Source organism: Trichosurus vulpecula, chromosome 3 (genome assembly GCF_011100635.1).
Source record: "Trichosurus vulpecula isolate mTriVul1 chromosome 3, mTriVul1.pri, whole genome shotgun sequence".
NCBI classification, from domain to species: domain Eukaryota; kingdom Metazoa; phylum Chordata; class Mammalia; order Diprotodontia; family Phalangeridae; genus Trichosurus; species Trichosurus vulpecula.
Genome location: NC_050575.1, coordinates 141,252,918 through 141,325,006, shown reverse-complemented (window position 1 = coordinate 141,325,006; position 72,089 = coordinate 141,252,918). Strand labels below are relative to the sequence as shown.

Here is a 72,089-nt window from a genome sequence, read left to right as displayed (position 1 = left end):
TATAACAGAGGATTATCTCTATTACATACAGCTTGCTTTTCAAATTATATAATAAATTCAACATGTTACTTTCAAAGTTGTCTTGCTTATTTGTGTTTCTGTTTGAACTTCATCCTGTTCTATGAATTTTTAAAAATGCTTCAATTGCTCTTTTCTTTTTCTTTCTTCTTTTTTTTTTTGGCAACTCTGCCACCGGCTCCTTTCTCCTTCCCAAATCCTCTCCAAATTAAAAGGAAAAGAAAAACACAGCTCTTATAACAAATAAGCATAGTCAACCAAAACAAATTCGCATGTTTTCCATGTCTGAAATGTATATCTCATTCTCTACCTTAAGTCCATCAACTCTGTTGGGAAAATTGGAAAGCAGTCTAGCAGAAATAGGGCATAAGCCAATATCTTATACCATTTACTAAGATAAGGTCAAAATGGATACATGACCTAAATATAAAGGGAGATAAAACAAGAAAATGTGAAAAACAGAGAATGTATTACTTATCAGACTTACGGATAGGTGAACAATTTATAAATAAACAAGAGATAGAGAGCATTGTGAGGTGTAAAATGAATAATTTAGATTACATCATATTAAAAAGGTTTTATACAAACAAAACCAATGTAGCCAAGATCAGGAGGAAAGCAGAAGATGGGGGGGGGGGTGGGAGGGTGGGCAGGGAGTTTTATAGACAGTATTTCAGATGAAGGTCATATATCTCAAATATATAATGAATTTTTTCTCTTTTTTTTTTTGGAGGGGGGAAGGCCAGTGTAATATCAATTAAGTTGGGACTTTTTTACTATTTTAGAATGATAAATTAATTAAGTGTCTTTGAGTCTTACTAGGGGCAAAGCCCCAGGGCCAAACCTCTATCTACTAGGTGCTAAGCTTATGTGGGTATGAAGCCCTCAGGGTCCTAAGGGGAGTTGCTAAAACCAGAGCCAATAGTAGGAGCCTAAGTTCTGGTCACTCAGATGAAGGTTGATGATAGCTAAAGAGTGTATAAAAAAAGAGAACAGAGCTATTTGCCAGGGCTCTCACTCCTGGTGGTGCACTGATGTGGAAACTTTGGGCAGCTGTAGTTAAGAGCCCTCCAGCTTGTAAACCCTGATGTTGGGACTTTGTTAAACCCTGGTAACTATGCAATGAGATTTGAATCAGACAAGGTCTGTCTGTTGATGTCTGTAATTTGTTTGTATTTGCTCTGAAGTTCAGGATGCTGGCTTTTTCCCCTGAACTAAGTGAATGATATTTGTATGTTGGATTAAACTGAGATTGTTAACCCCTTAATGTTACTTTCCTTAGTAAAACAGATCAAAGAACATGTGCTAGCAGCATTCTTGTTGTTGGGCTTGTGTTGGTCTTTCACCCCCGCAGCAGCTGCTAGCTGAATTGTTGCAACAGCTGGGCAATTGGGGTTAAGTGACTTGCCCAAGGTCACACAGCTAGTAAGTGTGTCAAATGTGTAAGGCCACATTTGAACTCAGGTCCTCCTGACTCCAGGGCCAGTGCTTTACTCACTGCACCATCTAGCTGTCCTATATAAAGAACTTTTTCAAATCTATAAGAATACAAGTCATTCACCAATTAATAAATGGTCAAAGGATATGAGCAGGCAGCTCTCTGAGGCTCTAAATCATTAAATGCAAATTAAAACAACCTTGTGATATCATTTTACACCTATCTGATTGGCTAAAAACGATAGAAAGGGAAAGCAACAAATGCTGGAGAGATGCGGAAAAAGTGGGACACTAATTCACTGTTGATGGAACTGTGAACTAATCCAACCGTTTTGGAGAACAATCTGGAATTATGCTCAAAGAGTTATTAAACTGCCTATACCTTTTGACCTAGCAGTACCACTGCTTGGTCTATTTTTGAAGATAATTAGGGGAAAAGGAAAAGAACTTACCTCTTCTAAAATATTTATAGCAGAACTCCTTGTAGTGGCAAAGAACTGGAAATTGCCGAAATGCCTGTCAACTGGGAAATGACTAAACATGTTGTGGTGATAGAATATTATTGTGCTATAAGAAATGATGAGCTCATTGAGTTTAGAAAAAACATGGAAAGACTTGCATGAAAAAATGAGGAATGAAATGAGCAGAACCAAGAGGACATTGTGTACAGTAATAGCAATATTGTTTTAAGAATAACTTTGAACAACTAAGTCATTTTGACTATTACAAATACCCAAATTAACTTCAAAAGATCTATGAAGGAAGATGCTATCTGCATCCAAAGTAAGAATTGATAAATAGGAGTGTTTACAATATGGTTATAGTATAGTATGCATAGTATGATTTCACATGGTAGCCATCTCTAGGGCAGATGGGGGGGGTGGGAGAAAAAAAAGAAAATTACATGGCAACTTTATTACATATTTAAAAGGAAAAGCAAATTGTACATAATAGATTTGCAGTTTCATGTAAAATCCTCTTTTTTTCTATCCCATTTTGTTATGGAAAGGTTTGTTTTATTTCTTAAGTTCAGAATTTTTAAAAGGGGCAGGGGGAGTATTAGACACAGATCAAAACATGTAACATCAGGATACTCCAAAGGTGCAAAATAAGTATTCATCAAGTTAAAAAAAAAAGAACTTGGAACTAAAATTGACAAAAAAACTGGCAAGTAGCACACTGCATCATTGGTCCTCTGGAGTGGTGGTTCATCATTGCATTGGTGTAAATTCTTAGGTCTTTCAAAGTTTGTCTTTACAATGTTGCTATTACTACATCAATTATTCACTTGAATCTGCTCATTTCACTTTCCATCAGTTCATACCAGTCTTCCCAGGTTTCTCTAAAACTACTCCCTTATTATTTATAATTTGCATTATATTATTAGTATATCATAATTTATTCAGCCATCCCCCAATTCATGGGCATTCCCTTAGTTCTTAGCTCTTTGCTACAACAGAAATAATTGTTAATTTTTTTTTTTTACAGATGAGTCTTTTCCCTCTTTCTTTGATCTTTTTGAGGTATAGGCCTAGAAGTACAGTTGGGCCAAAGGGTATATGCAGTTTAGTGACTTTTTGGGTATAGTTCCAAATTGCTTTCCAGAATAGTTAGAACAATTCACATCCCCACCAACAGTGTACAAGGGTGCTTGTCTTCCTGAACTCCCTCCAACAACTGGCATTTTCCTTTTTTTATCATCTTGACCAACATTAGGTAGAACCTGAGTTGTTTTAACTTGCATTTCCCTAATTTTTAATGATTTAGAGTATTTTTAGTAGCTGTTGATAAATTTGATTTCTTCCTTTGAAAACTACCAGCTTATATCCTTATTTAGCAGGGAATAACTGTCATTTTATATACATGTGTGTATATGTATATGTATATACATATGTGTATGCATGTACATATACACACACATATACATATATATATATAAATGTACATTTAGAATTAGTTCCTCATCTATCTTTGATACTGGACCTTTATCAGAAAAACTTGCTGCAAAGATTTTCCCCCCTGTTAACTGCTTCCCTTCTTATTTTAATTGCATTGACTTTGTGTAAAACCTTTTCAATTTTATGTATTCAAAATTTTCAATTTTGTCTTCTGTCATCCCCTTTATCTATTGCTTCATCATGAACTCACTCTAGCCACAGTTTCAAAAGGTATTTTATCCCTTGCTCCTGTAATCTGCTTACCTTTCTAGTCTCCTTATGCATCAATCATCTCCTATTACTCTACGATCCAGCCATTTTGGACTAGCTCCTGTTCCACATAAATGATACTGCACCTCACTTCCCTCTCTCCCCTACGTGGAATGTACTCCCTCCTCACCTCTGTCTCTTGGAATCCTGAGAAATAGATGTTTCCAGACTAGAAGCTCCATCATGGTTTTGGGAGGTCAGAAAATCCAGATGTGGGTGACAGTTGACCAGCCAGAGGTGATTCTTGAACAGCTTGTTAGAGGAGGTGATGACCATTGAATCTTTTTATAGCTGGAAGGACTGAGAAAGCCCAAGATACAGTCTGGCTGGCCAGAAGATCTGACTTAGAATCATTGCTTAGACAGTGCAGACTGAGAGGAAAGTGAAATCTATTCAACAGTCCCACGAGTCTCCTGGGAGTCTTTCCTACCTCCCTGGAGAATAGAAAAAAAGTGACGGTTTAGTTTATGTTTTAAGTATGTGCTTAAGGATGCTTTTATTAAGACTCCATTCAAATGCCACCTTCTACAGAAAACCTTTCCTGATCCCTCCCTGTGCTCCCTCTCAAAATCAACTTGAATTTATTTATATTACACTATCATACTTACATATTTATTTACATATTTATACTATTATTATACTTACATATGTTCATGTTATTTCCCCCATCAGAATGTTAACTCCTTGAGGACAGTGCCTGTTTCGTTTATGTCTTTGTACTCCCAGTGCCTAGTACAGTGTTGAGTCAAACCCCTCTATGTACACAAGTGATCCCATTCCACCCTGTCTCCTCCAACATATTGGCCCCTTTGTCATCCCCACTCCCTCACTTATTTTTAATCTCTCCCTATCTACTAGCTTCTTCCCTACTGTCTCCAAATATACCCATGTCTCCTCATCATCAAAAAACCTCACCCGATCCATCCATCCCCACTATCATCCCATATCTCTCCTGCCTTTTGTGGCTAAACAATGTGAGAAGACCATCTACAACTGGTGCCTCCAACTCCCTCTCTTCCTGCTCTCCTTAATTTTCTACAGCCTAGCTTACAACCTCATCATTCAACCAAAAACACTTTTTCCAAAGTTACCAAATGACTTCTTAATTGCCATATCTAATGGTCTTTTTCAGTCCTCATGTTTCTTGACTTCTCTTCAGTCTTTGACACTTTAAGCACCTTCTCTTTGGTACTGTAGTTTCCATGACACTATTCTATCCTGGTTCTCTTACATGATTGCCCCTTCCCAGTTTCCTTTGTTGGATTTCTGTCCAGGTTACACCATCTAAAGATGGTTGTCTCCCCCAGTCCCTCTTCTCTTTTCCTTCTATGCTTTATCATTATTTTTCTAGTCTCTTTACACATCAATCCTCTCCTCTTACTCTTCAATTCAGCCATATGGGACTAGCTCCTGTTCCACATAAATGACACTGCACCTCACTTCCCTCTCTCCCTTATGTGGAATATACTCCCTCCTCACTTCATCTCATCAGCTTTCATGAACTTATCACCTCTATGCTGATGATTATCAGATCTATTTATCCAGCCCTAGTCTCTCTCCAACCTTCAGACTTGCATCTCCAACTGCCTATTGGACATCTTGAGCTGGAAGCATAGACATCTTAAATTCACCATGAACAAAACTGAATTGATTTCACCCTAAAAGCATTCCCCTCTTCCTAATGTCCCTATTACTGTTGAAGATACCATCATCTTCTTAGTCACCCAAGTTAGGTATGCTCCTTGACTCCTTACTCTATCTCACCCAAATGGATATAGGATCTATATCAATGAGGTGAGAGGAATTTGCTGTCGCCATCACCACCACCAAGCAACTCATTTAATTTTTGCATAAAGCTAAATTAGAGGCACTTAACTTGGGTTGATGAACTTTTTTTGTTAAATTTTGATAGCTCTATTTCAAGATATTTGGCATCCTTTGTAATACTTCATATTTTATTTTATGCATTTAAAGCTATTATTATGAGAAGGAATCCATAGGCTTTGTCAGACTGCCAAAGATGAGGAGAGGGGTCCATGACACAAAAAAAAAGTTAAGAAACTTTGCTCTAATCTCTGTTAAGGAGCATCTCCTTATAAAGCTGAAATCTGCCCCTGCAACTTTCTGCTGGTTCCTAGTTCTGCCCTCTAGCCAGGTGGAACAATTGTATTCTATCTTCTGCATGAGAGTCCTTCAAATACATGGGGATTGCGATCATGTCCTCCGTGAAGTCCGTTCTTCTCTATCCCTCACTTAAATCCAATTCACTCTCATGTCATGGCATCACCTCTCTAATGTCATGGTCCTCTTTCAGAATGAAGGACAAACAGCAACCTCTTCTCTAGGCTTAACATCCCAGGTTTCTTCAAACATCCGGGTAAGGCAAGCTCTCCAGGCCCCTCCCCCTCTTTTTCACCTTCCTATGAGTATTCTCCACCTTGACAATAACCCTCCTGAATGTGACATCAATAGCTAAAGATAACACTCAAGGTGTGGTCTGATCAAGGCAGAGGGTGACAACCTTCCATTCCTCTGTATGGGCTCTGGGCCCCTCTTTAGGTAAACTGAAAATGCGCTAGATTTATTTGGCAGCCATATCACACTGTTGACCCACATTAATCCATTGATTAATGAACTCATTGAACAAACATTTGTTAATATCCTACTACACGCAGAAGCTAGCCTAGGTACACTTGGGCTTAGAATCCACTAAACCCCAAGATCTTTTTCAGACACATTGTTATCTAGCCTAGGTCACACAGTGAGGGGAAGCCTGGTTTTCAAGCAGCCACATCAATCTTCTTTCTCTCTCCATCAGAGCCCTTGATAAACCTTGGTGTCAACACTGTGAGGATGGATAGTAACGACAGCAATGGATATTCTACCATGAAAGGGGCCCCTCTAATCCACTGAAGCCCAAAATCTCCTTCATTCCACCGTCCCTCTCTTACCACAGTCTCAGTGAGAGACTCAGGCTACAGTCAAAGCCAGGAAAGTGTTACTGATGACACTGGGAAGAGTACTTTCTCTAAAGCAATGGTGGCCTCCCTCTATCTGGATCCTCCGTGGTGAAGAAGGGCTAAAGGCACTGTTTGGATGTGGTGACTAGGAGGCACAGTGGACAGAGCACAGAACATGGAATCAAGAAGATACAAGTTCAGATTCTGCCTTAGATAATCTCTCTTAGTCTCAGTTTCTTCATCCATAAAGTGGGGATAATGCTAGCACCTACTTGTCAGGGTTGTGGTGAAGATCCAACAAATTAGGATATGTGCGGTGACTTGTAAACCTTTCATTTTTTCAGGCACTTCAGTCATATCTGACTCTTTGTGACCCCATTTAGGGTTTTCCTAACAAAGATCCCGGGGTAATTTGCCATTTCCTTCTCCAGCTCACTTTACAGTTGAGGCAACTGAGTCAAACAGAGTTAAGTGACAGGGTGACTTGCCTGTGGTCATACAGCTAGTAAGTATCTAAAGCCAGATTTGAACTCAGAAAGATGAGTCTTCCTGACTCCAGGCCTGGCACTCAATATCCACTGCACCACCCAGCTGCCCTGGCAAACCTTAAAATGTTATATTAATGCTAGGGATGATGATGATGGCAGTGGTGGTGCTGGTAGTGATCAATACATAGTGATGGATGAAGGACGGATGAATGAGTAAGTACCGATTTGCAAATGACAGCTAGAAGAGCATTTGATAGAGGAAGCCTTTCTGAGAACAGCTGAGACTCCAGCCTCAAACACTCCTGGTGAGAGGGATAGTTATGGGTATAATAGATGCCAACCACAGGAACCAGTGTCAATGATGAGTAATCAGAGAAGTACTTGACTAAGGTGGAATGAAGAACTATAGCCCCATGCCTTTCCAATTCCATGGAGATCTTCAGCTGCAACTGTGCCATATTAAATATGTTGATGTAAGCCATGGCCAGTGAATGACACTGTATACTCACAAGGACCAGGCTCCTTACGGGGACCTTCTTCCTAGGGTCTCTCTTTGGCCCATGCTTCCTCCTAGAAATTACCTACAAAACACTAGAATTTGACTTTTTTTCCTGCCTCCAGGGGCTCCGCTGGGAACTTCAGAATTTGACTCATTTCAGTCCTAACTAATCAATCAGAAAATATTTGCTAGGCACTGTGTACCAGCTTTCCCCTGGGAACATCAAAATTTGTCTTAAATCGTAGAATCATATAGGATTAGGGATGAAAGGACCTTGGAGGCCATTTAATCCAATTATTTTATTTTGCAGAAAGGAAACTGAAACCTAGAGAGTTTAAGTAACTTATCCAAAGTCACAAAAGTAGTAAGTGGCAAAGTCAGGATTTGAACTCAGGTCCTCTGGCTACAAATCCTTTCTACTACATATACCAAGCTTCACAAAAAAAAAAATAGAGAAAGGCTCCCTAGCTCCCATGTAAATACTCAGGATGTGAGACAAAATACTGGGCAGGATTCATTTAACACCAGAAAAATGCAAAGGGTTCACACCCCAGTCCATAAATAGTCAAGTCCCTTTTTCTATTACATAGGCCCCTGCCATTACCTAAATATAGTCTAGAGAGGGAAGTTAGGTGGTTCAGTGGACAGAGCACTGAGCCTTGAGCCAGGAAGACTCATCTTCCTGAGTTCAAATCTAGCCTCAGACTATGTGACCCTGGGCAAGTCACTTAACCATGTTTGCCTCAGTTTCCTCATCTGTAAAAAAATGAGCCAGAGAAGGAAATGGCAAACTGCTACAATATCTTTGCAGAGAAAACTCCAAATGGGGTCACAAAGAATTGGACACAACTGAAATGACTGAACAACAACAACAATCTAGAGAAGCATGACCACTATGTCATGCAAATGAGAAACTGGCTGAAAGAAGCTTTCCTGGGAAGATGGAGGAATAGATCAGAAAATTCCAAGCTCTCCAGATTTCTTCCACAGACAAGACAAAATAGGGCCTCAGGGTGAAAACAGATTGGCAAAAATAAAAAACAGTTAGCACAACTGAAGAAGACCTGAGGAAAAACTCCAGGATGGAGGTTCTGCCTAAGTGAAGGGCAAACATCTCCAGGCTATCTCTGCTGAAACAATAAATAGCAAGTCCTGGGGGCAGCTGGGAGGTAGCCTCAGCCTCAGCCACAGAAATTCTCACCTCACAGTGTAGAGGGTATGACATCTGAGCAGAGGAATATTGAAGGACCCTCTGCTTCGAGGGACACTAGGCCCAGCTGTGCTACCAAGACGCATCCTGGACTGCACTGAAGGTGAGAAGGCATCAGCACATGCCTGATGAGTGCAAAGCAGTGGGGCAGGGGTGCTGAAGGCTGTGGGCACTTACAGGAGAGACGAGTTTTGGGTTTTGGTTACAGCTCAGAGGGGAGAACTGAAGGTTACAGCCACTGGAGGATCCTTGGGTAGCAAGAGTATTTCCAGCATAGTGTGCCTGGGGGCCCTAGCTGTAGCTCGGAATGGGGAAAGAAGTGTTGAGGTTGGGCCCTGAACAAATCTCAAAAAATAACAGTAAGAAAGACCTAAGGCCAGAGAGGCACCATTCCCCCACACCCCAGGACTAGAGGTGATTGTAAGAGCAAGCTGCTGAAAAAAAAATAAATAAAAATAAAAATGAGCACACAAAGGAGAAAGAACCCAACCATAGACAGCTACTATGGGAACAGAGAAAACTAAAGTTTGTTTTCACAGGAGGATGCTAAAGCTAAAAAGCTTCTCCTACCCCAAAGAGTAACATCATGCCGTCACCTGCCCAAAAAGAAATCTTGGAAGAAGTTTAAAAGGATTTGCAGGATTTTGTTGCAAAAAGACCAAAACTTAATAGAAAATTTGACATATAAGATCCAGGAGAAATATAAGGTAAACATCATAAACAAATTACAAAGGAATTCAATAAGGAGAAGCTATTTACTTTTTATATGTTAAGATTGTCATTAGTAATTGCCTAGTTCAAAAGAGAGCTGAGTATGATCTGATGATTCTAAAAAACCAAACTGTGTAGGAAAAAGCAAAAAGAGCAATTATCTCATACAAATGAGGCACAAGACAAAGAACTGATACAGAGGAATCACGTGGGGGTGGAGGGCTAGTAGTGCTGGAACCCTACTCTCATCAGATCTGGGTTAAAGAGGGAATAATATGTACATCTAGATGGGTATAAAAGTCTTCTAAATTAATAAAGAAGAGGGAATGGGATGGGGGAAGTATAGAAGGGTGCATAGATTAAGATTTAAGAGGGTGGGGAAAGAAGAAAAGAGAAAGACTGTTAGAGGAGTGCATAGAACAAGGGAAAAGAAGATAGGAGAGGATAGGGGAGAGATTCTTTAAACGGATACGGAGTAGGGAGGTAGTAGTTAGAAGTAAACTAGAGAAGGGATAGGGTAAAAAAAGAGGCTGAGAAGGACAATAGTGAGGAAAAATAGGATGGAAGGAAATACACAATTAGTAATTATAACTTTTGAGTGTGAATGGGATGGATTCACCCATAAAATGGAATGGATAACAGAATGGATTAAAAATCAGAAGCTGACAATATGCTGCTTACAAGAAACACATTTAAAAATGAGAGATACCCACAGAGTTAAAATAAAAGACTGGAGTAGAATGTATTATGCCTCAGTTGATGCAAAAAAAAAAAAAGCAGGGGTAGCAATCATGATATCAGACAAAGTCAAAGCAAAAGTAGATTTAATTAAAAGAGATAAACAGGAAAACTACATTATAATAAAAGGTATCATAGATAATGAAACAATATCAGTACTAAACATATATGCATCAAATACCAGAACATCTAAGTTTTTAAAAGAAAAGCTAAATGAATTACAGGTAGAAATAGATAGTAGTACCATAATGGGGGCAGGGGGAGAGCTTTAATCTTCCCCTCTCAGAACTAGACAATTTTAACCAAAAAATAAATAAGAAAGATGCTAAGGAAGTGAATACCATTTTAAACAAGCTAGATATGATAGATATCTGGAGAGAACTGAATGGAAGTAGAAAGGAATACATCTTTTTCTCAGTAGTACATGGTACCTTTATAAAGCTTTACCACATATTATGGCACAAAAATTTTATAGCTAAAAGCAGAAAAGCAGAAATGTTAAATGCTTCCTTTACAGACCACAATGCAATAAAAATATGTAATCGATAAAGGGCCATTGAAACATAGAAAAAACTAACTGGAGACTAAACAATCTAATCTTAAATAACGTATGGGTTAAAGAACAAAAAATAGAAATAATCGGTCATTTCATTAAAGAAAATGATGATAATAAAACAACATATCAAAACCTATGGAATACAGCAAAAGCAGTAATCAGAGGAAAATTTGTATCTATAAGTGCTTATATCAATAAAAAAGAGAAAGACCAGACCAATGAACTAGGTATGCAATTTTAAAAACTAGAAAAAGAACAAATTAAAAATCCCCAATTAAACACTAAATTGGAAATCCTAAAACTTAAAGGTGAAATTAATAAAATTATATGTAAAAAAACATTGAACTAATAAAACTAGGAGTTGATATTACGAAAAAATTAATAAAATAGGCAAACCATTGGTTAATGATTTTTACAAATAGAAGAAAACCAAATTACTCATATCAAAAATGAAATCAGTGAATATACCACTAAAGAAGATGAAATCAAAGCAATTATAAGGAGTTATTTTTCCCAATTATATCCCAGTAACTTTAACTACTTAAGTGAAATGGAAGAAATTTTACAAAAAATACAAACTGCCCAGATTAGCAGAATAGGAAATAGAATATCTAAACAAACCTACTTTAGAAAAAGAAATTGAACAGGCCACAAATGAACTCCCCAAGAAAAAAGGACCAGGACCAGAGAGATTTACAAGTGAATTTTATCAAGCATTTAAAGACCAACTAATTCCAATATTAAATAAATTATTTGGAATAATAGGCAAAGAAGGGGTCCACCAAATTAGTTTTATGAAACACATATAATACTGATACCTAAACCAGGAAAAGTAAAAACAGAGAAAGAAAATTACAGACCAATTTCATTAATATAGATACAGAAGTCCTAAATAAAATACTAGCTAAAAGATTACAACAATATATTACAAAGATTATACATTATAGCAAGATTCATATCAGGAATGCAGGGATGATTTCACATAAGGAAAACTATTAACATAATTGATTATATCAATAATAAAAGTTAACAAAAATCATATGATAATATCAATAGATACAGAAAAAGCATTTGATATAGCATAACACTCATTTCTATTAAAAACACTTGAAAATATAGGCATAAATGGACTTTTCCTTAAATTGACAAGAAGCATTTACCTAAAACCATTAGCAAACATTATTTGTAATGGGAATAAGCTAGAAGCCTTCCCTGTAAGATCAGGTATGAAACAAGGATGCTCACTATCACAATGTTATTCAATATTGTATTAGAAATCCTAGTAATAGTAATAGGAGAAGAAAAAGAGAGCAAAGGAATCAGAATAGGGAATGAGGTAATAAAACTATCTCTTTTTTGCAGATGATATGACGATATACTTGGAAAATCCTAAAGACTCAACTAAAAAGTTATTGAAATAATAATTTAAGCAAAGTTAGTAAATCCACATAAATCATCAGCATTATTGTATATTACCAACAGGATCCTGCAGAGAGAGATAGCTAGAGATACCCCATTTAAAATAACTCTAGACAGCATAAAATACCTGGGAATATTCCTACCAAAACAAACTCAGGATCTATAAGAACAAAACCATAAAAAACTTTGTACACAAATAAAATCAGATTTAAATAAATGGAGAAATATTCATTGTTCATGGGTAGGCAGGGCCAATATAATAAAAATGACAATTTTACCAAAATTAATCTATATATTCAATGCCATCCCAATTAAATTATCAAAAATTTATTTTTACAGAGTTAGAAAAAATAATGACAAAATTCATTTGGAAGAACAAAAGGTCAAGAATATCAAAGGAACTAATAGAAAAAATGTAAAGAAAGGAGGTTTAGCAGTACCAGATCTTAAACTAAATTATAAGGCAGTAATTATCAAAACTATCTGGCTAAGAAATAGAAGGGTAGATCAGTGAAATAAAGTAGCCATACAATCTGCAGCAGCAAATGACTATAGTTACCTCGTGTTTGACAAATATAAAGACTTAAATTTTTTGCATAAGAATTCATTATTTGGTAAAAATTGTTGGGAATGCTGGAAAGCAGTCTGGCAGAAATTGGGCATAGACCAATATCTTACACCAAATGGATACATGACCTAGATAGGAAGGGAGATATTACAAGAAAATTTGAAAAACATGGAACATATTACATATTGGACTTATGGATAGGTGAACAATTTATGAATAAACAAGAGATAGTGTTATGAGGTGTAAAATGGATAATTTTGATTACATTAAATTTATAAGATTTTGTACAAATAAAACAAATGTAGCCAAGATCAGAAGGGAAGAAGAAAATTGGGGGGGAAATTTTATAGATAGTTCCTCAGATAAAGATCTCATATCTCAAATATATGAAGAACTTTGTCAAATCTATAAGAATATGAGTCATTCACCAATTGATAAATGGTGGAACGATATGAACAGGCAGTTTTCTGATGAATTCAAAACAATTTATAGTTATATGAAAAAATGCTCTAAATCATTAAATGCAAATTAAAACAACAACCTTGAGATATCATTTTACACCTATCAGATTGGCTAAAATGATAGAAGGGAAAAGCGACAAATGTTGGAGAGGATGTGGAAAAATTGGGATCTTAATTCATTGTTGATAGATCTGTGAGGTGATGCAACCATTTGGAGATTTGGAATTATGCCCAAAGAGTTATTAAATTGCCTATACTCTTTGATCCAGCAATACCACTATTAGGTCTGTTTCTCAAGATGATTAGGGAAGATGAAAAATAATCTACATGTTTTAAAATATTTAGAGCAGCTCTCTTTGTGGTAAGCAAAGAACTGGAAGCTGCAGGGATGTGTGTCATTTGGGGAATGGCTAAACAAATTGTGGTATACATTTATGAAGGAATATTACTCTGCTATAAGAAATTGACTTTATCTTGGGAAATGGTATAAGATTGGCCTATGCCCAATTTCTGCTCAATGATTTTAGGAAAGCATGTAGAGATCTCTATGAAATAATGAAGAACAAAATGAGCAGAACCAAGACAACATCGCGTACAGTAACAGCAGCATTGTCTTAAGAACAACTTTGAATAATCAAGTCATTCTTACATACACAAATTAACATCAAAGATCCCATGAAGGAAAATGCTGTTTGAATCCAGAAAGGAATATTTCTGTGGTGTAGGAAATGATAAGCTGGTTGATTTAGAAAAACATGGAAAGACTTGGACCAATGAAGGAAGATGCCATCCACCTTCACAGAAACTGATGATAGGAGGAAATGAGCATAGTACAGTCTTACATATATGTGTATGAGTGTATGTGTTTGTATATGTGTGTGTTTATAGATATCTATGTGTGTGTATATGTGTATAAACATATACACACACACATATATACATATACACATACATATACACACACTTAATTGCAGCTTTCTTTAGGGTAGAGAGGAAGGAGGGGGGAACAGCAGAGAACAAAAGAAAATCAACAAGGAAGCAAGAAAAAGCTGGGCAGCTTTGAAGACAATGAGTAGTATTTATTATATAGGTTTTTTGACATGGAAATGTATTGTTTTATACTGAACCCTCTCTTATGGTCTGCAGTGTACATGGCTGTGTTTTTTTTTTCTTTTCTCATTTTGTATTTAAGTTAAAATAAAAAAAATACCAAAAAAAGGAAAGAAGAAAGAAGCTTTACCACCTGACTTAATTTAACACAATAGAACACTGAAAAGAATAAACAACATTGTGTGCTCAAGTTTGCTGTCAGAAACTCCAATTAAGAGTGTCCTACTACACAATATTAATGCCATTATAAAACATAGCTAAGTGACCAACGGAGAGCCACACCATATCAAATAATTGAGAGAACAGAAAGTCTCCAGTTGATAAAATAGCATGGGAAAAGTGGCCAGGGCTCTAGAAAGATGATGAATTTGAATCACTTGCTGCCCGCAAGAAAGTCAACTGATCTATCGGTGAATAGCAATAGAGTCAAGGATTGGTCCTAGGAAGGTCCAAGCACAGGTTGCAGCTAGAGAGCTGTCTGGGGAAGCAAATCAAGGTGGAGTTGGCTTGGTTAAGCATTCTATTAAAAGTGAGCATTTGGGTATATAACTACAGCATGAGGACTGTGATCTTGAACTGTGGGAAATCACTGCCTTGCCAGGGGAGAGATGTGAAAGCCAGAGGTACTGCCTTTCTGCCTGTTATGCCTCCATTAGAGGCTGCATATATGACACATATCCACGTAGAAGCAGTGGAAAGCCCTGTTTGTCTGCAGGTTTCATGAGCTAAGAACTTGGGCCATTGGTCACTGTACGGGAAAGCCTCTTCACAACAGATGATGAAGGGACCAAGTGACAACAAATCACAGAAGTGCCCAAGCTATCTGGCCATCGACTTGCCTAACAAATAATGCCCCAGGCATAATTATTAGGGTTATCCATATAACACATAGGTTCCCAATGAATAACATAGATGATATGGTATATTCTGAAAAGAATGGCAATTGAATGTTAAGAACACATATACTTACATGAATGTGCTATTCACACACAACTAGGTGGCAAAGTGGAGAGAATGCTGGACTTGGTAACAGGAAGACCCGAGTTCAAATGCTACCTAAGACACTAACTAGCTGTCTGAAGCTGGGCAAGTCATTGAATCTATGTTTCAGTTTTCTTGTCTGTAAAATGGGCATAATGATAGCATCTAACCTGCCTCCTTCCTGTTATTAAAAGGATTAAATGAGGTCATATTTGCAAATCTTAAAATATTATTGAATATGGTATGTTGTTGTTCCATCGTTTCAGTTTCAGTCATGTCCAACTCTTCGTGACCCCATTTGGGGTTTTCTTGACGAAGATACTGGAATGGTTTGTCACTTCTTTCTCCAGCTCATTTTATAGATAAGGAATCTGAGACAAACAGGGTTAAGTGACTTGCTCAGGGTCACACAGCTAGTATTTATCTGAGGCTACATTTGAGCTCAGGAAGATGAGTCTTCCTGACTCCAGGACCAGCACTCTAGTCACTGTGTTACCTAGCTGTACTATATTGTATACAAATTCTTTTTATAGTACCTGGAATAATGTCAAGGTCCTACAAATGTTTTGATTTGGGGGGAAAGCGAAGTGTGCACATGAATCTTCAACCTTTCTCCCTCTATTTTCTCTTTTGAATAACTGGGGAAAATTAAATGAGTTTGTCTCAAGAAATATTAACAGAAATAAATGAGAAAGATGAGGTACGGGGTGGGGGGGGGGATGTGATGAGAGGAGAAAAGACTAACAAAGGCAGGTGTAAAGGGCCTGCGGGAGAGATCTGCAATGACCTGGAGAAAGAAGGACCCAGAGAGATTTTTGCCCTTACAGTTTACTGGAAAGATGCCAGTGAAAGATGAAAGCACTCTGTCAAGAATAGCCATAGCTGGCCTGTGGAAACCAGGGAGTTAGTGGCCACTCTATGAAACCAAGAAGAGCAGAAAAGAAGAAAGAATGAGAAACCACATCTAATGTACCCTTCAGCAGCAAGAAGTAGGAATCCAGGATAGGACTTGTAAGGAAGAAACTCTCCCAGGGAAACCCGGTAATGTTTATATAGGACCTACTGTGTGTCAGATACTTTACAATCATTATCTCATTTGATCTTCACAAAAACTCTAGGAAGTAGGTACTATTATTATCCCCATTTTACAACTGAGGAAACTGAGGCAAACAGAGGCTAAGTGCCCAGGGTCACATAGCTAGAAAGTTTCTGAGGTCAGATTTGAACTCTGGTCCTCCTGACTCCAGGCCTAAGCTCCATCCACTATGTCACCTACCCACCTGCATGCTCAAGACTATAAACCAGGGCTGTCCAAAATACAGCCCGAGTATGATTTTATGTGGCCCACCTGTGGGTTTTAACTTTTAGGAGTGAAAAAATAAAATAATAATTTGCATGGAATGTGTATTAGAATTTTTTTAATTCCATCACTAATAAATAATCTCATTGATGTTCATTTTCTTTGGTGTTTTTAAGCAGTATTACGGATGGAATATATCACATGGAATTTTCAATCAATCTGTGGGATGCATTCCAACTGTACAACGCCGGCTAGTTAGTATGCACCTACCTTTATACTGTTGTGTTGTTGCTTTGTTGTTTTGTGTTTGTTTTTGCCCTTCGCGCCTTTGCCTGTCTTATTGATGACTCGCATTCCCCCACTTTCTATTAGTATACTGTATTTTTTATTCTGGGTGCAGCCCTCGAATAATTATTTTATTTTAATGCAGCCCTAAGATAACCTAAGGTTGGACAGCCCTGCTATAAACGATTACAGATTTACTCACGTTTGGGAATCAATGGTTGCTCACTGTCTAATTTCTGTTTTCTTCCTTTTAAGAAAAAATTTCCTCCATAATTTCATGACCTATATGCATGTAAGTGAAGAGCTGATCTCAGTTCTCTGCACACTTTTCTGAGTTATGGCTCTGAGCCATGAGAACAAGAAAATCCCCCAAAGGGCACTTAGGTCTTCTGTATTTTGTATCATGAGAGAGCCCCTGACTCAAGCATGATAGCAGAGAGGAAGTGGAATTAAAGCAGAGATTTGAAGAATGGGTCTCATTTAGCTAGAATAGGAAGGAGACAGAAATAGCATTACAGGCAGGGAAAATAATAGGACTAAAGACTCGAATTCAAAAAATGAACCTGACATGGTTTATCCAGTCCATTTATAGTACCTGGAATAATTTCAAAGTCCTGCATATGTTTTGATCTGAGGGAGAAAGGTAGTGTACACTAGATTCTTTGACCCTTCCCCCTCTACGTTTTCATTTGAATAACTTGCAAGTAATGTTGTTACCTAACCACTACCCCCGTCCCCTTCCCTTACCTGGAATATAACCCTCCCGAGAGCATGCACTCTTCCCTGGGGGTGGGGGAGGGGCAGATTTAATCTTCTCAGTTTTGGAGCTGGGGCTGAACAGTTCTGATTGGTAAGTGAGTGTAGACTCACCTAACCCACTATACCTAGCTGCTCCTCCTACCCCAGGCTTCATATCTCCTTCAGCCAAGCATCCTGACAGCCTATCACCTGACTCTGTGCCCATACCAAACAAACACTGCCCCCTTCCTTCCCTACCACAACTTTCCACCTCTTCTGCTGGGAACAGTAATCAAATACAACTATCATTACTTCTGGAAAGGGCAACTGCTCTATAGTAACTCCATTCATCATCACCTTGACTCCCAAGACCAAAATTCCTTTCTCTAGACACCATAGATCCTGTCTCCATTCCATCCTCCATTAGAATTTGATCTCCTTCAAAACAGGAACTGTCACGATTTTGCATGTATATCTCTAGCACCTAACTTGCTGTTTAGCACATAGTAAGCATGCAAATTTTTTTTCCCAACCATTTGGAATATTGCCTCAATTTTGGACCTACTTTCTTCCTTGCCAGCAAAAACAAGTCAAGGGGTAGATGTGGTGATTCCTCTGTCTTTATAGACCAGACCAGAAAAGTTTCCTTATATTCCTAAGGGAATATGAAAAGTCAAGAGAAAATGTTTTTGTCACGCTAATTTGCTTCCTAGGGGTGTGGGACTACCACTACAGTTATCTAATATTCTGAAATTTGTGTGTGTTTGTTTTGTAAATAAATTCTGTAAATAAGTTACTACTTGCAAATTGCAGGGACTACAAATTTTTTGACTGGAAGGAAGCCAGGAATGTCATGAATGTTGGAATATTTGCCCCTCTCTTTCCTTTCCCATTTGATTAACTAGGGAAAATAAAATCCATACCAAAAGCTATGCATAGTGATAAGAAGAATTGATTTATTCTATTGGCATAGCTATAGGAACCACTAGAGACTGCCTCATTTCTGTTCATGGAAAGACTATGCTTGTCTCATTTTACCTGGGGATTACATTTAATGTCTGCCACAATTTTTCCAGTTTGGGGGACATTTTCCCCCAATAGCACCCTGATTATTTTGGTTTCCTTAAGTTCTGCTAAGGACAACATGTAGGAAGGAAACATGTTGGTGCTGTCAACAAACACAGAACAGTGAATGATAAATATGTTGTTGTCGTTTGGTAATTTTTCAGTCATTTCCAAATCTTTGTGACTCCATTTGGGGTTTTCTTGGCAAAGATACTGGAATGGTTTGCCACGTCCTTCCCCAGAATGATAAATCTAGTACCCTCACTGACAGAAAAGAATTAATATTGATGCTGTAAAAATAGTAATCATTTACATGAACATTGCATTCATCCTCCATTTTTTAAGAGGACCATGATATCAGGAAAATGATGACATGACTTGCAGTTGACTTTGATTTGAGTGAGGGAGGGCTGTGCAAGGTCACCAGCCTCACTTTCTCCTCCAGAGCCATCTGGGTCCAGTGGCCCGATATTTGTCAGGATGACTGGAGATGGCCCAGGATGCAATGAGAGACCCTGGCTTCAGGTTCTCACTTTGAGTGAGGTAATGCCCATCAGTGAATAGACCTGTTTAAGAAGTGAGTCAAGGGATGGCACCATTAATGAGAGAAAAGAGAAAAAAATCAAACTGGGAGGGGAAGAGCCTCTGAGTTTGCTAGTCAAAAGAGAAACAGTTACCACTGACATTCACTCTGAGCCAAGAGGGCCCAAAATATAGCCATTAAGTGGAGCTTGGACAAGGACCTATTGTGGTCCAATCTATGAGCTTCAGAGTGAAATGGGTCGGAAGGAAGGAAGGAAGAAAGAAAGAAAGAAAGAAAGAAAGGAAAGAAAGAAAGAAAGAAAGAAAGAAAGAAGAAAGAAAGAAAGAAAGAAGAAGAAAGAGAAGAAGAAAGAAAGGAAGGAAGAAAGAAAGAAAGAAGGAAAGAGAGAAGAAAGGAAGGAGGAGAAAGAAAGAAAGAAAGAAAGAAAGAAAGAAAGAAAGAAAGAAAGAAAGAAAGGAAGAGAGAAAGAAAGAAAGAGAGAAGGAAAGAAAGAAAGAAAAAAAGGAAGGCAGGAAACTAGCCAGTAAACCCCAAGTTAACTGGGGAGCCATCAAGATTTACCTCTATTTGGAGAGAAAGAGAGGAAGAGGTTGAGCTGAGTTACCCAACTGGCTGGGTCCCCGCAGAAAGAAAAAAGAAAGAAAGGAAGGTGAGAAGGCAGGAAGAAAAAGAGAGAGAGAGAGACAGAGAGAGAGAGAGAGACAGAGAGAGACAGAGGAAGGGGGGAAGGGAGAGAGGGAAGAAGGAAGGAAGGAAGGAAGGAAGGAAGGAAGGAAGGAAGGAAGGAAGGAAGGAAGGAAAGAAGGAGGGAAAGAAGGAAGGAAGGAAGGAAGGAATCTAGCCAGAAAACCCAGATTAACTGGGGAGGTTCTGGTCTTCAAAATTTACCTCACTTTGGAGAGTAGAAGGAGAGGGAGAGGTTGAGCTGGGTTACCCAACTGACTGGGTCCCCATTCAGGCAGCTCGAACTACTGGCAGGTTTTGTTAGTCCTTTGTTTTCGAAGAGGACTATGACATCAGGAAAATGATGACATGACTTTCAATTGACTTTGATTTGAGTGACTAGCAACCCTGAGGGTCTTCCCCTCCCAGCTTGATTTTTTTTCTTTTTTTCTAATTAAAGGGGCCATCCCTTGATTCACTTCTTAAAGAGGCCTGCATTACCTCACTCAAAGTGAGAACCTGAAAAGGCCTCTCCCATTGCTTCCTGGGCCACCTCCAGTCATCCTGGTGAATATCAGGCCACTGGATCCAGATGGCTCGGAGGAGAAAGTGAGGCTGGTGACCTAGCACAGCCCTCCCTCACTCAAATCAAAGTCAACTACATGAATATAGTCCTTGGATCAATGAGTGAGTTAATATAAATATTATACCTAAGAGATGAAGAGATTGAACCTTGAAAGGTGAACTGACTTGCCCTTGATAAGCTATTAAAAGCCAAAGCTAGGATACTGAACCCAGGTCTCCATGGTTATTTCCACCACATCCCTCCACAGTATGATGTAGTAGAAAGACAATAAAAAGGGAATTTAGCAATGGAGGAAGGGAAAGAAGGAAGGAAGAAATTGTTGCAGTTTCAGAGTTAGGCAGAGTGGAGTTTAGGGGAAAAAAGATTTCCAAATTGGGTAAAACTGTAGCCTCTTAGAAATAGTAGTTTCATTTCATCTAGCCCTGTCTGACAATTTACCCAGAAATGGTCTTAGTACATCCTTGCGACCTGGGATTCACAAAATCATAGAATACTGCAGCTGGAAGAGTCCTTTGAGATCATCTGGTTCAGCACCTCCATTTTATAGATGGGAAAATTGAATCCCAGCAAAGCAACCTATCCCAGATCATAGGGGCAGGGTTTCCAGAAGCCTTGTAAAGCCTTGTAATTTTTGCCCTTTGGAGTAGGACAGAGGAAGAGGAGTCTTAGCCTGCTTTCCCTTTTTCCTAATCACAGGTCCTGCCATCTATTACCCCTAAATTACTAACTGTTGGGGGCTTTTCAGCTGGTTCTCAATTTGTGTTCTCAGGATTAATTTGACCACTTTTTTTGGACCTATCCAGAAGGATTTTCTTTGGCCTCTAAGTCTCTAGGAAATTTTTCTACATAAAAGTTTTCTCACATCAAGAGGTAAAAGAAGACTGGGAGACTTCACTTTTTCCATAGCTTGTGGTTGAGGCTGACTCATCCCCTGTCTTTTCTGGAGTCATGGGGTTTAGCTCCTTAATTTGGAACTAACCCCAGCCTCTACACCCAGGTCTTCTCTCAACCTACAGACTATCCTTTCCAAGGACTGAGGATAACATTTTTGGAAACATCCTGAGTGTATATTGCAAGCCTCCAAGCAAAAACTTAGTCAAACCCTAGCACACTTTAAAAAATCCCATCCATTTCCCTTAAGGGGTTCAATCATTTTGTGAAAGCTCAAACACTGCAGAGATTGCTCAGGCAGAAATTATACTTATGCTTCTTGGTGAATCTCCAGATGAGGTCTGTCTAGCTTTAGTTGTCCACATCCATTCCTTGAAGCAGCTTCAGCCCCTCTTCTAATATAAAGGAAGAGCAACATAAAATCACCAACACAGTACCCCCCCCCCCATAAAAGTAGTCAGGCAACTTATATGCCACTGTATTATCTCACATTAAGTATCACTCAAGACCACCAGTTCTGCTTCCAGGCCTGCCCTTGCAGCAATCATCTGAGGTGACAGCTCCCAGGAAGAAGTGGCCAGCCATCTCCACCAACTGCCAGCCTAATGGAAGCAACCAGGCACCCCAAAGAGATGATGGGAGACAGTGTGTGCCAGGTAGGTCAAACCACTACCATCTTGACCACCATCTCCTCTCAGACCTTGATGGAGTACCTTGACCCCATGAGCCCTTGGAACAGAGGTGCTTCCAGCATGGTGCCCTGAGCTATCATCCCAGGAAGCAGCCCCTATAGGATTGCAACCTGGCAACTACTCCTGCAGGTGCTGCAGCCACAGCTACTGAAGACCCAGGGGGAAAAAAGTTCTTGGCACCACAGCACTTGGCACCGTCAAATGATTCTACATCAGAAAATGAAATAATTTTAACCGTGGAAATGACATTACAGAAGGGATATTACCATCTGCTTTGCCTCTGCACCCTAAGGACCATGGCACTTCTCTATCTGACTTCCAGTTGAAACCTGCCATGCATGTTATCTCCCACATTAGAACATGAGCTCTTTCAGAGCAGCAGACAAAGCACTGTCTCGGTGCTTTGTACATTGTGGGCACTTAATAAATGCTTCATTCATTCATTCAAGGCTCAGCTCAAATCCTAACTCCTCTGCGAAGCCATCTCTGACTACCTGGAACCAAATGAATTCTCTGCCTCCTCAAACTCCTAGAGCACTTACTGGCTATACCCACCATTTGGCACTTAGCATCAGCACCGCCAGGCATTTTAGAGATGTTTTCGCACATAACTAAAATCTATGTCTTGAGCTCCCAAACAGACCATTCATACCCTCCTGAGAGATAGTGATTTAGTTATTTTTCCCTACCCCCATGGCCCTGGTCACCGGGAGGGTTCTGCACACATTAAGTCAGAAACAAAAAATGGTTATTCATGATGATGGTGGCCATCCTTCCCTCTATGTCTCCCCATTAAGTATACCTTTTATTTTTTTTACTCCTTCAACAAATTTATTATAATTTATTACATTTAATACATTATTACATATCTATTATGTACTTACGTCAGTAAGATAGACAGTGGATAGACTGTCTGGATAGACAGTGCGGCAACAGTGCTAGTTTTAGAGTCAGGGTTAGCTGGGTTCATATCCCTCCAAAGACACTATGTGTCCCCAAGTAAGTCACTTGAGCCCTCTGTGCCTCAGTTTCCTCATCTGTAAAATTAAGGAGTTGGCTCAAATGGTGACTAAGGTCCCTCCCAGCATCTATGATCCTATGATACAAAAATACACAGACCTCACTCTCAAGAATTTTAGCATCTAATGTGGTAGGAAAGCACTGGTTGTTTTTCAGTTGTATCCAAATCTTTGGGACTCCATTTGGGGTTTTCTTGGCAGAGATACTGGAGTGGCTTGCCATTTCCTTCTCCAGCTCATTTTACAGATGAGGAAACAAGGAAAACAGGGTTAAGTGACTTGCCCAGGGTTACACAGCTAGTAAGTGTCAGGCCAGAATGGAACTCAGGAAGAGGAGTCTTCCTGACTCCAGGCCCAATACCCTATCCACTGTGCTACCTAGCTGCCCTAGGTTATGTCTTATGCAGTACGTAAGTGCAGAGAAAGTTCTAAACATTCTGGGTTCTGTGAATGAGAAACTCAGAGGGAAGAAGAGGTGAAATTCCTTTTCTTTTCTCCCCCTTCATTCTGACTCCTTTTCCCCCTCTGCCCTGTCTATGACAAAAGCCCATGGGGAACTAAGGCATCACAGGATATCAGAAAGAGCACTAGAGACGGAATCTAGAAGACCTAAACTCTAATTAGGCCTATCCTATGATCCCTGGCCATTGACTTAATCTCCTGGGCCTCATCCATAAAAAGGTGAGGGGGATTAGCAAGAGGCAATGGGGCACAATAGAAGGGATTTGAAGACGACAGAAGACCAGAGTTCAAATCCTGCCTCTTCCATTTACAGTATATACTTACAAGTAACCTAACTTCTCTAGGCTTCAGTTTCCTCATCTGTAATAGGAGGGGGCAGAATTAAACGACCTCTCCAACTTTAAAATCTGATCCTGTGACTGGGTGATTCCCTAAATCCCATTAGTCCTGTGTCCTGTCCCTTCTGGGGCCTAAAAGGCTTGCCCAATTTGGCTCTACATTATGCCTGGTACTTTATCATCAAGGGAGAGAATTTCCCTTATTTGTGGTGAGAGGGCAGGTTTCCACAGGGCTGACTCACGAATCACTCCTGGACGAGGAAATCAGGGAATGAGCTCGGAAAGTCTTGGGGACACTTTACTGTTCTTGAAAGTTTCTGTTCAGTGGAGAATTACTGGGGCGGCGTAGAGGTGAACTGAGAGGAGGCAAGGGCTGAAAAGTGCTGTTTTGAAGCCTAAAGGTTACTTATCTCTACTTTTGCCTAAGAATTTACGAGCATCACTAAACTATAGAAATGCATGTAGATTACACTTGCCCCACCCCCTGGGGGGAGGGATGAAGGCAAGCTAAGGGGGATGTTTATAGGAGTTATACCTGTAAAAGCTCCCCGGCCTGCTAAAAGTCCAGGGTGGACTCAGCTTAGGCGTCTGCCCTTGGGGTTTTGAAGGCAAGAGAAAGGAAACTGGGGGTGCCTGATTTGAGGAACTCTGAGTCTAGACCAGGGGAGAGAGCCAGTCAGTTCCCCGAGACTGCAGCCCCGAACCCTGAACAGCCCAATTTTCCCCTGCATTATCATGGACCCAAGGTCCTTTTAGCCCCGCCCCACTCAGGCCCCTGGCAGGCCTGTGCGCACCGATTGGCCGATACTCCCTGAAAGGGGCGTGGCGAGCGAGGGTGGGGCGCAGACTGACTGCGGCGGGAGGCTCTGATTGGCTAGGAAGCGGGGGCGAAGCCGGGATGGGTGGAATGTTGGGGAGTCTGAATGTTCCACCCTGGGACGGTCCGGCCCAGAGTTGGGGCTGCTCCTGACGCCGCGCTTCCCAGTCTCCAGCCCGGCCCGGCCCAGCCCGGGGCCAGCACTGGTCCATTGCAATCCAACCAGGATCCCGAAGTTATAAGGTAAAAAGCCCCGGTCTCTGCCCAGGGCTCAGGCACTTGCAATCCTCCCCTAGGGAGTTACTCCCAGGCAAACTTTTTGTCCCCCTTCCTATCCCACAAATGCTCTGCCACCGTTTGGTGCTGCTGAACTCAGATCTGGTTCTGTATCCCTGCTGGGGAAACACCCCTAGTGTGCCCCCTGAACCCTCTGACTCCTCCAGCCCCTCCCTCCACTCGGTGCCCTCTTCCCTGCCCTCTTGACCCCTCTCTAGTCCCATGCTCCCCACCTTGTCCCCCCCCAAACTTTTCCCTCTGGTTTCTCCCCAGGTTGAGCTATCCCCCTTTTACTCTACCTGCCCCTTAACTTCTCCATTTCTGTTCATGGCACTACCATCCTTCCATCCTCATGATGTTAGAGTCATTGTCGATGCTTCTCTTTCCATGTGCAATGACTTGCCGAGCCTAGTGGTCCTACTTCCATAATAGCTCTCCCATTAGCTCTTCCTCTCCAGGGTCACTGCAGCCATCCTAGTTCAGACCCTCATCCCTTCTTTTCTTCACTATTCTAATAGCTTCCATCTTCCTATCTCTAGTCTGTCCCCACTCCAATTCATCCTTCACACATTGTCAGTGTGTGAATCTTCTTAATGCACTATCATGAGCTTGTCACTTCCCTTCTCTGAAACCTTCAGTGGCTCCCTATTGTCCATGGAATAGAAATATTATATAAATATAAACACCTGACATTTAAGGGGCCCCCCCACAAGCAGACTCCAATCTACTTGCCCAGACTTGTCTCATACTAGTACCTTTTCCCATATTCCATATTCCAGCCAACCTGGGCTCGGCTATGTTTCTGTTCTTGTCCTGATTCTTGTCAGGGGCCTCTGCTCACACCATCCTGATTCCTGGAACAGATTCTCCTAACCTTTGTCAGACTTTCATCACAATTAACCTGAACCTCTCCTTTACAATTATCTTGCTTTTTGTATCATAATTATCTATGTACTTGTCTTTCCTAAGACACATACATTAGATTGTAAACTCCTTGAGAGTAGTCTGTGTTGTAATTATTGTACTCTAGTATCTAGCACAGGGAAATATGGTATAGTGGGGAAAACACAATATTTGGAATAAGAGGACCTGGATCTATAACTTACTAGGCAGGGTCATGTGAAAACTGGGAAAAGCTGGTAAAGTGGAGTCCCCACAACTACAACCCTACGCAAGGGTTTGGAGAGGTTAGGTCACAACAAGGCCACCGTCACAGTTGGAGGCAGAAAAGAGCTATGAGTTTTCAGATAAAGTCACCCCTATGGGTCTAATAATGGCCCTCTTGGGGGAAAGTTGTAGGCTTTGGGGCAAAAACATCTGAAAAGAACAGCCTTACCTTAGCTTCGGATAAGTAATCCATTCAGTGGAGATGTAGTTTTGGTTAGTGAGGGATGTAGAGGGGGCTTTTGAATCTCAAGTGTTCTGGTCATAGCGTGGTTAAATGCAAATTCTATCTCGACTTCAGAGTCATGGGAGTCTAGGGTCAAGGGAAGACCACTGGGGCCTTTTCTTTATCCTCCTCACCTCCAGGGCAGTACCTTAAAAATGACTCCCACCCAGGTAGTAAGTGGAAGGTTACAGCATCAATGATGTGTAGCCTAGTCTTTGACCACTAAGATCTCTAGGCACTTTGTAATATAAATTGTAGTCCTTCCTTCCCCCATGAGTCAGTGATGCTATAACCTATCTGGTGGATCAAATGATTTGCTGACAGCATAAGGCAGCTCCTGTCTGCCCCCATGCTTAGTCTCCTCTACTCACCTGTCAAAAGCCAAACCTGTAGATTTTTAGAGCCTGTGTAGGATTACCTTGTCATACAGCATTTTGTAGGACAGGCCCACTTTGCAGAATATAACCTCTTTGAAGGTAGGAACCATTTCATTGTTCTATTTGTATTTCCAGCTCCTAGCATAGTAGATGCCTAATCGATGCTTACTGTCCGATGGATGACCATGCTCAATGACAGAGCTTGGACAGTACAGAAGAGGTTAGGGGTTTTTCCAGAGAAATCAAACCCAGGACCTTTATGGGGTAAATTCTTACCTGTTAGCATTGAGCATGAGGTCACAAGGGACATGATAACTATCTTCAGATATTCGAAGGGCTGTCATTTGAGGATGGACGGATAGAAGTTACAAAGGGGCGAACTGAGGATTGGCCAGGGGGAAAACCTCCCAACAATTCAAACCATCTGGAAATATAGGGAGCAGCCTGCAGAAGTAATGGGTTATCCCTAGAGGTCATCAGGCAAAAGCTGGATGGCCACTCGTCCTGTTTCTTGTAGAAGAGATTCTTGTTCAGGGATGAGTTAAACTGGATGATTCAAGATGATCTGAAGTTCTGACATTTTGTGGTCCAGTGGTATGGCAGGCTGACCACCGCCAGGTAGAGGATGGAAGAGAATTCTTAATAAATAAGGCCCTACCTCTGTGTCCTGGTTCCCTGGGAGAGATAGAGGGAAAAGGTGTGATCATCTCAATGTGGGGCAGTGGAAAGCCCCTGAGGTTGGATATTGGGAGACTTGGATTCTAGTTTCTGCCTAATTACCTTTGACCTTGGGCAAGTTGATTCACTTTTCAAATTCACTTCAGTTTCCTTATCAGTCAAATGAGATGGTTGAGCTACGTGATCTCAAAAGTCCCTCCCAGTTCTAGAAAACTCTGTGATTTTCATTGGACAAAGAGAGGACCTAGGAAGAAGCGGTGAGGAACTCTGTGTTCATCGAAATCTGCACATCTTCCAGGCCACTGACTCCATTGACTCGCTTCTCAGGCTGGGTCCATGGGGCAGAAGAGAGTTCTTCATTGATGATCATAGTTTACATTTGGTTCACACTTTTTAGAAGCAATCCATCATACTAGGATCACAGATTTCAAATTGGAAGGGACCATAAAGGCCAGCTAGTCAAAACCCTTTATTTTTTTACACAAAGAAATTGGCACTTGGAGAAGACACATAACTCGCCCAAGTTCTCACCCTGTGGCAAGTGCCAGATTCAGGATTTGAACCCAGCTCTTCTGACTCCAAACCCAGAACCCTTTGCGCTGTACCGTGTTACTTCCCCTGGATCCAGATTGTTGGCAATTTGAGTTAGGGTATCCTGAATTAACTCTGTTGCTTCTTTTCTTGCTTAGATGTAAACAAAAGGTGCTTCTCCCCTCCTCTCACTCCTCAAAAGAGCCAAGTCCCAGCTGCTTCTTTCCCAGTGACTACTGCTCATTAGCCACACCCAAAATTCAGGCCCAAGCTGAGTGTTTGTGAGCAGAGTTGGCTCTAGCTGTTCCCACTGGCTGGCTAGCTAAGGGCTTGTGATTTCCATCTGGGCTCAAACAGCCAGGGAAGTTAGTTGTATCCTGCTGACCCCTGGAATTGCATTGTATTGTACACATCAGCCCTGCGGGACTGCCAAGACCTTGTGATTTGGGTCCTGTTCTGCTGAGTAAATATGACCCACTCTGCCAACCGCCCTCCGTGAGCTGGTCATTATGTTGGGTGGAAAGAATACTGAGGCCAAGAAGCTGGGACAGGGCCCTGTTAGGGGCATGGCAAGTCTAGTCTTGATGAGAGACCAGGGGGAAAGAAGAACAGTATCCTAGTACTGGAGGACTCGTTCATTAAGAACCACCAGGTCCAAGTGGAGAGTAGTTTTAAATGTTCTCTGGCCCTAGGAAAGGACTTGAGGATTGAACTTGGTAGCCAGGGCAGGGGTTCCAAACCTTTCTTAATGTCATGGACCTCTGGCTGTCCGGTAAAACCTGTAGATCCCCCTTCTGAGGATAATGTTTTTAAATACATAAAATAAAATAGGCAGGATTACAAAGGAAACCAATCATACTAAAAAAAAATAAAGATGTAACCTTTGTTTTTGCTTTTGTTTTTGTTTTCCCGAACTAAGTTCATAGGACCCCTGAAGTCTGTCCAAGGACTTCAGGTTTTAATAATGCCTATCTAGGGAAAGAGGAGACTTATGATCTTATTGATGTAGAGAACTCCCTCTCCCAATATAGATCAGCCTCTACTGTGCAACTTAAGAGTCTTACAGTGCTGCTTGGGGTGCTAGGACCTTAAGTGTCTTGCCCAGGGTCACACAGCCATGTATGTATCAGGGGCAAGAATTGAACCCAGGCCTTCTTAACTCAGAGACAAGGTCTTTATCCACAAGGCCACAATGCCTCTCTGCACAAGTATTATTATCCCTGTTTTTCGGATGAAGAAACCAAGGCTCAGAGAGGCTTATGATGTCAGAGACAGTACTTGAACACCAGGCATGATATAATGGTAGCTTTAGACCTCAGACAAGTTACTACTTTCTCTGAGGCTCAACTTCCTTCATATATAAAAATTAAGTATTTGGTGATCTCTGTGGTTCTTCTTAAGCCTACCTGAATATCCTGTTTAGTGTACTGCACATTCCCTCTTTTGAGAAAACAAAAAATGAAAGATCTATTTCCTGCCTTCAAGGAGCTTACAGTATAGTAAGGGGAGTAAGATATGTACACCGGTGACTAATCCTAGGGAGAAGGTGATAAGTGCAGTTGACATTGTGGAAAAAATGCTAGATTTTATGTCAGAAGACCCGAGATCCGTCGCCTCATATGACTTTGGACAAATTTCTCCCCCTATCTGGATATCTGATCTCTAAATCCCATGATTCTCTAATTTTGTAAAACACTTGAAGCAGCAATTAAGTGCCCAGCCCTGGCTAAGTGCTACAGTTGATACAAAAGAAGTATAAGACATATTCCTGTCCTCTTGGAGTTTACAATCTAGCGACAGAGTTAAGATTTGTATATGTGAAACAGTAAGGAACAACCCAAGATGGACTAGAATGGAATCTTACATTGTGCGACATACACAAGTTTCATGGATTTGATTGAGTTGAGCTGTGCAGGATGAATGGAATTTGGGTAAGTGAAGGGGGCCAAGCAGGAAGAGCAATATCAACAAAGGTCCGAAGGTAGGAACAAACAAGGCATAGGTTTGTGAGGCAGTGGGGAGACTGGCCTAGGGAGATCAGTCAGTCAAGAAGCATTTATTAAGCATCATTGTGCTCACTGTGTGCCAGGTACACAGTGCTAAGTGCCAGGGATAAAAAAGAAAAGCAAAGATAAGATCCTGGCTCTCAAAGAGTTCACTTTCTAATAAGAAAGACAACATACAAATGAATTATGTTCATTTAAGATATGTACCATGCAAATGGAAAGTAATCTCAAGAAAGAAGGGACCAGCAGCTGGGGACACTGGAATGGTGTCCTAGAGATGGCAGGATTCAATAGCAGAGAGGCCCTATAAGGAAGCCATGGGAAACAGTAAGTGAGACACACAAGGTATCTCAGTTTAGAGAGGGTTTTGAAACTCAAGGATGAAGTGTTTCAGCTAAATCTCTTTACTTCAATAGTTATCATCATTTTTGGAGCCAGGGAAAATTCATGTGGGCCATTTGGAGAGACCACATGGCATAGTGGATTCAGAGCTAGACTCTGAGTTAGAAAATCTTGCATTTGAATCCTGTCTCAGATACTCCCTAGTTCCATGGCTCTGGGCAAGTTACTCTCTGAACCTCCTTTTCTTCTTCAGTAAAATGGGAATGATAACACCTACCTAACATCATTACTGTGAGAATCAAGTTGGTTAATAATATAAAGCACTTAGGAGATAATAATGTAAAGTAGTTACAAAACATGAGGAACTGTATAAATGCCAGCTATTATTATAAAAGGGCAGCTAAGTGGTGCAGTGGAGTGAGCACTGGGCTTAGAATCATAAAGACCCCTCTTTCTGAGTTCACATCCGGCCTCAGACACTTACTAGCTGAGTGACCCTGGGCAAGTCACGTAACCCTGTTTGCCCCAGTTCCTCATCTATAAAATGAGCTAGAGAAAGAAATGGCAAACCACTCCAGTAACCTTACCAAGAAAACCTCAAAATAGGGTCACGAAGAGTCAGACACAACTGAAAAACAAAAATTATTTTTTAAATGGGGGATTAGAGATGGAAATGCCATTTTTCTGTCTTTTTTTCTCAAAAAGAAGCAAAGCACAAGTGCCGAGAGAGAGACAGAGAGAGAGAGAGAGAGAGAAAGAGAGAGAGAGATGACTAGTTTACAAAGAGTAAGCTGTAAAAACTGCCCTAAGTCTGTAGGTCTATATCAGCTGTGGGGAGGGCCTATTCTTGACCACATATTTGATGACCCAGACTGATGTGAGAAGCAGTAGGTGTAGTAGGAAGAATGAATTTGTATTCAGAGGACCATGGGCTCACATCCCAATAAGGGCCTGCTGCCCTATTATGTGTGATGCCAAACACTCCAGCTAATCTCTCTCAGCCTCACTTTCCTTATCTATAAATAAAATAAGAGGGTTTTCCATCTCTAAGCCCTTTCTGATCATTAGGAGGAGCTGTCCCCACTCTGGTGGCTATACTATAGAAGGGAATGAGCAGTCATTAAGTACCTACTATGTGCTAAGCACTTTACAAATATTATTTTTGTAAAATTCCTTTTGGCTACTCCCTGGGGAGGCTTGCCCTTGATGATCACTATTGGTGTTGCTAAGCCACCCTTCCTGTGGGGAGTCCTTTTAACAGACGGAAGCAACAGAATTACCTAAGGCTCCCTGGGAAATTCCCATCCCCTTTACTGCTCCCTTTGCCCTTCTCTTGCTCACTCACCTTTGGGGCTAGCTAGGCCATGGCTACACCTTGCTCCATCGACTTCAGCTCCATATTAAAGTGCCATTGAAAATTAATTGCTGAGTCGTTAGAGTTGTTGTTTTGAATGGTGCTTGTTTAATAACTGTGTGGGATTTTTTTTCTCCACTCCAAAGATTTTCACTGGTAGGAAAGGCAGATTCGATAATGCCCAGATGTTGCCATCTCAGCAGATGGCCTCTTTCTCCCTCACAGTCTAAGAAATGGTGATATGAGGAGAGTCTAGAAAGAGCAATTATTATTGTTTTCCATCCCGCGGCAATCAGACCCCAAATTAAGTGGTGACTTTTTAATTTGCTCTTTGCTTTTCCATCCCTAAATGATAGCATTTTACTTCACTGGTAAGGAAAAATAAGAGCTTTCCATTTTTCCAGACTGCGCTGTATTTACCAGGAAGAAAAATCTTCAAAACACACTGAGACCCACTGAGTGAAGCGGAGCTGGGCTTTAAATGAGGGTAATCATGACATCGTGAGTGTGAAATTGGATTCTGACCTAGAGAACACAATTGGTGAGTCTCTGGCACAAGTAGCTACCTGAACTATTCCCAGATGAGTTCCTTCCCTTTCAGAGAAACAGAGTAAGCACTGAGTCTGGAAGGGTCACTCAGGACTAGGGGAGGAGTTCACCTCTATCTCTGGCAGCCCTATGGCTGATGGTGTTGCTTTTTCTTCCTAGAGTTTCATTTCTTCTTTTAAGAGAAGAACATAGCTATTCTAGGTAAATGTATATAAGAAAGCCACTCAGACCTGAAGGAAAGGGAAACTTCAAGTCACACATAGCTTGTCCCAGAATAAGAATACCAGGGTTAGAAGAAGACCTCAGAGGCTGACATATACATGAACAGGAAGCACATCTACGGCTTCCCTGTTGTCTCCACTTGAACACCTCTAGTGACAGGGTACTCACTACCTCTTGAGACAACTCATTCACTTTATACAAGGTAGGAGAATCTGCAACATAAAGCTTCTTAGCAGACCGGGTTCACCTCAAGTTGGGACAACAGAGGGAGAATGACATTTTTGAGGGTGCAAACTCAAGCCATCAAAAACAAGAAAGAAAACCCTGTGGGGCCAACACTCTGTCTGCCTCCTGATGTCCTCAAACAGGTATACATGAGTCATGAAGTATGTGCAAATGACTGAACTAGAAGGTGGTGCAGTACATTGGCTTCTCGCTATTTAGCACGGTGCCTTACACAGAGGGCATGATGCATTGATGTTTCTTGCTGAATTGTTAGCAGCAATCTCCCTGACTTTCCACAATGTATTGTCATGTCTCTCCCAACACTGTCTCCTCGAACTCAGCGATGTCACCACCTCTCAGAAGACACTTGGCCAAGGTTTAAAATGGGCACTGAGGAATGAACAGTGCTGGGGATATTTACTTGGTACCTCCTCTCTCCATATAGACATCAGAACCTCCTCCCCAACCCCCTTCTTCTTTCCCTGTGCACCCTTACCCCTAAATGCTTTCTTCGTCCTCACCAACAGCTGTGGCATCACACTGCTAACATCCCCACCCTTGCTATTGTATGGAGTTCCCCCATAAGAAGGTAAGCTCCTCGAGGGCGCCATTTTGTTTGATTGCATTTGTACTTCTCAATGTTTAGCACAGTGCCTGGTACATAAGTGCTTACTAAATGCTCTAGCTGGCTAGCAACTCACTGATGGTTTTGAAATCTGTATCTAGTCTGTACTAGAATAAAATGGAATAATATATAGGTCAAGACCATAGTATGGTGCAGGGGGCAGGTGGCTAACCTTGGCACCAGGAAAACTTGGGCTGTAGTCATGATGGCCATATGACTCTGGGCAAGTCATTTAAAACCTCTCGGTGCCCCAGGTAACTGCCTAAGACTATAAACTGCTCAGCAGTTCCTGATTCAAATTGAAAAAAGGGAATTTCCTTTTCTGGGTGTTCCCTATTCCAATGAAATCACTGGGCTGGACGGGATCATCACGGGATGCTTAGCTCTAGGAGTCTTTTGTTTGTACTGGGATTTGGTTTTATCCAGTACTGTTTAGATAAGTAGGTATTGCATGGGGCTTTTGAAATCTGTAAACTGAAACTTCTTTTGTACTGGTATTTGACCCATATAATCAGCTAGACACTCCTCCCCATGTCTCTCCATGCCCCTCCCCCCATTGTTTTGGCCCTGAAGTTGTAGCCCTTTGGTCAGTAGTTTAAAAAAAAAAAAGACAGTATCTACATGGTCCTTCCTGGCTGCTGTTCTGTGGAACTCGAGGAGACTTCAGAACCTTTTCAGAAGGGCCTGCCAAAGAATTAGACCAAATGTTATGATCCTCTCACCCTTTTCCCTCCACCCTAGACCTAGTCAGAGCCTCCATACTCATTTTCTTCTGTCTCATTATTTGTTCTGAGTCATTATCTCCTCTCCAGGCTTGTTTTTCTGCCCCCTATGCCATAACTTCATGCCTCTTCCTCTCCCCTCACCCCCTTCTTGATAACATCCAGAGGCCATTGCTGAGTATAGTAGCCACCCAGTTTAATTACTGACAGCATCTCCTGTGTAATTTGGGCAGGAGCTCAATGGGAAGTCATGGAGAAGGGTGTGGGGTCTTGCCCTTCACCGAGAACTCTGCAGCCATCATTGGAAAGTCAGACATTCTATCACAGCTGTCAGACTTGTTGGGTCTCATTCTACAAGGCTGGATCAGCACTGAACATCTTCATGAGTCTTATGCACCCTATCTCAAATTCGGAAGGCTTAAGCAGATTTGAGCTAAGGCACATGAAAGCACTTCGAAAAGTATGAGGTGAAATATGATTTTAAGGAATATTAATATTCTCATCTTTGTTAATGGGAGAAAAGGAAGGTTATAGATTATAAAATTAAAAAAAAAAACTGTTCACTGCTTTCAATCAACCTACCAACCAATCAGTATTTCTTAAGCATCTACTATGTGCCAGGTACCGCTGAGCACTCCTCTGTAGCATAAGTTTATAGATTTACAGCTGGAAGAGACTTTAGAGTTTATTTAATCTAGTCCCCTCATTTTATAGCTCAGGAAACTGAAACCCAGAGAGCATGAACGGTCACACAGGTAAAAAGTAGCAGTTATGGTTTGAACTTGGAGCATCTTGACTACAAATCCAGGGCTCTTGACCCTAATCTACACTGCCTTTTCAAATGTGAGCCTCGTCTGACTCAATAGCAGCCAGGGATCCAGATGGTCAATTGTGGGGAGCACCGTCCAGGTGGTCAGAGATAAACCAGTTGTGGTTGCTTAAAGGGTATCTGTATTTTTGGCATTTGTGGACATTCCAAAACCAGTGACTTCTGGAAACAGCGTGAACTCCATCTGTGGGTAGGAAGTGGGGATTAAGGCCATAACCCAGGGGTCATGGCCTCCTCCATCAGGAAGCAGATCTAGTCTCCTTCCTTAGAACCTTGACTACGTGACTGCTCAATGGCTAGAAAACAGCTTGTGTCTTTTGCCAAGCTAGAGATTGTATATATGTATGTGTGCTTGAGAAGGAGAGTGGGAAGTTCACCTGCTTCCTCTTCAGAGATCGGAACTGAGTCATGATGGTGGGTAAAGCTTGAGTAAAACACATTTCTTTTCATTTCCTCACTTGCCTTTCTCTAGCACTGACTTCTGAGAATGCAGAAGCCAGAAGCCATGTCTGTTCCTACCCAAATTAGGCAAGTGGGCCACTGACAAGCAAGGTTTCTTTCTACTCTTCCTCTCTGTCTCTCTCTCTCTGTCTCTCTCTCTCTCTCTCTGTCTCTGTCTCTCTCTCTCTCCGTCTCTCTGTTTCTGTTTCTCTCTTCTCTCTCTCTCTGTCTGTCTGTCTGTCTGTCTCTCTCTCTCTCTCTTTCTCTGTCTCTCTCTCTCTCTCTCCCTCTCCCTTCTCCTCACCTCCCTCCTCCAACCTCCAGCCTCAAAAATTCTACATCTTCCTTCCTCCAAGTTAATCTACTACCCTGACTTTTATCTAATACCTCTAATATTTACATAAGTCAACAAGAATTTAGATTAGCAGTACCTAGGGGCACACCTGGGGCCCCAGCTCACTACAGACAAGGCTATCCCAGGTTCAAGATAATCTATAAATCTATACCCACTCATAACCATATTTTATGAGCCCCCCATGGATGTGTTTTCATTTACTAGTTATCTGGAATACATAATTCAAATCAAAGACTTTCAAGAAAATATCAGTCAGACACCTGACCTAAAGTCAGGAAGACTCATCTTCCTGAGTTCAAATCCCATCTCAGACACTTAGTAGTTGTGTGAGACTGGGCAAGTCACTTAACCCTCTTTGCCTTAGTTCCTCATCTATAAAATGAGCTGGAGAAGGAAATGGCAAACCACTCCAGTGTCTTTGCCAAGAAAACTCCAAATGGAGTCACAGAGTCAGACACAACTGAAAAAATGACTGAACAAAATGCCCAGTGCTCAGGATAAAAAAAAAAACGTGAAAGCCAATCCATCTTCTCAAGAAGCTCACAGTCTAATGACGGAGACAACATGCAAACAACTATGTAGAAACAAGCTACCAAAAGGATAATTTGGAAATAAACCAGCACTGAAATTTAGGGAATTGGGAAAGGCTTCCCATAGAGGGTGGATTTTAGCTAGGGCATGAAAGAAGTGAGGAAGATCAGGAGGCAGAGATAAGGAGAGAGAGCATTCCAGGCATGAGAGACAACTAGTGAAAATGCCCAGGGTCAGGAGGTGGAATAAGAAAAGTAACCAAAAAACTATTCTCCCATTGACCTGGGACATGTTCTTCCACAAATACAAATACAATCAGTAGGGAGAGTAGGGAATGTGTGTGACCAGGACACATGCATGAGGAGGTACATATAGAGAAGACATATGACCAGGACACACAAGCGAAAAAGCAACTCATGTTTCTGACATAATGGCCTGGAGAGGGGAAAGTCTGGAAGAACTGATGGTTTCTTTTGGTGAAATCATCTTGCTGATCCCACTATGTCTTTCACAGTTGGAGGTATCTGCCAGGTGTGCAGAATCTACATGGTACATGTGGATATGGCATGCATTCTATGCCTGGCATCGCTCCCTGCTGATCCTGTGATCCCTGCCAGGCTCAGGGCCATAGAAGGCAAACTTCTGGAGCTATTTTCTTCCTCTGCTTTCTACTCTTTTAGCTTCAAGCACAGAGGCCTTTTAAAAACATTTATTTATTTGTTTGCTTGCTTGCTTGCTTTGTTTATTCATTCATTTGTTTGTTCATTTATTTATTTATTTAGTGCTAGCATTTTTTTTAGAAAGTAAAACCTTAATACACCCATTTATTGGACTAAACAAGAATTCTCCATGGCTTTTCTCCCATAGCAAAGGGTGTATCTGTTTTCAGAGAGCCTTGGCTAAAACAGGCATTTCCTTCCTCCAGAGAGATTCCTTGAGCCAATCATTAAGTTCTTTAGACTGCAAATTAGTCCCAGATAACTAGTCCTTTGCTTTCATCTTCCATTTTTTCCTTTCCAAAGTCCTATCAAAGTCCTCACTCTGACTTAGGGTTGGAAATACCTTGGGGGTACATTCTAGAACTAGTTATGTTCTAACTTGGGGTGGGGGGAGACACCCTCCTTAATTTCCGATTTGGGATCCTGTGCCCCCAAACCTAGCTAAGAAGAGCAGTGGCTAGCACACTGTGCCTGGTTTCAGGAAGACCTGAGTTCAAATCCATCCTCAAGACACTAGCTATGTGACCCTGGGGAAGTCACTTAGCCTTTGTCTCAGTTTCCTCAACTATTAAATGGGGAACATACTATCACCTAGCTCCCACAGTTATTGTGCCTGCTTAGTAAACACTTGTTTCCTGCCTTCCTTTCAAATTCATTTCGGCAAACTATGCCATGGGAATGCCACAGAACTTTGTGGGTATCACCCTATGTAGTTTTTGGGGGGGACCCAAAAAATTTTTGGATATGTAAATAAAGCTGAGGAAGCACTTAAAAGCTAGGGCCAGAGGGCCAGGTCACTATCTTCCTAGCTGCATTCTGACTTTTTAATATGTATATGTAGCCCATTAAAAATAAATTAATTTAATTTAATTTACAAAAAAAAAAAACTTTTCCAGGCGTTAAGCCCACTCTACATATTGACAAGTTGGAAACCCACTGCCTAGTAGAATAAGCTGTCAGTATGGGTAAGAAAGCATTTGCTACTGCCCCCAGGGAGCTCACCTCCCACTTTCAAAGGAAGTCTCTAAGAAAGTGAGGTTTGCTATACAGAATTTTGCTTTACAGCCAACTTATTTCAAATTCATCTGTTCTGTGTGTCACAGGATACCTGAGGTGTAAATTAGTTCTTTCTAGAACATAACTGGCTCCCAAAGATCATTTCCCAGATTGAAATGTTGGCGAACTGGCTGTGGCTCATAGTCTTGGCAATGAAAACCCAAATGGGGAGATTTTGCTGAGCCTTAAGTATTTGAGGGTAGGGGTGGGGTGGGGAGTGGGATCCAAAAGAAAAAGAGCTCATTGATAGAATGTAAATTCCTTGAGTGTAGGGATCCTTTCACTTTTTTTGTCTTTGTGTCACCCCAGCATCTAGCACATTTGTCCAGTGCAGAGTTGTTGTTTAATGAATGCTTGTTAATCGACTGATTGGTTGATGTAGTGGAAAAAGCCTAGAGTTGGAATCAGGATACAGTAGGTTCAAATCTTGCCTCCCACATGCTACATATTTACATATTATCTGTATGGCCATGGACAAACCATTTTCCCTCTCTGAATGCCAGTCTCCTAGTATAAAACTACCAACCTCACTGCATTGTTATGAGTAAAATACTTTGTAAACTTTAAAGTGCTACAGAAATATGTTATATTACTTTTTATTATGAATTTAACAAATATCATCAACCTTCCATTATACAAAGAACAGAAAGAAAGGATTCCATGTGAAACTGAATTGCTATTACATATGGTTTTTAATTAATTATATGCAGGGTAGGTCCTATATGTAGGTTTTAAGTCATTTAACATAATGGTAGCAAAATTGCTCTGCTTCTCTATATCCCCTTCTGAACTTCATTCTACTCTCTGTCTTTTTAAATGTATTATTGATGTACCTTTCTTTCTTTTCTTCCCTTTTTTTTTTTGCATTCCCCCCCACTCCTTCCACAGTCCTTCCTCTACCCCCCCAAAAAAGGTCTCTTGTATTTAAGTATATTCTAGAAAAACAAATTTGCATATTGACAGTGCCTGAAAATGTATATCATGCTTCACTTCTATCCATCATCTCTTTCCCAAGAAGTAGGAAGCATGCTTTATTATTGAGCCATTATTGGTCATTATGTTGATCACAGTTCTTAAGTCTTACAAAGTAATTTTCTTTTTCATTTTTGAAATCATTGTATAAATTGTTCTCCTGGTTGTGCATACTTCATTCCTCATCAATTCGTGCAAATTTTGCCATGCCAGATCAGTCCCTTTTGTCATTTCTTATGGCATAGTAAGTTTGTATTATTTTCACATACCATAATGTGCTTAGCCATTGCCAAATGGATGGGCATCCACATTGTTTCTAGTTCTTTGCTGCTATAGATATTTTGGTACATGCGGGCCCTTTCCTTCTGTCTTTGATCCCCTTGGTGCATATGCCTAGCAGTGCTATTATTGGACCAAAGAGGATACACAATTTAATGATTGGGGGGGGAGGATTTAAACCCAAATTGATTTCCAGAACAATTGGACCAATTCACAGCTCCATCACCAGCGGAGCCAGTTCTCCTGACAGATTGGTGTGCCTGTCCTCTCACCTCCTTCCTAAAATCAGCATTTTCCTTTTTTATCTTTGCCAGTATTGTTACTCCTTATTTCAGTCGTTTAATGGCTGTAGCATCTCATCAATGTAAGTACTTCCTCCACTTGTGCTCATTACAACCCATCCCTAGCCCTTCCTCCTTCATAACTCTTAGTCATATTTGCCCATAAATCCTTCATGGTTGGGACAGGGGAGAGGGAAAAGAGCCATCCAGTGCATAAGAGGCCATTCTCCAGGTCTTTTAACATGATGTAGATACCATTTGTACTGGACTATCCCTCTGTCAGCCCTTGTGCTCATTAACTGACCAGCCTACACCCTTATCCCATCCTATGTATTCTGTATGCTATCTTTTACATAACATCTTGCACACAGGTCATCACTGGCAACAGTCTGCAATCTATTTACACCCACCATGTGACTCTCTATTACCCTTTGCATCTCCCAAATTTTTTATCCTTCAGAGATTGTGGCATTTCGTGATTCACATCCATCACTGGAAAAAATATTGGGATTAAAAGGTTGGTTTTGTTTCAAGGAGAAGCTTGGGATCATTGAAAACACTGTAATTTACCAAATGCAATCTAGCTTCCTTTCTTCTGTTCAGTTCTGGTCTCAGCTAATTATACTTCTGTAGTATCTGTCCAAGACATGCATCCTGATGGACTAACTCTATGGTTGGTCCATCCAACTACATATCTTAATGTGGACAATAGGCATTCTTCACCCATTTGGTTTTTCCTGTGCAAATTATCCCTTAAAGAGGCTCTAGGGTGTACTGGGGCCTGGTATAATCAGCACAATGCCAGCTCCAATTATCTCCTCTAGGCAAATTCCCAAACCAGCATAGCCAACCCTAGTCTCTCTCCTGAGCTCTAGGCCCACTTTACCAACTGCTTGCCATGCATCTCCAGCCAGAAGTCTTGTAGACACCTAAAACTCAATGTGTCCAAGATCATAAAGGGTATATTATGATCATCTTTCCCACACCTAACCCTATCCCTTCTAGTCACCTGGTTCACAAACTTGCAGTGATTCCCTAGTGTTTATTCTACCTCGCCTACCATGTACAATCATTTGCTTTCCCCTCCAACCCTCCTCTCTTCCAAACCTCCCCATATCTGCTGAGGTACATTTTTCCAGTCTCCCAGATTTCTAACCTTGGTGTTATCATCAACTCTTCACTCTCCTTCATGCCATATATCCAAATCTTTTCAGATGTTACCATTTCTACCTCCCCAGCATCTCTTGCACCTGCCCCCTTCTGTCCACACAGCTGCCACCTTAGTTCAGGCTCTTCTCACCACTCACCTAGATTGCTGCAGCAGCTTCAGGAGTGGCCTCCAGGCCTCAAGTTTCTCCCCACTACAGTCTACCCTTCATACTGCCGTCAAAATCATTTTCCTTAGGCACAGATCTTCCTATGTGATCCAGTCAGCTCTAATGGCTCCCTATTGCCTCAGGATACTCCTCTGTTTAGCTTTTAAAGCCATACCCAATCTGGCCCCAACCTATCTTTCCAGCCTCCTTAGATAGCATTCTCCTTCCTTTACTCTGGGATTCGGCCAAACTGGCTTTCTCTCTCCATTCCTTGCACATAACATTCCATCTCTCATATCTGGTCCTTTGCTCTGCCCATCCCATGTTCCTGGGGTGCACTGTCTCTTCACATCTGCTTCACAGAGTCCCTTTTATTCCTTTCAGATACAGGTCAAACACCATCTTCTGCGTTGAAGCTTTCCCTGATCCACTCTAGTGCCCCACTATTTTTACAAAATAGTATCCATGTTTGTTCACCTTATATTTATGCTGTATTTATGAATGTATCCAGCAAAGAAGACTAAGAAGGGGCAGGCATATAGGAGAACCAGGAGAAAACAGTGGCATGAAAACAAAGAGAAGAGAGAGTGTCCAAGAAAAGTGTCAGCTTTAGTGAGGTTAAGGAGATAAGAACTGTAAAAACAAAAAAGGAGCCACTGATTTTAGCTATTAAGAGAGAATGGACAGTTGTAGTTGAGTGGTCCAGTCAGAACTAAATTGCAAGGCATTGGGAGGGGATGACATCGAGGCAATGAATGTAGGTAGCTTTTTCTAAGAATTTGGCTGTGAAAGGAAGGAGAAAGATAAAATGATAGCCAGATGGGGGAGAGGCATGTAGCATCAAGTGAAGGGCTATGTTTTTTAAGAATGAGAGAAATTTGGGTATGTTCATAAGCAACAGAGATGGAGCCATTGAATAAAAGGAAACTAAATATTGGAGAAAGGGAGGATCAAAGTGATGTGTTTATGGACAAGATGGGAGGTGATGGGACCAAGGGCATAAGTAAAAGCGTTGACTCCAAGGAAAGGGTCACATCTTCCTCTGAGATTGGTGCAAAGCAGAAGAGAATAGGGATAATGTTGAGAGGGTTTGAGGAATAGAATTGGGAAGAGGGCAAAGTTCATGACTACTTCGAGTTTCTCATTAAAGTAGGAGATGAAGTCCTCTGAAAGGAAGGGGATGAAGTGGGGTAGATGGCTCAAAGAGAAAAGAGAGGGTTTGAAACAGATACTATGAGAAGTGAAATCATCAATCAGGCAAGAGTTAAAGGATAGGATGTATCTGGACATTAAGTCACATCAATTGGTAGTAGACTCAGCACAGTTATGTGACTTTTTGGTGGGGGGAGACTAGGTCTCCTTATCTCTTCCATGTGGAAAGTGCAGTGGCCACTCACAGGCCTGACTTCAGTACTAATTGGCATAGAAGTTTTAACTAAGATGCTCTGTTTCCAGCCTGGACTGGTTTACCCACTCCTTAGAAAAGCTAGTGGCCTCTGCTTCCAGAGGTTCACCATATTGGTTCCAGACTTAGTGAGGACACCTGTTTAGCTTTGGCCCCGACTCAGAACTCCCCAACTCAAGCAATCCACCAGCCTCAGCCTCCCTGGTGTCAGAGATTACAGGCATGTGTTACAATGCCTGGCAGTTCTGTGACTTCTTCCAGCCATATGATGTTCAGTAATATATGATTGGGATTAGAGAAACAGGATGGTAGATGTAATCCAGGTTTGGGGTTTAGAAGGGATAAATGGTGATGGGATATCCCTGGTGCTTGGAAAGCTCTCCCTCCTCTGCTCTGATTACTGATCTCCCCAGCTTCTTTTAAGTCCCAATTAAAATCCTACCCTCTACAGGAAGCCTTCCCTAACCCCTCTTAATTCTAGTGCCTTCCCTCTGTTAATTATTTCTGTTTATGTAGCTTACTTTGTACATAGGTTCCTGTATGTTTTCTCCTCCATTAGACTGTAAGCTTCTTGAGGTCAGGGACTGTCTTTTGTCTCTTTTTGTATCCCCAGCACTTAGTATAGTATTTGGCACATAGTAGGTGATTAATAAATGCTTATTGATTGATCGCTTATGAGTCCAGGACTATAAGGGTGGACAGGAGTATAAGGTTAAAATGGTTAACTATAATGTCAAAGTTGCAAAAAGAAAAAAGTGAGGCCAGAACAGGGGTGATAGACAGGGAAAGCCAGAACAAATAGAGTGACTGGAGGTTGAAGTGAAGATAAGGAATAGATTTAGGAGAGGTTCTGCATGGTGGAGGAATAGCATTTGTGTGTGCTGAGATGAAGAATACCCCTCCCCTTTCCTCTAGTGAGACTGAAGTGTAATAAAGGTGCAGTTTATGGGAGTTAGGGAAGTTGATGAACTGGGAAATCAGGGTGCTTGGAGGGACATCAACAAGTATATTTAAAGCCCTAAGCATAAGGTCAGGGGTTGGAAAGTAAACAAAGACTGTGAGCTAGGAACTAAACAGCTTGGAACCAAGAGGGAATGACCTATGGGCCAAAAGATAACCACCACCTGGATCTTGCCAGGATGAGTTAGCTAGAAAGAATGAAACTCCAAGCAGGAGAGGTGGTTGAGTAATGGCTGAAGGGGATGGGTCTGGAAGTTGCTGGAGGAGCAAGGAGTTTGTCTATTTTTCCATGTGACTCAGAGTGTTGTGGGGGAGGAGAATCAGAGAAGTTGAACCCAGTATTGGGAGACAGTGGCCAGAGATGCAGTGTTCCTGGGAGGAGCCAAGTTTCTGTGATGGCAGAAAGATGGAAGGAGCTAGAAGGAAGAAGTCTGATCTGAAGGGAGGTTTGTTAATAATGAAATGGATTTCAGAGGGTGTGATGGAAGGGGATGGGGACAAGGGAGGGGGAGGGGTGAAGTAGATGAGGGTGAGGAATCAGAATATGCAATCAAGGAAAGAAGGTGTTTTTCTGGGTAGCTTTCAATTCCCCCCACCCACTCCAGCAACAAGAGGGAGTATGCTCTAATGGGTGGGGGATGGAAGAGGAAGGTTCACCACCTGGGCCAGTCCCAGTGATCTAGTGGCAACAGCTGGTCTGGGTGGCCAGATGGCAGGATCCTTGTATCTGGGTCTGCAGGGATGGAGGAAATATCCATATCATCAAGGCCATAGATCCCATTGAAATACTGATTGTATTGATATTGATATTTAGAGAACTGTTGCATAGTTACTTCTTTGGCTACATCTGGCAAGAAATCTCATATGAGCTTAACTTATGCAGGGGAGACATCGTGTTGGAGGAGTGCCTATAAGACTAGATTTTTTCCTACCAAGTTAAATGCTTTTTCAAGACTAAACAAACAAAAAACACAGTAGAATGTTGTTTTCTCTGCACCTTTCAGTCAGCAGTGTAAACCTTTCTTCAAATTGCAAAACTGTAAAAATGTGGTCTGCTGGAGAAAATGGTATGAAAGCTTTCTTGTTTCCTTCTCATAGTTTCATCATTGATACCTTCAAAATGTGTTCATATTATTCTCATAAAAATTTTATAGAGATGAGGAGTAGGCATACTTTAACAATTTACTGGTATTCTCTTGATACACTTTTTTTTTCTTAAATTGAGAGAATAAAGCCATCTATGGTTTTTCTTCCAGTTGTTTATCATTTTCTCCTCTCTTAGCTATCTTGAGATTTCTTCAGCACCCCTCAGACATGGTGCCTCTGGCACAGATTTTTTCCAAGTATGATAGGTCTAGCTGTTTTTCCTTTCTGTGGTGCCATTTCCACTTCCTAATATGGCACATTGGGGCCTGAAATGTTACCATCCAAAAAAGTGGTTGTTCCTTTTCCATTAACGAAGAAAAGTGTTTCATAGTTTCTCATAGAAATGTTGACATTTTCCATTTGTCTGTTCTCCTCCTTATAGTTATGTCTTTAAATGCTCTTAGGATCATCTGCCTAATCGGGTCTCTTGACAAGCTTTCTGCAAATTCGTTTTTCTCTCCACCATTACTTGATGTCTATGAGGTAATACAATGAATAATAGGTAGGGCACAAGTCGTCCTTGCCGTAAAGTGTACTAGGGAGATCGCTGAGATGAACTGGAGTAAGGCTGTCTTCTACTTGCTAAGTTAGCTATTTTTTAACCCAAGTACAAGATGGAGGAGGCAAGGTCAGAAAGAAATTCATCTGAAAAACAATACAGGTTTTGAGAGAGTTGAAAGCTCAGCATAAGTCAATGGTTTGTCTGGCCACCAAAAAAAAAAAAAAAAGTTTGTGCAATCTTAGGCCACATGAAGGGAAACATTGTGTCCAAGACCGGGGAGATTCTATTCACTATGTACCCTGCCTCAGTCAGATCCCAGATGGAGCACTGTGTTCAGTTCTGGGTACCACATTCTAAGAAGGGAGGATATTGGTAACAGTGGGCATCCCCCACCTTTCCTCTTTTTCCACATTCCCTGTCTTGGTGCTCAAATCTGTTCCCATGTGTTCAATGCCCATCTCCATGAGGATGACTCCTAGCTCTGTATAGAGAGCCGCAGCCTCTCTCCTCCTGGTCCTACGTTATCCTGTGTTCTGCCCCCTTCTGAGCATCTCCAGCTGCATGTCTCATAGGTATTTCAAACTCACCATATCCAAAAGAAAACTTAGCATATTTTCCCTCAAATTGAATCTCCTCCAAACTTCCCTATTTCTATGGAAAGCATCACCATTCTCCTGGTCAACAGGGTTTGGAAAGCTTAGCCTGTTCCTCAGCTCTCTTTCCCACACTAGTAGTAACGATAACAATGACAACCATTAAAGTTTGTTTTATCTTTATAATAGCTTTGTAAGGTAGGTGCTATTATTTATCCCCATTTTACATGTGGGGAACTATGGCTGAGAGAGGTTAAGTGACTTGCCCAGAGTCATATAGCTCCTAAGTGTCAGAGGCAGAATTTGAGCTCAGGTGTTCCTGACTCCAAGGTCAGATCTCTATTCACTGCACACCCTAGCTAAGTCATATCCAATAAGTTGGCAAATTTATTATTTATTGTGTTCATATAGCTATTATTTGTTGATTTTTTAAAAAGCATTTGATTTAACGGATCAAAATGTAGACTTGGAGGCACCCCTCTAACAAGGTGTCTCCCATGTCAAGTTTCTGCTTCCATAACATTTTTACTTCCATCCATCTCCTCTCCATTCTCACAGCCTAGTTCAGTTCCTAATCACCTCTCACCTGAACTATTTCACCAGCCACCTGATTGCTGTCCAGTTTCCAATCTCTCCCACTTCAAATCCATCCTTTGCCCAGCTGCCAAAATAATTTTCATAAGATTTAAATCAGATCATGTCACAGACCTGCTCAAGCCATCCTCAATGGCTTCCTAGTGCTTCCAGGATAGAACACAAATTCCTCAGCTTAACATTTAAAATCCCTCTCAATTTGGCTTCAGCCTACCTTTCCAGGCTTATTGTACATGACTGCCTTCCAGACATTCAGCATTCCAACCATGCTGGCCTATGCTCTTCCCCAAACCTGACATATCATCTTTTACCGCCATGCCCTTTCACAGACTGCTCTTCCCCCTCCCCATGCCTGGATTGTACTCCCTCCTCACCTTTGCCTCTTGAAATCCCTATAGGAAGGCAATACTGATCCTTTTAGGCATTACTGCTCACTCCCTCTTCAGATTATTAAGTATATATTTAGATGTTCACATGTGTTCTCTCTCTCTCTCTCTCTCTCTCTCTCTCTCTCTCTCTCTCTCTCTCTCTCTGTCTCTCTCTCTCTGCAAACATACATAACTAGAATGCAGCACTTAGCACAGTGCCTTACACACAGTAGGTACTTAATAAATGCTTGTCAAATTGGATGTCTCCAGAGGAGGGCAGCCAGGATGGTGACAGGCTTCAAGATTGGGACATTAGAGAATCAGCTGGAGGGGATATTTAGCTTGGAGAAAAGAGGAATGGGGGAGAGAGAAGGGAAAGGGAGTACACTGCTTGCCTTCAAGTATCAGAAGGGCTACCTTTTTGATGAGGATTAGCTGTGTTCTGCTTGGCCCCCAAGGGGCTCTACTTAATTCCATCTCCAATATCTCCCCATAACATTTCAAGGGCTGGCACCGTGTATGTCTTCTACTTATTATAAATTGTATTAACCTCATAAAACAGCAAATAAAGGTGAAGGAAAAAATGAGTTTGCAGAAAGCTTGTCATGAGCCCCAATTAGGCCAGATCACCCTATGAGCAGACATATGAAAAACAGAATAGATCTGTCAGAGAGGTAGATTTAGGCGTGATGGAAGGAAAAGTTTCCTAACAATTAGGACTATCCAAATGCTTAATGAACTGTCTCAAAAGGTAGTGAATCCCATCTCATGCAAAGGCTGGATAACTACTTCTTATAGATAGGATCCTTTTTCAGATATGTATTAGACTAAATGGCCTTCATTATTTATTTATTTTTGACATTCTTTTTTTAATTTCCCCCATCCATTGAGAAACCAAGCAATGTGATTTCAATTATACAAGTGAAATCATGGAAAATATATTTACATATCAGCCATATTGCAAAGAGAAAAGCAAGAAAAATAAAGGGAAAGATTATGCTTCAATCTGCAATCAGACTTCATCAGTTTTCTCTCTAGAGGTACATAGCCTCGTTCAAGAATCCTGTGGAATTGTCTTGGATCATACTACTTATCGATCAGAGAAGCTAAATCTTTCAGAGCTCATCATCATTACAATATTGCTGTTACTGTGTACTGGTTATGCTCGCTTCACTTTGCCTCAGTTCATATAAGTCTTCTCAGGTTTTTCTAAAACCATCCAAAAAACATATAGCACAATAGTATTCCATCAGAATCACACCCTACAACTTGGTCAGCCATTCCCCCGTTGATGGGCCTCTCCTCAATTTCTAGTTCTTTGCCACCACAAGAAAGCTGCTATAAATATTTTTGTACATAAAGGTCCTTTTCCTCTTTCCTGTATCTCTTTGGGATACCGACCTAGTAGTGGTATTGCTGAGTCAAAGGTTATGCACAGTTTGATAGCCCATTGGGTATAGTTCCAGATTGTTTTCCAGGATGGTCAGATTTATTCACAGCTCCTCCAATAATGCATTAGTGATCCAATTTTTCCATATCCCCTCCAACATTTGTCATTTTCCTTTTCTACCATGTTAGCCAATTTGATAAGGGTGAGGCGGTACCTCAGAGTTGTCTTAATTTGCATTTCTCTAATTAATAGTGATTTAGAGCATTTTTTTTCATTTGACTATAGATAGCTTTGATTTCTTCTTCTGAAAACTGCCTGTTCATATCCTTTGACCATTTACCAATCGGGAAATGGTTCTTATTTTTATAAATTTATAAATTTCTTATTTTTATAAATTTGGTTCAGTTCCCTATATATTTGAGAAATGAAGCCTCCATCAGAGAAACTTGCTGAAAACATATTTTCTCAGTTTCCTACTTTCCTTCTAATCTTGGCTTAGATCTGACAAGGTACATTTTTCCATGTTTCCTTCATTTACTTGTGATATCACCCTTTATGTCTAAATCATTTCTCATTTATCTCTTTTGACCTTATCTTGTATTCAGCATGAGTTGTTGGTCTATGCCTCATTTCTGCCAAACTGCTTTTCAGTTTTCCCAGCAATCTTTGTCACATGTTGAGTTCTTACCCCTAAAACTTGGATCTTCGGGTTTATCAAACACTAGATTTACTATGATCATTTACTACTACATTTTGTGCACCTAATTTATTCCACTGATCCACCACTCTGTTTCCTAGCCAGTACCAAATTGTTTTAACAATTACCACTTTGTAATATTTGAAATCTGATGCTAGTATCATCTTCTTCCACATTTTTTTCATTGATTCCCTTGGTATTCTTGATCTTTTGTGCTTCCAGATGAATATTGTTATTATTTTTTCTAGGTCTATAAAATAATTCTTTGGTAGTTTGATTGGTATGGCACTAAAAAAGTAAATTAATTTAGATAGAACTATCATTTCTATTATATTTGTTTAGCCTACCCATGAGCAATTAATATTTCTCCAGTTCAAATCTGCCTTCATTTGTGTGAAAAGTGTTTTGTCATTGTGTCCATACAGTTCCTGGGTTGGTTTTGGCATGTAGACTCCCAAGGATTACATTACAGTTATTTTAAATGGAATTTCTCTTTCTATCTCTTTCTGCTGGACTTTGTTGGTAATGATGCTGATGATCTATGTGAGTTTACATCCTGCAGCTTTGCTAAAGTTGCTCATTGTTTCAGCTGGATGGCTTTTGATGTCTTTTGTAATTCTGTATCTCCAGTGTTGATACATTCAGTCAACAAGCATTTATTAAATGTTTGCTATATGCCAGGCACTGTGCTACATGCAGGGGATACAAAATAAGGCAAATAAATAGTATGATCTCTTTCTTTGAGGAGCTTGCATTCTAATGGGAAGACAACATACAAATAGCTATGTATATTCAACTACATATATAAAGTGTACACAGAAGTGTACACTCTCAGAGGGTTTACAATCCAGGTCGAAAGACAAATTTAACTCAAATAAAATAGTTAAATATACTGAACGTGTGAGTGGATGAATGAATGGCTTTGGGTACCAGCAGTCCTACTCAAGTAGCTTTTACATCATCGTGTCCTCTACCTTGCATGTGGCTTTGGAAGTGGTGGGTGCTAACTAAACGACTGTTGAATGAATGAAGTACCCCCTAGAGAGTCATATGGTACCATCATGCTCAAATGAGCTAACCACTGAAGGCATCCTGGAAGTGGTGTTCTATACCCAGTGAGAACTCATTCAGCATTCATGCTGGTATCTGGGACAGTGCCTGACACATTATAGGTATTCAATAAATGCTTGTGGACTGATTGTTTGCATTGACGCTGACATGGTACCCAGGCTATAGCTACAATACTGACTAGGTTTTTTTTCTTATTTTCTTCACCTATGCTTAGGGAAGATTGACAAAATGGTAGACCACCTGGTGAACACAGAAATCAACAGCCAGAGAATCGCAGCCGTGGAGAGTTGCTTTGGAGCATCAGGGCAGCCTCTGGCATTACCAGGCCGGGTGCTCCTTGGTGAGGGCATCCTGACTAAAGAGTGCCGCAAGAAAGCCAAGCCACGAATCTTCTTCCTTTTTAACGACATTCTGGTCTATGGCAGCATCGTGATCAACAAACGCAAGTATAGCAGCCAGCACATCATCCCTCTTGAGGAGGTAACCCTGGAGACCCTCCCCAACACCTGGAATGCCAAGAACCGCTGGATGATCAAGACGTCCAAGAAGTCATTTGTGGTGGCAGCTGCCTCCGTGACGGAGCGTGAAGAGTGGATCAGGCACATCGAGGAATGTGTGAGGCGCCAGTTGCAGGCCACAGGTCTCCCTCCCATCACCGAGCATGCTGCCCCCTGGATACCAGACAAAGCCACAGACATCTGCATGCGCTGCACCCACACCAAGTTCTCCGCCCTCACCCGGCGGCATCACTGTCGCAAGTGTGGCTTCGTAGTCTGTGGGGACTGCTCCCGAGAACGCTTCCTCATGCCCCGCCTTTCATCCAAGCCCCTTCGAGTCTGTGGCCTTTGCTATCGTGAGCTGGTAGCAGAGAAGCGGAAAGAAGAGGAGGGGGATGCAGAGGAGGAAGGGCAGGGGCAACCCCAGCAGGACCTTGCTCACTCACGGGGGACAACCTATGGGGCATCCAGTGGCGAGGATGAAAGTGACAAGTCAGATGAGGAGAAGGATGGGGGCTCAGCAGGTTCCTGGCCTACAGGGTTGGAGTTCTATGCCTCTGGGGTTAAATGGTCATCCTTCCACAGCTAACCTTTGTCCAGAAACCATTTGGGCATCTGGTTTGAAGGGGACAGGGCTCCTTTTCTCTACAGAAGTATGAGGTCCGGTTGTCCCTGTTTGTCCAGACTTCTTTGGTAAGGGCTTGGAAATTGGACACTACAGGACAGGTTAGAATAGATTCTGAATTCTGTCCACAGAGCCCCATTGTGCTGCTATATAGGCAAGGAGTGAGGCAGTGGGGAGAAAAAAAAAAAAGCCCTCCCAGTGCCCATCCTCTAAGAGACCTGCTCCCATTGTTCAAGCTCTTCGCATTTAGCTGGATGGGAAACCAGGGTGTATTAGGAACTTCCCACCACCATAGGCTCAGGCTACAGCCTCCACCTCTCATCCAGCTGAGCTAGGGGAGCATGATGCAAAAGACTTTCCGAACCTGAGATAGGGGGAGGCCCAGAGGAGACTGACGGGGAGCAAGTATTTTGTTCTTTTTTTGGAGCTCCAGCCCATGATCATCTATATCCAAAAGAACCAGCTGTCCCAAGGACAACCCACTTCCCTGTTTACTCTCCCCCTCCCACTTCTCAGCATTGGCTATGCAGACCCCTAACTCCTCTGGTCTGAGTTCTCTGCCCTTCCCCAGCAACACCACTGCTGCAAGTGTGGCTTCCCAGTGTGTAGGAACTGATCAGAAACTTTTCCTCATGTTCGGGCACCATGCTGGGAGGGGCCTAAGACACCAGTGTAGATCCCAAGAAGCCTGGTGACACCTGAAACCAGATGCGCAGAGATTGCCGAGGTGCCACTTGATTAGAAAACCTGCAACCCGGAGAGGCCAGAGATATCTTGGTCAGTCCTATCCCTTGGGTGTACATCTGGACCTGATAGTGATCTCTCCAACCTGAAGGGCATTGCAACACTGAAAAAGCCACATTGCTATAGTCTAGAAAAGTATAAAAGGGTAGGGGCAGCCCTGAAGGAGCTCAGAGGGAAACTGGATCAATGTTGACATGACTGTGGTACTTCCTGTATGTTGTATCAGCCCAAATGTTCAAAGTCCATAATAATCACAATGCATCTCATATCTCCTCCATGTCTCGTCCTTCCTTCTCTTCATGCCACCAGTCTGGATGGGTGGAGTGGGGGATGGGGAAGAAGAAGTGAGGAGGAAAGGGCCAAGATCCGGGGCCACGTGTACCGAGAAAGGCATGATTGGGAGGGAGATGCTTATAAGGCATTGACGCAGATGTAGAGACATACTTGTCTGTTGAACCAGAAATCTGTTTTCCTTGGCTTGTCTCTCTTGAAGGAAAGCTCTCCATCCTTATCCTAGCTCAGCAAGGTCTGTGCTCTCCTGGCTGGATTCAGTAAATCTGTCTTATTTGGTTTAAATTGTCTAATTGATGAGTTGAAAGAAGGAAAATTTTTCAGCTGAATGCTATTTTATTTTAAAACCATACTTTGATATATTCTCTTGGCTTGGAGGGAACAGTCTCAGAGGGCCTGGAATGGATGTTTCTGGCCATTTAGTTTTGGGAATCTTACCCCTGCTCTTTCCCTCCTGTCTATATTGGCTCAGGCATAGAACTCATCTTGGCCAAGGGTGGAAAAGGCACAGGGAGGACAACCCTGTCTCACACCACCACTACAAATCTCCCCTTACTCTAAGTGGGACTAAGTCCCCATGGGTGAGTCAAGGGATGACTGAAATTTCACCTTTAAAGATTCATACCTTTGGGTTAAATATTGTCCTCTGCCTTTTAAAAACCCAGCTATCCTTGGGAGAAATGAAATATTTAGTCCCTAACAGCTCAGTGTGAATGAGTTTTTAAGATTGCTTGTCCACCTTGGTCACAAGGGGAATGGAACTTAATAAAAGAAATGGGCCCTTAGAGGAAGGGCAAAGAAAAACCAGCAGAAAATGGAGGCCATGTTTGTCTTTAGTATTCCTCAGACCCTCACCATTTTGGAGGCTTATTGGGAACTTAATCATTGTTAAGGAGCCCTTTCCTGCTCTTCCCTGGACCTCTGCTTCTTTTAACTGGGGAGCTTTCTCTTGTCTAGATTAATAACTCTAATTGGCCTGGATGGTTTGCTATATTGGGCCAATGAGCCATGACCCCTGGGAGTTCAGTCCTCTGGGATTCAGAGGAAGATAGGAAGGAGAAAAGACATAAAGTGGGGAACTGGGCAAATGTAACATAGCCCAGGAGTTGTCTCATTACCTTTATTTATATATATAGGTGGCCTTCAGAACTTGACAAGCAGCAGCTCTCAAAGCCTTTTTTTTCCCTTCCCTCCCTTAGAAATCCAGTAATAAAAGCCCTTTTCCTTATGGACTAGGGTCAAAGTGGAATTTGCCCCCAACCTCCAGCATCTGGCTTATGAGGAAATATCTTGCCCTGGGAGCCCCAATGTCCCTTTTCCTTACAACCAAGTCCAGCGCTTTCCCCAGAGGAACTAGGGCCCCAAGGGTGAGTGGGAAGTTTCTGTGGTAACAGCTGCCTCAGCAACTTCTTTCAGGAGCCAGATTCCATTTGGGACTCAGAAACCTCCAAATGGGGATAAAGGTTTCAGGGTTTGGGAAACTCACAAGACAGAGGGCCTGGTTTGGCAGGCAAATAAGGCCTGTGGGTTGGAGGGCGTTCCACATGGCTCCCCATATAGTCATTTGGCCTCCCCATCTAGCTATATTTCATTCTCTCCTTCCTCTTTTTCTTTCCATCTCTCTCTTTCTTTCCAATCCCCCCTCCCCACCTCTCTTCCCTTCTCCTCTTTGGTCCCAAAACTGGTGACCACCCTCACAGCTCTAGAGTTTCCTGATACTGCTCTCTCTTGGTTCTCCCCCTACCTATCTGGCTGCTCGGTGGTCTCTTTTGATGGATCCTTCATCATGTCCTGCCCTCTAATTGTGGGTGTGCTCTGAGACTCTGCCCTGGGCCCTTTCTATACCTTCTTTCTTGATGATCTCTTCTGGTCCCACATACTCATTCATTATCTCTATGTAGATGATGTTTACATAGTGTTTCTCCTGAACTACAGACATCTCAAACTCAGTCTGTCCAAAACAGAATGTATTTTCTGTTCCCCCCAAACCTATCCCTTTTCCTAAATTCTCTAGTTTCCTTAAGAGCAGCACCATCCTTCCAGGCACTCAGATTGGTGACAATGGAATCATCATCTTCACCTCATCCATCAGTCATCAATCAGCATGCATTTATTAAGTGTACCATGTGCTAAGCACCATGCTAAGGTGCTAGGGATACAGAGACAATGATAAAAACAGCTCCTTCCCTCAAAAAACATCTTTGGGAGGAGAAAACACACACATATCAGTATATAGAGAAAAACATACAAAATAAATACAAAGTAATTTAGGGGACAAAGCATAGGTATCTGGTGGATGAAGAAAGGCCTTATGAAGTTTGCAGTGAGATGACCCTTTTAAGGAGATTAGGGATTCTAAGAGATAGAGTTAAGAGGGAGTGCATTCCAGGCATGAGGAACAGCCTAGGCAAAAGCATAGAGATGGGAAATGAACTGTTATGTGCCAGGAACAGCAGGACCAGTGTGCCTATATTGTATAGTGTACAAAAGGGAGTAATATAATAAATGTGAAAAAGTAGATTAGAGCCTGGCTGAAAGGCTTTAAATGCCAAGCAAAGGAGTTTGTATATTTAATCCTAGAAATAACAGGGAGTCACGGAAGTTTATTGACCAAGGGAGTAACATGGTTAAGCATGCTCTGGGTGAAGGATGGGTTGGAAAGGTTCCCACAGAGGAGACTGATCAGGCAAGGAAATCAATTAGGAGGTTACTATAATCATCCAGAGGAGAGGTGATCAGGGTTATATGAATGGAGAGGAGCGGGGTGAGATGGGAGCAAGAGAGGTTTTACAGGTAGAATTGACAGGGCCTGACAATTGATTGGATTTGTGGGATGAATAAGGATGAGGAATCAGGAATAACATTGAAGCTGGGAAAGAAATCAATCTGTTAGGAAGAGGGAAAGGTAGATGGTGAGTTCTCTTGGGCATGTTGACTTTGAATACTTGTGGGACGTCCAGTTGTAAATGTCTAATAGGCAGTGGGCAATAAAAAGACTGGAGCTCAGGAGAGAGACTAGGGCTGGATTTATAGATCTGCAAGTCATTGTTGAAGAGGTGATATTTAAACCTATGGAAGCTGATGAAATAACCTAAAGCAAGAGTTCTTGGCCTGGGATCTGTGAACTTTTTTTTTAATTGGGATACCTGAGTTTCGATATAATTGGGTTCCTTTGTAATCCTGTGTATTTTGTGCATTTTAAAACATTCTAAGAAGGAATCCGTAGGTTTTGCAAGACTGCCAAAGGAGTCACAAAAGAGGTTAAGAAACCCTGGCCCAAAGAAAGAAGAGGACCCTGCAAAAAGCCTTGGAGCATAGGCTGTAGGCGGTGACCTGGCAAAGAAGCCAGAGAACCTAGAAACACCCATACTCAGGAGAAAAAATCAGAGGAGAAAGCATGCAGGAGGAAGAGCTCATCAACTGTCAAATATTTCAGTTTTTACATCTTGTTCATTCTACCTCCGTTCATTAATTCTCTCCAGTCATATAGCCACCATCCTTGTTAAGGCCCTGATCACCTCATCATCCCTCAGCTGCCCTATTGCAATAGCCTTCTAATTGGTCTCTCTGTGTTGACAACCCCCACCCCCGAATCCTAACTCCACTCAGCTGCCAAAGTGCTAGTCCTGAAGCGTCCATCGGACCACAGCATAACTCTGCTCCAAAGGCTCAGAGGGGAGCTTCCTATTGCCTCCAGGATAATACACAGATGCCTGTGCTTGGCAATGAGACTCCAGGCTACTTTACAATTGTGATACACATTACTCCTGTTCACGAACTTTACCGTTCAGACAAAATTGTCTTCTAGTTGTTCCTTATTCATTTCCCTCCTCCATGCTTTTGTATATGCTGTTCTCATGCTTAAAGTCTACTCAACTTACAAGGATCCCCAGCCTTCTGTTTTAACAACCCGGCTAGCAGCTTCTGCGGGGGCGTAAGATCCCCCCACAGCCAGCACCCAGGGGGCTGCCGGGACCCAGGAGGCTGCCGGGAAAGCACAGGTTCTTTTTATCTGCTTAAACAAGGAAAGCACAGTGAAGGGGTCGACCAGCTTACTTTAATCCGGCATTCAGTTAGCATACAGACAACATTCATTTAGGTCAGGGGAAAAATGCCAGCATTCAGTTAGTTCAGGGGAGCGTACAGACAAACATCAAGAGACAGACCAAATACAGATTCATTCAGCTAGTTCAGGGGAACAAACAACCAGCACCTGAAGTTCAGAACATTCATTTAGTTCAGGGGAAAACAAAACCAGCACCCTAAACTTCAGAACAAAATACAAACAAATTACAAATATCAACAGACAGACCCAGTACAATTCATAGTTACCAACATCTGGGCTTGGCCCGAGAGCAAGGGCTGGCCCAGAGTCATACTTGCCACTGCTCCCACACCAACCAGAAGAGGAAAGAGGGCTCTTCAAGCTGTCCTCTCCCCTCTTATAGAGTTCTTGACATCATCAAGCGCCACCTGAATGACCAGGGCCGATTGGTTCTTGAGTTGGTCCCTCCCCCTAGCGTAGACTAGGTTAACACCCAATAGGGTATGGCTCTGGAGTCAACACCTCCCCTCAGCCAGCCCCATGACTCATCACACAGGAAGTTCTCTTCTGCATGGTTTCTGGGCTTCCTGCCCCAGAAGAGGAGCCCCAGCACCCAGCAAGGCTAAATGAGGTAAGCTGAGTCACTCAAAGAAAACAAAGGCCATTCTGGCCACACCTTCTTAAAAGCTCTACTCAAGTGCCACCCAACATAAGGCCTTTCCTAATCCCCCCACCCCTAAGTACCTTTTTCCCACCAAATTCCGTAAGATATACTCTGTGTATATTTTATATTTATAAACTATTCCACCTTGGTATTATAAATGTAATTATAATATTACATTACAAATATATTTTGCATTTACAAAATATATATATATTTGTTTCCCCCAAGAGCCAAGCCCTCCTTTGAGGGTAAGGGATTGTTTTGGTTTTGTATTGTATCCCCAGTTCTTGGCATATAGTAGATCCTGAATTTGGTTGTGGATCTCACTTTCTTCCCTCTTTCTTCCCCTCCCTTTCCCTCTATTACTTTTTCTCACTCTTCTCTCCTCTTTCCTCTTCTCTCATCTCCCTTCTTCCTTCCTACACCTCCTCCTAGGAGGAAATGGATGAGTGTGGTGGTACTCACCCCACTCTGCTACCCCTAATAATAGAGAACTGTGGTTGTCTACTCCCCCCTCCCAAGGTTGGGAATAGCCTTGAGGAATGACATTGTGCTGACCCCTGTTCTGAAGGGTGATCGATAATCCTCCTGTGGAGAGATACTATATAATTTAGGGAGGCTGATGCAGGCAGGCTTTTCTTTATGCAGTAGGGATATGCAAAAGTATGTCTGAATTTTGTTGAACTTCGAGTCTGATTCTTTGACAGATGACTACAGTGGGTACACTTGTAGAGTAAAGGCTCCCCCCACCCCAGACTCATTTATCTTAAACCAAACTCCACAAGAAAAAGTCTCTTTCTGAATTAAATGGGGCTGCCCTCTACTTTCTTTTCTGCTGGAGACAGGGAGAAAGGCCTGGATTTATTGCACCTCTCCTAACTCACGGTCCCAGGGTCCCTGGGGTTGAGCAGCAGGTCTTACTGCCACATCCCAAAGCTGACCTGCCCTGCCTAAGAACTCATGGGACCAACTTTACCCTTGGCCCCTTGAAGCTGTCCAAGGTCAAAAGGGCATCTGCGAAACAAGGGGAAAAGGATCAGAGATCTGAAGCTGAAAGAGACCTCAAGGGCCAGCTAGTCTCTCTTTACTACAGTTAAAGAAACAGAAACTTAGGGATGTAAAGTGACCTGCCCAAGATGACACAGGTGGTGAATGTCACAGATAAGATTTGAACTCGGGTCCTCTGACTTGAAGACTAGTGCTGTTCACACTGTGATAGGTTGGTGGCTGAATAACATGCCACTAGGCATAATGAGACTACAGAATAGCGTGACTGGGTTCAGAGGATCTGTGTTCTGCTACCTGTGTGTGTTGGGGGGAGGGGGGCACAGGGAGTAGTCACTTCTTGGTCCTCTGTTTCCCCCTCTGTAGGGTGAGGGGGTTAGACTAAATGATCTATAAAGTCTCATTCCTGTTCTAAATCTTTTGATCCTTTGATCATAAGTTGCCAAGCCAAAGGGGCATGCAAGCCAGCAGTCTTGCCTGGCCTCATTGGGAACGTGGAATGGGAACAACTAATTCCTGGGCCTCTGTTTCTCGAAGATCCTTTTCCGCTGAAGTCTGCGGTCGTCGCTTCTCGAGGAATCTTGTGGATGGAACTTGGAGGAATAATTTGGGAAACATCTGCAACCGTTTCTGCCTGATGGTGCATGGGGCGTCTGGAGGCCAGCGAGCACCAAAGTCCCCACATTCAGGGATAGGCTCCACTTGGAGCATCCTGCCCCTGTGCCCCAGGAAGCTTGTAGGCAATGGCAAACTATACCCCTTTTTTCTAAATGTGAAGGTGGCAATCGAGAAACACCACCCACTCTGGGAACAGCTGAAGGATTCTGCTGGGGTTGTGAATTTCTTCAGGTTAAACTTTGCTTTCCTCTCCCTCCTCCTTCCCCTTTCTTACCCATGTCAGGGGAGATTAATATTCTTTTTTTTTTTTTTAAAGAGAGTGCTTGAGGTTTGGAAGAAATACTCTTTTTATGTGGGGGTGGGAAGCCGCCAACTGTAATTTCCATGTGCAGTTCCATTGGCTGTGGCTGCTTCAGGTTTCCAAAACCACTGGCCCCTGTGCAGAGAACAGTAGGAACTGTCTCATCTGTGGATGTTTCCAGCCACAGGACTTTGTTCCCTCCACAAAACACAAGGGAAGCAAAGGCTGGTGATGATTCTGCCAGGAGCTGATTTGACTTGCAGACTTTAGGTCCCCAAAGAAATAAGCTCCTGTCTCCACGGGAATGTCCTGGCTGGATTTTCAAAGAAAAATGAGCAATTCTTAAACTACCTCACAGAATCCTAGAATGTTAGAGTTGGAAGGGACTATTGGTACCCTTAACATCAATCCCCTAATTTTTATGGAGGAACAAACTAGGTCCTAAAGAAAGAAAATGGCACATTCAAGATCGAATGCTAGAATCATGGTTTTTTAATTGGAAGGCACTTCAGAGGCCATCTATTCCTTCCCCTCCTTTGACAAATGAGGACACTGAGGCCCAGAGAGGTTACATTATTTGCCCAAGGTCACACATACTTGTGTGACCTAAGCATCAAAGATGAGATTTCAGCCAAGATTCTCTCATTCCTGAGCTAGTGTGCTTTCCTTTACTCTCTCCCATGAAGATAGGTTCATAGTGCTTTTCCAATGAGGTCACATGGTCCCACCTCTTCATTTTCAGAAGAAGAAATTGAGGGTCAGCAAAGTCAGGTGTCTGATTCAAAATTACACACACAGACATACACACTCACACACACACACACACACACACACACACACACACACAAAACTAGTTAACAGGAGGGGCAAGAACCCTAAAGTAGGAATCAGGAGATCAAGGCTCCCAACTAAGAATTTTCTTGAATATTGGCAATCAATCATCCATTCTGAAAATTTGGACTTTTCATATGTCAAGTTCTTATGAAACAAGGCCCCCTACAACCATTTATAAAGTTTAGGTAACTTCTTCTTTGGAATTGTATGTGCCAAGCCTGGTACTATAGGCTTTCAGGCACCATTTTGGGAACACTATAACATAATTCATTGGTTTGGCCATAGAACCAGACAACCCTGGGTCCAAGATCCAAAAGAAATCAGGGTGATGGGTCCAAGAGCATTTTATTGACTGTCTCCATAGGACCATAGCATCTAGAGCCAGAAGGGATCTGAGAACCTTGTTTCTGTACTGCTTCTACGCACAGTAAATACACTAAACCATCCCCTAACTATTTCAATGGGGCTTGTGTTTTCTGGTCTTCCTAGATGGCATTGAGGATTCTGGATTAGGTTGTGGGGACAGGCAGTCTGGATGGATGTCCATGGGCCTATCTGTAATCTCCAGGGCTATTTTATGTTCCCAGAGCAATCAAGCAAATAGCATTTCTGGGCCCAATGCCGTCAATTCCTAGAGCTGCATGGAAACAGTTCACTCACTGCTCTCCTCCCAATGCCGCAGGGAGTTGTGTGGGAGATCTGAAGCGAGGCCCCCAAACAGGGGTGTCATTGTTACTAAACAGCCCTCCCTGCTGTCTCCCTGCTGAGTGATCCCCTCCAGCAGAGAGACACAAAGGCCCCAGACACTGGCCAGCACTTCCAGGAAAGATTATCCAGACACATGTTTCCTGTTCTAGGAAACAATCCGGCCTGGCCTCCATTTGTAGATGAGAGGGCTGCTGTCACGAGAGGAGCAGCCCTGGGTAATGAAATCCCTGTGCCTGGTGCTTCTGAGTGCCTCAGGGACTCCAAATCACAGAATCCCAGGCTCTCCAAGTTCCAAGGGAAGGCAGACACCATCTAGTCCAACACCTACCTGAACAAGTATTCCCTATGCACCAACTCCAGCAAGTAGCTAGAACTTTCCCTGAAGACCTTTGATTCTGAACTAGATGCCTGGTTTTATACAAACCCCATAGGGTGTGACCAAGTCCCTCAACCAATTTGAATGGACTTCTTGTTGCATCTAGTTGGAATGCCTTGATTGAACTAATTGAATAGAGATATAGATGCCTTGTTCACATCTAGTTCAGAACTCCAATTGATTGATTCAACTGAAATACTTCTTAGCTGCCAAAGGTATCAGGGTATATAGTCTTGTCAGTAACTTTAAGTGGGGTGGAACAGAGTGACTTAATTGAGTCATCCCCCACCCTTCTACTAACATTGCCTCTAGAAAGTGTTAATGGACTGCTCTATAGTTCCATTCAATATCATTGTGTCTTCTCAAACCATAACTCCTTTCCTTGACCACCATTTCCTTATATATATTTCTCTTCCATGAGAATATAAGCTCCTTTAGGTCATGAAATATCTCCCTCCTATATCTGTATCCCCAGTGCATAGCACAGCAGTAAGCACTTAATAAATGCCTTGAAATTAATTAACTTAGTCATTCATTCCTCCGTCTTTATCCCATCCACTTTCCTAAGCCAACTTCATAGTGAGCATGGTGGTAAAGGTGGCTGATGTATGTATGTGTGCTGGAATATGGGAATGTATATAACAAATATGAGGTATGGATGAAAAATGACTGCATTCAATCGAATGCTCTCAGGTCCCAGCTGTGCTAGGAACAGAGTAGGAACCCAGAAACTAAAAAGAGTAGATGACAATGGAATTTGGGGACCTTGGGAGCCATGAGGCTAACTAACTAACTGACAAAAGTGCTAAAGTAACGCGTTTAAAGTATCAGCCTCAACGGGTTAGCCAAAGCCCTTCTTTGTGGGTCATATTCACAAAGTAGGTCACTTTTCCTCACTCCCCTTCCCCCTACTCACTAAGCCACCCCAACACTCACATGGTAACCCTAAGCCTGTCTTCCACCACACACCTCACTACAGGATGTGTGTTTCTGGCTTCTAAGGTCATAGCTGCTTCTGCTGGTCTCAGAGGAAGGAGATAGCGACTTACCAACGATGGGCCCCACATCTGAGGAAGTGGCTTCTCTGGGTCAGATTGAGATTGGGTCATGAAGGAGCTCTCAAACTGCGTGCCAGCACATTACCTTAGCTACCAGTCCCCCCTTTAGCCTTCCGTCACTGCCCCCACTATGTAACAAAAACCTTTAATTGCCCTTTGCAGACTCGGGCAAGTCTCTAGATCTTATTAGATTACACCTCTATAAAATGGAGCTAATGATTTGTCCTGACCTCTGTTACTCTATGGGCTGCAAGGACCATAGGTGCATAGATTTATAGCAGGAAGGGACTTTATGGATCATCTTGGTCAATCCACTCATTTTACAGATGAGGAAAATGAGACCCAGAGAGGGGAAAGGATTTGCTTATGGTCAGAGGGAATAAATGGCTAAGCTGGGATTTAAACCCAAGTCAACTCCAAATCTAATGCTCTTTCTACTAGCCCTTAGTACAAAAGCCCTTTATAAAGCTTAAAAGCAATTCAACACACATTTTGGAAGCACCTGCTATCGTAGGATCTGTGGGGGATAGTGTTCAGATAAGTCATGGCCCCTACCTCATAAAACTTGCAGCGTGAAATTAGCATTACTGGAACTTCCTATCTCCAATAAGCAAACCTCCACCTGAGCCTACCCAACAAACATAGTGGCAACTCGAGGTTTTATACAAAGGATCAAAGCTCCCTTTCTTCAGGGGTGGTCTGATTCTGCCGATAGTGGCAGTCAGAGTGGGCACAAGAGGAGAAAGAGGGAACGTGCCCCTTCCTTCAGCTCTGGCCCATGTGGGTGACAGATTTCCACTACATCTGATCAGAGCCCCTCTACTTGGACAGAGTGCCCCAGCCAATGCTGAAGCATATGTTTCTCAAAGAGCTATTCTGCTGAAGTTTGCTGTCTTCACTCCTCACTCGCAGAATTTCACAGATGTTTACCAAATTATCCACAGGTTATATCTACAGCCATTTCTAAGAGAGACAAGAGCAAGCAGGATGCCACATATCCCACTTCTTCCTTTGACTTGAAGTTTCTCCTTAAAGAGACAGGATGCTTTATCCCTCCACTTAAAAATATATGTGTATGTGTATTTTTATAGATAAACATATATTTTTAAACGTATATGTCTATACACACACACACATACACACACACGGTATAGTATAGGGGTGGGGAACCTGTGGCCTTGAGGCCACATGTGTCCCTCTAGTGTTGCCCTTTCACTGAATCCAAACTTCAGAACTTTTTCTGTGAAGTTTGGATTCAGTCAAAGGGCTGAACTTGAGGACCTAGAGTACCACATGTGGGCTCAAGGACTCAGGCTCCCCACCCCTGTGTGAAGAGTACGAACTGGGAGGCAGAAAGCCTAAGTTCTAACGTTAGCTCTGACACTAACTCTATTATGACCTGAGAGAAGTAATTTTTCCCTTTCTGGAGTTCAGTTTCCCTATATACAAAATAAAAGAGTTAGGCTGAATGATCTAAGATCCCTTCTAGATCAAGTATTCTGTGTTCTCCCTTAATACAAGGACATTTGAAAGGGATAATACTGTCCCCTCTTTCCAAATGTGAGCACAGAAAGGCTGGAATAAGCAACTTCTTGGTGATAAATTCTTTTGGGATCAATCTTGCCAAGTTTATTATTATTATTATTACTGGTCAATTTTTTAATGGTGCCCTTGGGATAGGGACATCTGAGCCAGGGTAGATTATTTTAACCTTTCTTTTCTAGAATCTCAATAAATTTCTGAGAGAGCTAGAAGCTTAGGTGACCAGAGTTGCAAAGCAGGAAAGGAACATAATTCTTGAATTAGCCCGACTCACTGGGGCCTCTCTTGTGAGAGCTCCCAGATCTTCCTCAAAGGCTATTCTGCAGTCCTGACATCTGCTGATCTGAAGGTCAGATCTCAGCTTATTTCAATACAACAAACTACTGCCTTATCACTGAGGGCAATAGTACCTACTCTCAAGGACTGTACATTCTGCTGAGGAGGGGGAAGAATAACACGCCCAAAGGTAAGTAAAGACAAAATAATTTGAAGAGAGAGAGAATACAAACAGCTGGAGGTCAAGGTGAGAAAGGAGATCAACAAAGTCTTTGCATAAAAGGCATCTCAGTTGAACATCAAGGGGAGCTAAGCATTCCATTTTCTCCTATGTCCTCTAGGAACTTACCCCTTTCAGTCATTTTCTCTCTAATTTTCAGTTTCTCCACATCCCTTGATTCCTTGCCTATTACGTATCTCTTCTATCCTAAAAACAAAGACCAAAAAACACTTGATCCGATCATCTCTTCAAACTTTCATTCTATATCTCCCTTCCCTTTCACAACCAAACTCCTAGAAAGACAGCTGTGGTCATAGCTTCCGTATTGCCTCTTTTACTCATTGCCTCACACTCACCATCCAACCCCTTGTAATCTGGCTTACAATTTCATTACTCAACTAAAACTTCTCTCTATAAAGTTACCAATTATCTCTCTATAAAGTTACTATCTCTCTTCTTTCCCTTGTAAGAAATAAATACATATATATACATATACATGTAGATATAGATATAGATTATCTATCTATCTATTATCAAACAAAACAACTTCCCACATTGCCTATGTCTCGATCTCTACTCTGTGTGCATCAGCTCTCTGTCAAGGTGTGGGTAACATGTTTCATCATGATTCCTCTGGAATAACATTTGGTCATAGCATTCATCAGAATTCTTAAGTATTTCAAAGTTGTTTGTCTATCCAATATTGTTTTTATTGTATAAATTGTTTTCCTGGTTCTGTTCAAATCACTCTACATCAGTTCATATGTCTTCTCAGGTTTCTCTTAAACTATGCCCTTTATTATTTCTTACACTGCAATAGTATTCCATCATACTCATATACCATAAGTTGTTCAACCATTTCCCAATTGATGGGCACCCCTTCAGTTTCCAGTTCTTTGACACTACAAAAAGAGATACTATAAATATTTTTTTTACATTTGGGGCATTTTCCTCCTTTGATCTCTTTACTAAAAATCTCTTAACTGCCATATATTTTTGTCCTTTTTCAATCCTTATTCTTCTTGGCTTCTCTGCAGCAGTTGACACCATCACCACCATCACCTTCTCTGAGATAATGTCTCCTCCCTGAGTTTTCTTGACACTTCACTCCTGGTTCTCCTCCTATATGCATGGATGCTCCTTCTCAGTCACCTCTTGCAGTATCATCATAATTGTTACCACCACCACAACCACCACCACCTCGAACCTCCCAAAGCCCAGCCCAACTCTTTTATGCTGTCTTCTTTTTTTCTACACGCTCAGCGATCTCATCAACATCCATGAATTCAACCTCTATGCAAACAACTTCCAGATCCATCTACCTAATCCCAGTCTCTCTCCTAAGTCCTACATCACCACTGTTTATCTTAGACATCCCCAACTGGATGTCCAATAGACATCCCAAATTCATATGTCTAAAACACAACTCATCCTTTCCCTACCACCCATCCCTCTACCTAACTTCTCTAATTCCACTTTTGAGGAATCACCATTCTTCCAGTCACTCAGATTCACAATCTTGGGATCATCCTGGACTTCTCTTCCTTAACCCTCACATCCCATGAGTTGCTAAGTCTCATCAATTCTACTACAATAACATATCTTGTACCTGGCCCCTTCACTCCACTCACACAACCACCAGACTTTTTAGGCCCTCATCACCTCCTGTCTGTACCATTGCAGGAACCTTCTGACTGGGCTCACAGTTTCCAGCCTCTCTCTTTTCACTCTGTCTTCCACAATCTACCAAATTGATATATCTAAAGCACAGTTCTGACAATGTTACTCACCCATTCAAGAAGCTCCAATGTTCCCTCTTATCTTCAGGATAAAATAAAAACTCTTCTAGTTTTTAAAGCCCTTAACAACATGATTCTACCACATTCTACCTTTCCAGGCTCATGACTTTCTTACCGACCCTCTACATTCTAGCCAACCTAGCCTGCTTTCTATTCATACCCTTACACAACATTCCATCCCTCACTCTCATGCCTTTGCATAGACCCCAATGGCTGAAATGCACTCTAACCTCACCTTTACTTCCCAGAATCCCTAGCTTCCTACAAAGCTCAGCTCAAGTACCATTTCCTGTAGGTTGTCTATCCTATCCTGATCCTCCCCAGTTGCTAGTGCCTTCCCCCTCTGGAAATTAATTTGTATACATTTTATATTCAATTTTCTATGTGCCTTTTAGTTCCCCCAACAGAGTTTAAGTTCCTTAAGGAGAAGAAATGTTTCATTTTTGTCTTTGAAACTCCAGTAACTAATAGAGTGCCTGGCGCATGGTGGGCACTTAATAAATGCTTATTGCATTCAAATGTCAAAGACAAAAAAAAAAGAATGCATTCCATACATGAGGGATAGCCCTTTCACAGACATTGAGATAGACAGGAGATGAAATGTTGAGTTCTACAAATACTCAAGAGGCCAATTTGACCTGGAAGATAGCAGGTATAAAGGTGAATAATATGAAAACAGTCTGGAAAGGTAGGTAGGAACCAGATTGTGGAAGACTTAAATGTGAGGCTTAGGAATTGGTATTTTAACCCAAAGGCAACAGGGAACACCTGAGGATTTTTGAGCAGTGAAGTGACATAGGCAGACTTGTGCTTTTGGAAAAGTATTTTGGCAACTGTGAATGAATTAGAAAGGGGAGACTGGAAGCAAGAAGACCAACTAGGAAGTTATTGCAATTGTGCAGGTGAGAAGTGGTCAGTGTCTGAACTAGGATATTAACTGCGCTAAAGGTGAGAAGAAAAGATACACAAAATGTTGTGGAAATGGAATTAAAAGGACTTGTTGCCTCATTGGATATGGGCATGAAGGGTCATGGAGAAGAGGTCATGAGGGCTGAAGTTATGAACCCAGGTGCCTAGAACAATTACCATGGCATTTACAGAAATAAGATGCTTTGGAGGAAGAGAAGTTTTAGGGGGGGGATCAAGGGAATGATGCGTTCTGTTTTGGACATATTGAGGTGGAAATGTCCATGGGGCATAGTGGAGATATCCATTAGCTAGTTGGTAATTTTGGACTGGAGTTCAGCAGACTGGTTCAGACTGAATATATAGATTTAGGAGTCATCTATGTAGAAATAAAAACTGAACCCCACAGTTACTGTTGTTTCTGCTTCAGAATTGAGTTGAGGTCACAGCCAGAGCCAATACCTTATGATTAGTGAATCAGAGTAACCTGGCCTTCACACTCAGCTCACCCCCTTTCATCATCTAAGCACTGGCTATTCCAGGCTGGTAGCCTATTCAAAAACAGAAAAGACCAGCAGCTTCCATTAAACTACCTGTGGGGCTCTGGATGACTCATTTTCAGCTCTAGCCCCATCATTTTGCAGATGAGGAACCTGAGCCTTAGAATTAGAAAGGACCTTTAAGACCATCTAGTTCAAGACTCTATAACACCACACAATTCTCAAACAGAACCTGTTTCTTAGGCTAGGGCTAAGAAACAAGAACTCAATTTTCCATCTGGCTTCAGCATGTCACCATAGCTAGGGAGCTGCTTATGGAATGATGCTCAAACTCCTTCAATTGGTGCCCAGGGGCTTCCAGGACCTAGAGAAGTAGGTTAAAGTCCATCTTATCTCCAACTACTCCTCTTAAGACACACTCCAAGTTTCAGCCAAACTGGACTGCTCGCCATCTCTCACCTTCACAGCTTGCCCTCTCCTGTCTAAGCCTTTGCTTGAGCTGTCTCTCATACCTCAGATGGATACATTCTATCAGTTAAAGATTTTCTCATTCTTCATGGAGAAGATGACTCAAGGGAATCCTTGAAACCTTCCTTGATCCCCAGTCCCTCCTAGATTTTGTAGCAGCTTCTCCTTTGTACTCCAAGTCCAATTGATGCTATAGGTACTTTTTGTATACTACCTTACCTTCTTGAGGGCCGGCACCCACAGTCTAATCAATAGAGGAGATGATAATAACAGCAGCTAACATTTACGTAATATTTTAAGGTCTACAAAAGACTTTATAAATGCTATCTCATTTTGTCCTCACAGTAAATCTGTGAGGTAGGCATGACAGGTGTTATCATTTTTACAGGTAAGGAAACTGAGGTTAACCGACTTGCCAGCATCACACAACTAGTAGGTCTCAAAGGTTAAACTAACTCAGATCTTACAGGCTCATAGGATCATAGAGCTAGAGCTGGAGGTGACCTCATAGGCCATCTTAGGACAACTTCATCATTTTTACAGATGAGGAAACTGAGGCCCAGAGATGTTGGGTGATTTGCCCAAGTTCACACAGGTGAACAGTGGCAGGGCTGGGATTCCAGCATATACTTGGATTTCAACCAAGGTGATTTACACTGTACCACTCTATCTGCTCCACTAGACCAGAGCATGAGATTTGTCTTATTGGTCCTTGTATCTTCCTCAGGGCTGGGCTGAGGGCTGGGCATACAGCAGGTATTTAATAAGCATTTGTTGGATTGAAGTGAAACCACCCCATTATGAAAAATATATGGGAGGAGGGAAGGGCTCAGGAATCAGGTCAAAAGCAAAGAGAAATTTCTACCCATAAAGATCATCAGAGTATCCTGCCAGACTTCTTACTGGCCCAAGAAGAGACACTGGGAACCCTCAGAGGAGGAATTCCCTCTACCAAAGCAGGTTGACACCTTCTCTGTAACTTAGAGAGTCTTAGAGAGTTACCTAGAGCACTGACAAGTTAAGTGACTTAATTAAGCTAAGGTCTCACAGCCAGGATGTGTGAGAGGCAGTACTGGACCCCAAGTCTTCCTGGCTCTAAGACCAGCCCTCTGCCTCTAGCTAACATTTAGATTGCACTTTAGGACTGGTGAAACACATTCTCTCATTTAATCCTCACAACAACCCTGTGAGATAAGTGCATTATCATTCCCATTTTACAGATAAGAAAACTGAGGCTGAAGGAAGGCAGAGCTAGTAAGTGTTTGAGGCTGGATTTGAACTCGGCTCTTCCTAACTCTCAGTCCTGCCCTCTATCCACTGTGCCACCTAAATGCCTTGGTCCAAGGAGAGTAGGCTTTTTTTAGACTTGGGTGATTATGCTCAGTGAAGGACTGCTCCCTAAATGGCCAGGGAGAGAAAGAGGGAGCATGCCACACACCACCCCTACATCTAGGAGGGCTTGGCCTTCTATCTAACATGGGCTTATGGAAGACATAGTCTCCCCCAATACAAGAAAATGACCAGGAAAGAATATTTCTGTGGAATCTCTCAGCCACAACAACTGTGTCTTAAACGTGACTTCCCTCCTATTCCCCACATCAGCATGCTGTGGTTTGGAAACAGAGGGTGGCTCCTTGTGTCTTTGCCCACAGATACATACACATGGAAACTTTATGCTGCTCACAAACCACTGACGTCCTCTGGATGCCAGAGCAACTTGGTCTGGTTCCTAATCACCATCTGAGTCGTTTGTAGACCTACCAAACTCTCCCAGGGAAATTTGGCAATGGCAGGGCTATTTCCGCAGTGGTTGTATGGTCACAAGGCCAGCATCCTGAGGTTTGTTTCCAAGGCCAGTCCTGAGGGTAGTTAATACAGAAGTATAGGAAGCCCTGAGTTTCTCAGTGGGAAAGCACTGGGATTCCTCTTCCCCATTCACCTGAATGCTGTCACAAAAAAGGTGGCATAGGTCTAAGAACTGAAGTCCTGGGAGCCAATACAGGCTTTCTCATTGATGAGCTTTTCTGGGCCTCTGTTTCCTCATCCACCAAAGAGACATAATACCTGCCCTGCCCACAGATACATACATATTAAAATATGGTTCATTAGAGCTTAGATTTAGAGATAGAAAGGACCTTCTCAGTTACCTAGCCCAAGCCTTTTATCTTATACATGGAACCCCAGAGAAGGCACATATGGGATCACAGCTCTAGAGCTAGAAAGGACCTCAGAGGCCATCTACTCCTCTACTCCAATTCTTCATTTCAGAGTCGAGGAAACTCAGACCTAGGAAGGTTAAGTGAATTGTTCACTGTTACATAAGTAGTAAGAGGGTAGTCAGGGGGAGAATTCAAACCCAGCTCCTCTGACTCCAGAGCGAGTGCTCTTCCCACTGGACCACACTGCCCAGAAGAATCAGCTGGGCTTACAGGAGTTTAGAATTCGAGCTAGGAGGGAATCTAAAGGCCTTCTAGTCAACTCCCTCATTTTATTAAAACAACTAAATTCAAACTTAGTCATTGAAATTGTCTACTAAGTATCAATAACTGTTCTCTAGGTGTTTTATTTTTTAAAATAATTTTATTTTATTTTTTAAATTCAATTTTATTTCTTTCAGTTCCTATCTTCCTGTCACCTCCCACCTCCCCTTGCATTGAGAAAGTAAGAAAGACAAAACCCATTACAAATGTGTATAGTCAAGCAAAATAAATTCCTGCATTAGCTGTGTGTGTGTGTGTGTGTATGCCATATATACATATACATACCTATATATAGCACACACACAGATACTAAATGTCTGAGGTCACATTTGAATTTAAGTCTTCCTGACTCCAGGGCCAGCACTATGGCACCCCCTAGCTGCCCCTGTACCACCTAGCCACCTCTGGATGTGAGGCCACATCCCCAAAACAGAAGAAATTATCAGATAATATTTTTGATACAACAAAGGAAAACACAAAAATAATCAATCAACAAAATTTGTTAAGTTCCTATTATATGAAGAACAATCTGGAATTATGCCCAAAGAATTATAAAATTGTGAATGCCCTTTGACCCAGCAATACTACTATTAGATCTGTTTTCCAAAGTGATCAGGAAAAAAACTTATCTGTTCTAAAATGTTTATAGCAGCTCTCTTTGTGGTAGCAAAGAACTGGAAATTGAAGGGATTCCCGTCAACTGGGGAATGGCTGAACAAGTTGTGGAATATGAATGTAATGGAATACTACTGTGCAGTAAGAAATGATGAGCTGGTAGATTTTAGAAAAACATGGAAAGACTTGAATGAAATAATGGAGAGTGAAAAGAGCAGAACCAAGTGAATGTTGTACACAGTAACAGCAATGTTGTTCTAAGAACAACTTCGAACAACTAAGTCATATAAATACTCAATCAACCATAAAGGATCTACGAAGGAAGATGCTATACACCTCCAGAGAAAGAACTGATAAATAGAATTATTTATAGTATGGTTTTACATATATTATGTATATATACATATGCATATATACATATATATGTATATACAAACATACTTACATAAATATTTGTGTCTAATGGTAGCTTCTAAGGTGGGATGGGGTGGGGAGGGAGGGAGAAAAAAATAAAAAGTGCACAGCAGAGAGCAAAAGGAAACTTAGAAGGAAGCACAGGAAAGCAGGATAGCTTTGAAAATGATGTGTAGTATTTATTACATAGTTTTTTTTTAAGTAAACAGAGTGAAATGGAAATTCATGGTTTTATATTGAATTCTCTTTTTATATTGTGATATGTACATGAATATGTTCTCTTTTCTTTGTCTTTGTGTATTTAAGTTCAAAATGAATGAAAAAAAATTTTTGAGTTCCCATTGTATAAGTAGAGATGTACAAGTAAATCATTCAGCATGAGGGAAAGCCAGAGGAAAAGCTCAGAGCTGAGAGATGGAGTATCTTGTTTGAAAATAGACAGAAAGTCAGGGTCACTGGATTGAAGAGTACCAGTAAGAAGATTGGAAAGGCAGGAGGGGACCAGTTTTGAAGGGTTTTGGATGCTAAACAGAGCACTGTGGATTTGCTCCTCGAGGCAATGGGGTAATTGAGGCAGGCAGACCCACCAGCAGCCTATTGCAATAATCCTGGTGCAAGCTGACAAAGGCCTGCACCAGAATGGTAGCAATGTCAGGAAGAGAAAGGGGCTGTATTCAAGAGCCGTTGCATAGATGAACTCGACAGGACTTGGGACAGCTTGGATATGGAGCGTGAGAGATAGTGAAGAGTCAGAGATGACTCCTAGCTTGTGAGCCTAAGGGACTGGGAGGGTGGTGTTGTCCTCTATAGTAATAGGGAAATTAGGAGAGGAGCCCCTAGGGACAGGTATGCCTCTCAAAGAAATTCAAGACAATTCTCAGGGCACAGGTGATGAATGACCTATAAAGGAAGAGCCTTGGAGAGACCATGTAGCACATGTGGGCATCAGAACTGGGCACATAACTGGTTTGCTGCCTGGTGAGTGCAGATAAGATTCTGTGATAGGTTGCAGAAGCATTCCAAAAGGCCTGCCGGCTTCTGCTCCTTCCTCTTTGCCTTAGTGCCCTTGGGTGAGCTCAGTGACTCTCATGCAGCTCTGGTTGGGTGTGTTGGTAGAGACAACAGCTTTCCTAAGAGAAGTGGGAGTCACCTTGTGAAGCAAAGTACTGTCTGTGACTTATTGGGGGGGGGCAGGGGGAAGGAGGATGCCTGGAGACAGAGATCAAAGCCATTACTATATACTTATATACAAATATACTTATATAATGTGTTAGCCATAGGTAAGGAGTGGAGATAAATTTGTCCTATGCTAATAGAATAAAATACTCATTATGCAGCCATTACCACACTCTTGGTGCTTTTATTTGACCCACAGTATTTATTTGACCCACAGCATTGTATTGTTATTCATCACTTTATGTGAAGAAGTTCCCCCAACTAGATTACAGACTCCTGGAGGGCAGAAACTATGGCTTAATTTCTTATGTGAGAGGAAAAAGTGTGTACTCAACACCCCCACATATATTTTTGACACAAAA

The 72,089-nt window shown here is 41.9% G+C and overlaps 1 protein-coding gene across 3 annotated transcripts; it reads left to right on the top strand.

The window, feature by feature from the left end:
• Window positions 1-24,854: 24,854 nt before the first annotated feature.
• Window positions 24,855-51,703, top strand: PLEKHF1 (pleckstrin homology and FYVE domain containing 1). Of its 3 annotated transcripts, XM_036748275.1 has the most exons (3): window positions 24,855-25,006; window positions 32,122-32,258; window positions 49,780-51,703. In XM_036748275.1, the coding sequence occupies exon 3, from the start codon at window positions 49,794-49,796 to the stop codon at window positions 50,649-50,651; it is 858 nt and encodes a 285-aa protein (XP_036604170.1). In that variant the 5' UTR covers window positions 24,855-25,006; window positions 32,122-32,258; window positions 49,780-49,793; the 3' UTR covers window positions 50,652-51,703. The 3 variants fall into 3 exon arrangements, with proteins under 3 accessions (XP_036604170.1, XP_036604169.1, XP_036604168.1); XM_036748274.1 differs by lacking the exon at window positions 32,122-32,258; XM_036748273.1 differs by lacking the exons at window positions 24,855-25,006; window positions 32,122-32,258 and adding an exon at window positions 43,573-43,650.
• The last annotated feature ends 20,386 nt before the right edge of the window (window positions 51,704-72,089 follow it).

Bases quoted from the DNA above. Each gene is read 5' to 3' on its own strand.
- PLEKHF1 (XM_036748273.1), top strand. From the start codon at position 43,611: ATGGAAGGAGCTAGAAGGAAGAAGTCTGATCTGAAGGGAG. The intron at 43,651-49,779 runs GTTTGTTAATAA...ACCTATGCTTAG, and splicing joins GAAGTCTGATCTGAAGGGAG to GGAAGATTGACAAAATGGTA.